The sequence below is a fragment of the Miscanthus floridulus genome, chromosome 8 (assembly GCF_019320115.1).
Source record: "Miscanthus floridulus cultivar M001 chromosome 8, ASM1932011v1, whole genome shotgun sequence".
In the NCBI taxonomy this organism is placed as follows: Eukaryota; Viridiplantae; Streptophyta; class Magnoliopsida; order Poales; family Poaceae; genus Miscanthus; species Miscanthus floridulus.
The window spans coordinates 101,050,741-101,122,829 of NC_089587.1; the positions used below are offsets into that span (position 1 = coordinate 101,050,741).

Consider the following 72,089-nt stretch of genomic DNA (forward strand, 5'->3'; position numbering starts at 1 on the left):
CAATGCTTTTAGACATATTAGTCCTATTGTTGAGCATATTGTGTTTGCAAGCATACCTCTTCCTATAGTTGATTGGAGCAACTATAAGAATTTATCAAAAGAGGAAGAGATATGCGTGCAACTCAATGCTCAAGCTATTAATATCATTTTGAGTACATTGAGTGCAGAGGTTCAAGATGAGGCAATATTCAATGGACAACCACCTCCGGAGAGTGCTCATCTCATTTGGACCAAACTCGTTGAGTTATATGGAGAATCCAAATGCGATGATGCACTTGAGGTCGAGTCAATGGAAAGTATGTCCATTGTGTCTTCATGCAGCAAAGAAGCCTCACAAGACCTCTTGAGCACCGAGCCAGAGCAAGAAGTGCAAGCAGCACATGACGTGCTGTCTGCCTGCACATACCGGACGTGTCCGGTATGCCTACCGGACGTGTCCGGTATGGCCGAAGCAGCAGACCAGCAAGCAGCTGTTTGCAGCGATGCTCAAGCCCGATGGCGAACAAGTGATGAGTCAACCTCAGTATCTCATGATACGCATCACTTGTGTCTGATGGCCAAGAAAAGCAAGAAGAAGAATAACAAGAAAGATCAAGAAAAGGAGAAAGCACAAGTAGATGATCAAGATAAGAGTGATGTTCAAGTTGAAGACAACTACAACCTTGATCATCTCAACCATAAAGACAAGTTCATCATCATGAAGATAGTTGAAAAGAATGATGAGCTTGAAGAAGAGATTGAGAAGCAAGAGCAATCGCTTCAAAATCAAGAAAAGTTTCTCATCTCCAAATTGCAAGAGCTAAAGGCAATAAATGAGAGGTATGAAAAATTGTCAATTGAGCATGCTTTAGTTACTAACTCCTCTTCTAGTGTTTCACAACTAGAGAAGGAAAACTTTGAGCTCAAGGCAAGGCTAGATGAACTATCAAGCAAGTATAATGAGCTACAAGCAAATTATGTTCATCTAAAGTGCTCTCATGAGGAAGTAGTAGAATCAAGCATCATGCTTGAGGTGGCTCATGAGGTTGTGATTACATCGGTAAAATTCTCTCAACCTCTCATACATCCGCTCACTAGTACACCATCTCAATTAAATATTTCTTGTACTAATGAATGTGCTACTCAAGCAAGCCAATCTTCGATTGAGCTAAATCTTATAGAAAACATAGAGCTCAAAGAAGAAGTGCAAAGATTAAAGAAAGATGTGATTCGGTTGAAGGGTAAGGAGAAAGGACAACCTTCTCAAGATAACCGTGATAACATGGTGAAGAAGCTTGAGAAGGGTTCAAACCTTGCTTCCTCCAAAGCCCAACAAAAGTATCACATCTCAAGCAAGGCCAACACAACCAAGAGCAAGAAACATGGAAAAAGGATGTGCTATGGTTGTGGATTGTATGGACATGAGTGGGCTATGTGTCCACACAAGAGTTGGGCCGACAAGGTTGAAGCCGCCAATCAAAAGGCTTCTACCAAGGAGGCCAAGCAAGTGAAGAGTCATGGACAAAGTGCTTGTCTCATGAGCAAGAAATTGGGGCATCCTACCAAGAAATGCCCAATGTACAAAGAAGCAAGAAAGGAAGCCCAAGTTGCAACTAGAAGATGCTATGGGTGCAATGAGATGGGCCACAAGGTTGATAGATGTCCATACAAGCAAAGCAAGCATAGAGCACACAAAGGCCGCATATGCTATGCTTGTAGAAGAAAGGGGCATCTAAGCCATGAATGCCCAAATGGTAAAACTCCTAAGCCAAACACATTTGTTTATAATGATATGCTTAGGAAGACCACAAATGGAGTGAGCACTAGTAAGGTGATGTGTTCACCACAAACTAATGCTAAAGCCATTTGGGTGCCTAAGCACTTATTGACTAACTCAAAAGGACCCAACAAGAGTTGGGTACCAAAGTGTGCTTAGGTTAATGATGTAGGTACTTGGTGATGAGATGAAGGCTTCGGGGTGGTTGAGCAAGCAAATTGACAATATTCACTCAATCTATCAACCAATTCTCATCATAATCTCTTATATGGTTGACCCGAAGATAATTCAATGAACATATCATAGATTTCATCCTCACCATTGGTAACAAGTACCTAAACCTTGTAGGATAGCCACTTTGTTTGTTTCGTGTTCTATAGTTCACAAATAGGTACATTTGTGAAATAATGAAAGTGGCTAATAAGATTCAATTAAAAGGAATTCTACTTTGCCATATGATGCTTTTAACGGCTCTCTAGTAAAGCAATTCATTTGTTGAGATGCAAGTTTACAATAAATACTAGAGCTAAAATTACATGCAGTGAATTAATTGGTTCTGTCCTGCACCTATCGGACGTGTCCGGTTTTACTTCCGGACATGTCCGGTATGGCCAGGGACAGAAAGTCAGTGTTTCTATTCTATGTATTCTAGACGTGTCCGATATACTACCAGACATGTTCGGTATTGCATGGACCAGAACACTAATTGTGTTGCAACTGAGTATTCGATCCATACATTTTTCATATATCCCTAACATACTCAGAAGCTTGTGTTTTATCAAATCTAAGTGGATTGTGAGCATCTCTTAAACTCACTTTTAAATATGGCAATCTTATTTGGTTCATGGTCAAAATGAAAATTGGCTCTCAATTTCTTATCAGAATAAAAGTGCTTGTTGAAAGTCATTCAAAATACTTGAAGCACTTATTTAGGGGGAGCTAAATTTCTATTTTGCACCATTGTGGACTAACAAATTTATCTAGCACTCTTTGTAGTCCTTTGGATGAAAAATTGAATTTGTATCAAGCATGATTACTTGGCAATCAAGGTCAACATAAAGATTATCATGCCATGTGTCTTCTTAGTGGTATTCTTGTGGGCTCAAGGCAAAGGTATGTTTTTACATACATGTTTTGTAAGTGCATCTAAGGCCCTTTACATGTTAGAATGTGCATTTGTGTGACATAGGAGAGATGTTTTTCAAAACCCATAACTAGCATGTGTAGGTGGTGTGAATTTGAAAAACTATTTGAATCTTGGTCTTTGCGACCTAGCCATGTCATGTGGTGATTATAGCTCTCCTTGATTGTTTGATCTGCTAATCACACATGACATGGTCTTCTTAAGTCCACAATCTACTTTGTCTCACTTTATCTCTCTCAAGCAAGCAAATTATTGATTATGCCATATATTTGGAAAAGAGAAAATCATTTTACGGCATTGGATAAGGAAAGTGATGATACTCGGATTGGATCAACATTATATACCTTTTTGGACTAAGAAATAACAGAAAAGGGGATTGGAAGAGAGAAAACACATTTTGGAATAAATTGGGTCAGCCCGTGTATACCGGACGTGTCCGGTATTCATACCGGACATGTCCAGTATGAGCGGGACTATAAAAACAGAAGTACCCCTTCGGCCTAGACTTGTCTGTCTCCTTCCAAACAAACCAGCCGACGCCCTTCTTCCCACCTAGGGTGACCAAGGATTTCACCAAGGAAAAGAGAGAGAGGGAGATTGCATTGGAGAAGGCTTGGATCAAGGATTGAAAGCCCGTGGACTTGGATTTCACATCGCTCTCTCTTCTCTTCTCTTAAGGTACCCTAATCACGGACCTCGTCCGATCTACTTGGTCAATACATGATTTGAAAATTCCTTCGGTCAATATGCTGCATTGGTGATGGAGAAGCAATGCCCAAAGTTTGGTATTAATCCGTGTTGGTTTGAATCAGGGAACCCTAGTTAGGGTTGCTAGTGGCCCATACCGGACATGTCTGGTATGCTACCGGACGTGTCCGGTATTACCCAGCAGAGTAGGCTCTCTGCTTCATTTGATTCAATGCTATCCTAGAATTGTAGATTAGGCACAGTTTCTTCTGTATCTATGTTTTGCAAACCTTGTGACAATGGTGTGTTGAGGTGATTGTAAAACCTTGGATAAAAGAATCTGTGTCTAATTATAATTCAAGAACAAGCTATGGGCATGTATCTAAAATTCTTTGGAAATCTTTGGATACAGGACAGCAGCCATGAGTGGACGATAGGAGCCGAGGTCCAAGCACAGGCATGATCCAGCACTTGAGAAGTACAAGAAGGCGAGACAGGATATGCATCCTAGATTTCAGCCAACCAGCAGGAGGTCCACTAGGGCTGCCTCTAGTGCAGCAGCTCAGTATGCAGAGGGGTCCGGGAGCTCTTCTTCTGACATAGACACTGATGAGTTCAGAGTGGAGTTTAGAGATGAAAGAAAGAGGAAGAGCACTGACAGAGGATCAGATGGTGACAGCTCAGATGAGGAGCAGGAGATTGAGGAGGAGGAGTCAGTTCCTCTAGTTCAGCACCAGCCTGGTTAGGGGATGCATTATGGTCTTCTTGAGACACGTCTACCCAATGTGCCCTCCTATGTTCCCAGAGTTGACTACAGGGGAAAGGGTATGACTAGGAAGGCTAGAGATGAGCGAAGGGTTGATCCGAGGAGCTTACCTAAGGTTCAGTACAATCACCGCTTCCAAACAGCCTTTCACTTGGACTTCTACTCCAGTGTGATTCTTACCAGGAACCCAGTAATTGCCAGGTCTCAGTGGATTGACTAGCAATATATTAGAGAGTTGTAGAAGGCCTCAGTTGATCATGCTATTGCCATCTGTCAGAGCACAGGAGTTTATGAGATCATGGAGTTCCAGCATGAATGGAACACAGAGGTAGTAGCTCAGTTCTATGCTACTCTGTTCGTTGAGGAGGATGAGAGGCGGATGCACTAGATGCTTGAGGGCTAGTGGTACAGTGTTGACTATGATGTATTTGTCGCCCACCTTGGCTTCTCTGAGGATGATCTCCAGAGGGACATGATCCACACCGAGCAGGTGTTACCCCCTGAGCAGCTCGCATATATGTATCCTCCTGGTGGTGAGAGAGGAGCTGTGGGGAAGGTTCTAGGTCTTCACCCTACCTATAGGTACCTGGACAGGATGTTCAGGAAGACTATTGACTGCAAGGGTGGAGACAAGGGCACCATTGCTGATTACTCCAGGAACCTACTCCATAGGATGGCACCTGATGCTCAGCCCTTCAGCATGTTTGACTTTATTTGGTCCGAGATCAGGAGTGTTGGAGAGAGGCCCCTCAAGGGCTGTGGTTTTGCTCCCTATATCATGCATATGATTGAGCAGGTGACAGGGCACACATTTGAGTATGATAAGATTCACAAGGCCCTGAAGATTATTGTAGATTTGCCTGAGACAGGGTTACCTCCAGCAGGACTAGGAGGAGCAGCAGTAGCACCAGAGGCAGATGCACCTGGGAGTGGTGCACCAGCAGGAGCTTCACCTTCACCACGTGCACCTTCACGTTCTACTTCACGCCGTGGTAGTCCTCCTTCGCCTATCCGTAGGCTTTTCAGCCCCATATTTGGGATGTGCCGTGACATCTAGACTAGGCAGCAGAAGGAGAGGGAGGCTAGGAGGAAGGACACTCGGACTTTGAAGCAAATTGCTTCTAATCTTGAGCTTGATCCTCCTAGGTCTCCTCTATCAGATGAGGCAGCTAGTGAGCCTGAGACTGAGGAGCAGCAGCAGGCTAGATATGATAGAGAGTATGTTGAGTTCATACAGCAACAGCAGCAGCAGCAGGCACCTGAGCACCCTAACACTCTACCACTTCAGGCTCGTGTGCCTACTCACTCTCAGTCACATCCCAGCACTGCCGACGACTATGCTACAGATTGGTGGAGTGACTTGACAGGTGGTGGCGGCTACTATGGCTCTGGTGGTGGCTACAACCCATCTGGTGCCGGTGGTTCTCGTCCGGCTGGTGTTACCCGCTCTGATGACGAAGATGCAGGGAGAGATGATGATGATGATGATGAGTGATGCCAGAGATTAGTGATAGCTTGTAGCCCGTTTGTCCTTAGTATGTCATTGTTGGACCTTTGTGGTGATAGATGACAAAGGGGGAGAGAGACTGATTAAAGCTTCAGGATAGTTTCATTTGCTTATCTTTGTACCTGAAGATATGTACTGTAGGCTGTAGTTTGTTTCTAAGCTTCATTGATGTATCTTGGATTTGAGATAGATTGTATCATGTGAGAGATGAGACTTACTTATGCTTTATCTATGTATCTCTTGAGACATGATCTTTATCTATATATATCAGTGGTTTCTGGACTTGAGAAAATTTGTAATGAGTGCTATGTGTGAATTACATGTGTCATATTTATTTTCATAAGGACTATGCATGCTAGAATGAAAATATTTGATGTGATGCCTTTATATTTATTCTTGTATGATATATCTTGTCATATGCATCACGGTTTCTCTTTGTCACACACACATGCACTCCACGGATGCAATGATTTAGGAGGAGTCTCCTATTTGTTTTAGTATGTGCAATTGACATTTGAGGTCATTTTGTGGATTCAAATCATAAGCACATATTAAGGGGGAGCCTCTCATAAATCATTGAACCCAAAAGTTTAAATGTTTATATCATTTTGTAAGCTTTAATCAAGTTGTCATCAATCACCAAAAAGGGGGAGATTGAAAGTGCATCTAGCCCTTTAGTGGGTTTTGGATGATTGAATGACAACGTGATTAAAGGACTAACCCGTTTGCTAAGTGTGAACAGGTAATAGGTTATCTCATAGGTACTTAATGAAAGACAAAATGATGTGTTGTTGTATAAACAATCTAGTTCAAGCACAAGACAACAATGCAAATGGAATTCATGTGAAGGCTTATTTCTTGTGGGATTTCCATGTACTATGTGAAAGCAAGCTCATGATTATTAGTTAATGAGACATAAGGGATTGCATATGGAATGGTCTCATATTTGAAGCTTGCTAAATTAAAATGAAAAAGATAACAATACATATGAATGGATGATTCAACACAAGATGTGACTTGATGGCTTGAGATGGTGAAGATAGCAAGGAAAGGCTTCGAGGTACTAAGCAAGGGTGAAGGGCAAGCGACGGCTTGGTGGCCGAAGAACCTAGCTAGGGTGAAGAAGAAAGTACTTGCATTTAGTTGAGGTACTAATCAAGCTAAGATGGTCATATTGATGTGAAGGATCAAATCTATGATCAAGTATTTGATGGAAGTGACTTGATACATTTGGGATTATTCAAACTTGATGAATGGAATCAAGTCACATGCTCAAGATGGCTATGCTCAAGTGAAAAGATCAACATCAACATGTTAGCACCCTTACTTGATGAAGATTGGAAGGGACGGCATCAATTCAAAAAGAACAACTCAAGTGGTACAAATTCATATTTCCATTTATCTTGAGTTTAATAGGTATGCCGTACTATTAAGAGGGATGCATCATGTTGATAGATAATGTTTCATAAGTGCTCAAGCCAACCCATGTGAGTTTTAAGTATTTGAGCGACAAAAGTGCTAACTGATTTTTTACTGGTCTGGCAATACCGGACGTGTCCGGTATTCATACCGGACGTGTCCGGTATTTGTCCAGCAGCTGTAAAACTGTTGTTCTTGGGTTGGTTCATCGGGAGTTCCGACATAGGTCAGGAGTTCCGATGGTCGGGAGTCCCAGCATGGGTTGGGAGTTCCGACGTGTCGCACTTCGACCGACTTGGAGGGTTCACTGTCCTGGTCATACCAGACATGTCCGGTATGGATGACCAGAAGCCAACGGCTAGTTTTCAAAAGCCGTGAGGGTCGGGAGTTCCGACGTAAGTCAGGAGTTTCGACATATGTCGGGAGTTCCAACACCTCACTAACTTTAACTCAGTTACATGTTTTTCAAAATTACTGAGGGTCGGGGGTTTCGACTTAAGTCAGGAGTTCCGACGTTCGGAAGTCCCGGCGTTCTTCGGGAGTTCCGACGCCTCATAACTTCACTGTAACTTAGTTACCGTTGGCGCAGTATGAGTCATACCGGACGTGTCCGGTATGCATACCAGACGTGTCCGGTATTGCAACGGCTATAAAACGGCTAGTTTTTCAAGGGGGCTATAAATACCCCCAAGCCTCCACCTTTGGAGGCTGCTGATTCTACTGAGATAGACACACGTTTTTGAGCCTTGCCAACTCTCCTAAACCCTCTCTTAGTGAGTGTGTGATCCAAATTGCAAAATCAATTTGTGGGTTAAGAGAGAATTTGAAAAAGAGAGCAAGCCACCACTTGAGCACTTGTGCATATTGTCAATCTCGTGATTTGCATTTGTTACTCTTGGACTCTTCGGTCCTAGACGGCTAGGCGTCGCCGGAGAGCAACCGAGAGATTGTGGTTGCTTCGGAAAGTTTGTAACGGTCGATTCCGCCACCTCAGAATCAAATTAGTGGAAGGAGGAAAAGGAGTTGGAAAAGACTCCGGCTAGAGTGACCTTCGTGGTACCCTCTAGGGCTGACCTTCGCTGGGTCGCCCGCAGCCCCCTCAACGAAGAGTAGGACTCGAACGAGTCCGAACTTCGGTAAAACAAATATCGTGTCTAAATTCGCATTTCATTTGATATTTGTGTTGCTCTAGCTATTCTGTAGGTTCTCTGTGTATTTTTTCATCTCCATTAGGTGCCTGTAGTTTGGTTTGAAGATAGAAATCGAAAGGAGCAAGTTCGGGGCTGATTTGCAGAAATCGTGTATACCGGATACGTCCGGTATTCATACCGGACACGTCCGGTATTTCCTGCCTGCACTAAAATTATTTATTCTCTGTTCTAACTTGGTGTTGCAGGGTTGTAGCTTCTAGATATATTCTTTATACCTTGTTTACTTTGTGGCTAACTTGTGAGGGGTGGTAGTACTCTTAATTTGGACTTTCCATTTTTGGAAACTCCCCTTTCTAATTGTTTCCGCTTTTAAAGGTGTTAATTTTCAGAAACGCCTATTCACCCCCTCTAGGCGGCATCCTAGGTCCTTTCAGGTCTGCCTGGGTTCCTGCGTGGGGTCACTATGACGAATCGACCAAATTTCACGCGTTCGAGGCAAGCAATGTGCGATGCCATTACTAACTAGTACGACTGTAGGGCAAGTGTCCGATAAGAGCATAGAAAGGGGTATGAGGAGACGTGGGTCATGATAGGCGTGAACCATGGTGAACGCGGAGCATGAAGCCATAGTGGAGACCTAACTCTGGAACAGGAACGAGTTAGTTGTGCACAATACGACACGTGTGTCACCTATGGATGGCGTATCTGAAAGCAATATAACACTACAATGCACAAACAGGATATGCATGAATGAACGTCATATACGTCCTTCCACTGTTGCTAGCATATAGGGCAACTGTTCTTAGATTTTTGGCACATCGTTCTCTCCTTATAACTAGTCGATACTATCGGACTATGCTCGAGTCAGTATACCCGTAGAAAACTTGATTAAGCCTACCTAAGTCAGCAGAGTGCCATCTATCCTGGATACATAACCATAGTAATAGGGCTACTTATATAACTTCGCATACAAACATCCTATTCTTTTGAAAAGAATTTGTTGCCAAATTTTAGTTTAGAAAAGGTTTTTGAAGCTTTATTTCCTCATTTGCGCTCTGATACCACCTGTGGCAGAACTGCCTAATTTAATTCCTCCTAGGAGCGCTCGTCTTCCATTAGACACTAAACACTTAAGGGAGAACACTAAATTACGTAGTTCTATCGGGCACACCCCAGGGAAGAACCCGAAAATCTATATTTTCCATTAGGATTACAAATGAGAGAAATAAAGCTTACATCATTCTTAATCATTTCTTACATCATTTTAATACAGCATCAGAGTATAATATTTATTATTATAATAACAGAATGTAATCATATTATCAGAGTTATAAATAATTTAATTGAACAACGGAATATAAACATATGATCAAAATTACAGTGAAAATAAATATCTAATCATGACATGATGAAGTATTGATATATAAATTACGACAACAGATTATGAAATTTTCATTTATAAAAGCATTTGGTGAGAGTTATAAATAACAACTACGATCGCAGCGTAAAGGAATCCTCGCTGAGCCCACCAGGAGGTATCCACACACAAGGGTCAGCTCTAGCATCCACCTGTCACCTGCAACAGGGGGAATAAAACCTTGAGTACTCAATTGTACTCAGCAAGACTTACCTGACAGGAGAAAAGAAAAGACTCCAAGGATATGCAAGGCTATCTGGCTTGTGGGTTTATTGTATTTGTAGGAAGCATTACTAAGCGTGCGTCGTTATATTCGATTTTTATTATTAGCCGCATTGGTTCATTAACTAACCATTCTATGTAAGCACCTATGCTATTTTCAAGTAGGTGGTAAGCAATCATATTTCCCTTTTCCATCTTCCATCTTTCATCTTCAGTTCTTACTATGGTGCTAGGCACGAAACAAGCCATACCGGATTGCCCGATGATTCACGAATCAATGTCCCTAGCTGGATACCCTAAAAACACATGCCCCACTTGTACCCAAGGCACAAGCAGGACCAACCCATCACCCTCCTGTCCTGAGGTTCTAGGTCCTCGTCCAAACTAGGACTTTAAGCCCCCGCCCTTGAGTCCTGGACTCAGTGCGGTGTAAGGACCTCCTCCACCAAAAAAACCCTAATAGTCGGTCCAGAAAGAGCCAAAACCCACAATAAGAGAGCAACAAGTCTTCCAAGCGCCCATACCCAAGTATGTGCTCAAGATAATAAGTCTGTGACTTGCCTCGATGGCTTATGCAATGATCGATCCTTAACTGATACAGACAGGGAAAGCAATGTAACCAAGCTATGTCCCGCGTCCGCGGCGACACAACCCCTTACACCCACCAATACCCAAACCATATCCCTACCCGGTCACCATTTATCATTTCCATCATTTATATTTTTCAAGTGATAATAATATAGTAATATATTTCCCTATACCTCGTGAGTGACAGGCAATCACTCGACTTCGACCGGAGTCCTGTAGCATAGCAATCTACATGATTCTGTCATACTAGTAAGACTCATATAATATATATATATATATATATATATATATATATATATATATATATATATATATATATATATATATATATATATATATATACCAACTCCTTAAAACTTAATGCACAATTATAATTTAAACTGCAGAAGAGTAGGAGTTATGCACTAGGGCTTGTCTGGGTAAAATATAAACAAAAGTTAGTATCTGCATCTTCAGATCATCCACCATCAACTGAATAGAAAGCCCATTGCATTATCTCCTAGAGAGAATACCATTACACCATCTTTGAATTCCCAATCATCCTTCAATTGATCCATTGACCCATCATCGTACCTATATAATATGCATTGATGCAAATGCATAGATGTAAATAATCAATGACAGCCGAAATGCTTAGAAATCTGATCATGCCTCACAAACTAACAAGATAGCTCTAACGTTGGTCTACGTATCTGTCGATACGGGACCCATGGGGTTTCCCATGGAGAAGAGAGAAGAAGACCTAGTCCAACTAGGATTCCCTACATGTAATCCTACTAGAACTAGTTACACGTAATCCTACTAGGATCTCTACTTTGTAACCGACTAGGACTCCCGCCTCTCCTAGACTATATAAAGGAGGGCAGGGGTCCCTAGATCGGGACAGACACACATAACCGACAGAACTCACAACCACAACATACCTTGCAACACAACAAATAGCGCAGGGCGCAATATACTATCCACACCAGACTGGACGTAGGGCGCCGTGACTTTTCGACGTGCCGAACCAGTATAAATCATTGTATCCCTGCGTTTACCATCGAGTTCCTACAAACGCCAATACCCCTCCGAACAAATCACCATCCCGGTTGTGAGTTCTATCGGTTATGTGTGTCTGTCCCGATCTAGGGACCCCTGCCCTCCTTTATATAGTCCAGGAGAGGCGGGAGTCCTAGTCGGTTACAAAGTAGAGATCCTAGTAGGATTACGTGTAACTAGTTCTAGTAGGATTACATGTAGGGAATCCTAGTTGGACTAGGTCTTCTTCTCTCTTCTCCGTGGGAAACCCCATGGGTCCCGTATCGACAAGCCCCCAAGCATCTCATGGATGAGCTTTGGAAGCCTTCTTGTTCTTCTTGGTCTTCATTGAGTTGTTGTAAATCCGTTCCAGGTTCTTCTTGAAGTGAAACCTTGAGATGGTCTTCTTTGTCTTTTCTTCGGCTGATGTCGGCACTTTTGGACAAAAGTGCACTCAGTCAGTGTAGCCCCCGAGCCTCTTGCTTTTGCTTGCAAAAGTTGGAGGGTCTAGATTCTTGTCTTCAAAAAATTTTTGGGGTTATGTATCCCGTAGCCCTCGAGCCTTCTTCGAGTACTTTTCTTTAGAATAGAAATCGGATGAAGGGTCTTGATGTGTTGTCTTTGTTGTAGTCTTAAGTACTTGTATTCTTGGTCTTTCATCCTTGAATTCGAGCCCCCGGGCATAGTTGAAGCGAATGCCGAGCCCCTGAGCTTAGTGTTTGACTAAGCCGTGATGCTCTTCCGAGTTGTTTTTATTCATCCAGGTCATTTCTAAACTTCTCTGGTTCTTGATGTACCTCTTCCAGGTTGTTTGTACTTCGTCCAGGTTCTTTCTGAATTTGTATGTATCTCATCCGGGTTGTTTTTTTTCAATCCGGGTTCTTTCTGAAATGTTCTTCTAGGTTGTTTTTATTCATCCGGGTTCTTTCTGATCCTGTCTTGGTTCTTGCCGCACCTCTTCCAGGTTGTTTGCACTTTGTCCAGGTTCTTTCTGAACTTGTATGTATCTCATCCAGGTTGTTTTCTGATCAATCCGGGTTCTTTCTGAATTTGTCTTGGTACTTGCAGCACCTCTTCGGGGTTGTTTGTGCTTCGTCCAGGTTCTTTCTGAACTTGTATGTACCTCATCCGGGTTGTTTTCTGATTAATCTGGGTTCTTTCTGAATTTGTCTTGATTTCTGTTCCCAACTTATCTAGGTTGTTTTTCCTGATCTCATGGTACCGATGTAGCTCTCCTGCATGTTAAACATAAAAATATGTTGTAAATAACATTCCGGATATAAAGTGGGGAGCATGTCCCATATTTGAATAATCAATCAGGGACGGGCCCCAGCATTATGAACTGCATATAAACTTTTTGCGTCTTGCTCTTGCTAGGCCATGCAAATTCCTCAGGTAGTGTCCTGTTACGTTTAAGCACTTGAATCTCTGGCGTATGGTTCAGAGGTTCATGACGTGACCATGTGAGCCTGGCACTCGGTTCGTGACCGTCCATGTGAGTAGACAAGCTTCACGGATTAAGGCGTGTTCTACCTGAGGAATTCGGCGACCGTTAAGAGAAGACCTAGAGCACTATGTTTGCTCGCATGATGATTGTAGAGCACTATGTTTGCTCGCATGATGATTTTTTTGTGTCTTCCCTTGCTAGGTCGGTTAATTTCCTGGGTAGTAGCCTGTTACATTTAAGCACTTGAATCTCGCATATGGTTCAGAGGTCCATTGACGTGACCATCCATATGGTTCAGAGGTTCTTTGACGTGACCATCCGTATGGTTCACAGGTTCATTGACGTGACCATCCATTCGAGAAAACAAGCTTCATGAATTAAGGCTTACTATTCGAGGAAATTAACAACCGTTAAGGGAAGATGATATGGCCACAGAGGCATACGAATAATATCCAGAATGTAAAAAATTAAAGCGTCACTTAGCTTGGTTCATGGTAGAGTTGTCCATCACCGCAGCCGAGTTGTTGGCGTTGCATTCAGCGCGGCGTGCAGCCAAGTAGTTGGAAGGAGATTTGATAGCTCTCTTGTCGCTGGATGTAGTCGAACACCTTGAAGTAGTCGAACAGTTCTGCCGAGTACTTTGCTGATGAGGTAAACCGGTTGAGTGATCGCGGTTTTTTTACAACAAACGATCACGGTATGTTGAGTACTCAGAACAACTCAGAACCCGTCGTCGAGTACTCTGAAGCCGTCGTTGGTAGTCCGTTGTCGAGTACTTCGGAACCCATAGTGAAGTAGTGTCGCATGCCCACCGTGTCCGAGTTAAACTTGGTCTGTACCATTCGGCCTATCCGCGTTGATCTTGTCTTGTCGCGTTCGTGCAGCCTAGGTGGACTTTTGTTCAGCCTGCAGCTTGCATCCTCTCGTGTGCCTTGATGGTACGTGCATCTTCCATGCATATATATACTAAGCTTCAACTTAATGAGTATATATACGCATCTATGCAGGACAAAGCTTCCCCAATATCTTGATGTGTAGCTAGCTTGTATGTCTCTGTACGTATCACGGACTCCTCTCCCTTCTTTCTAGCTTGTTTGTTGGCTTTGCTCGTTCAGGAGTAGGACTTGCTGCTTGCGTCCGGGTTGGACACGAAACCGCATAGGGCCGAGTTGCCTCGAAGTCGCTAGCAAGTCACGCGTAGCCCTTGCACAAGAAAGATTTGTCTTATGTTTTTTTTTAAATTGATTTGTTGTACGCTGTTGACTTCGTGCATATATATGATCCGAGTCGGTCTTGGAGATTGACTTGCATGCATGTTGTTGGCTTGCTGCATGTAACCTTGTGCTTGCGTGCTGCTGTATGAATCCAGACACCTTGAATCGGGCGTGCAGCTTATGGTTTCCATGATTAAAGTTCGGCGTTGATGCATGCTGTGGCCGCCGACATCCAGCATGGATTTCGATCTTGTTGTGAGACTTAAGATCCGATCTGAGAAAATCTTCTGCTCTTGAAATCATCGGGCTCTTCCACACCGACTTGCCTTCTGGTGTTGATCTCAGCCAAAATTCAAGGGAGTCGGAGCCCGAGAAGGTTATTGTTGCTTTGATAATCGAGTTGTCACGAAAGACATGGACGATGACCGTGAGTTCGGTGAGTTGTCGACGAGGCCGATGAGAGTCGCAGCGTGTTGTCGACGAGGGCCAATGAGTGCTGCGACGAACGTTGATCTTGAGGTCCACCGAGCTCTCGAACGCAAAGCGCCGAGAACCCCTACCTGGCGCGCCAGCTGTCGATGTTTTACCACCGATAGCCTGCCACGGGGGTACCCGAGGCAGTATGTTTGGGCTTCGGCGTATGCCGAACTCGATGGTTTACGCAAGAGACAGCCGATTTATCCTGGTTCAGGCCCTCGATCGTAGATCGAGCAATAATCTTACGTCCAGTCGGCCTTAGCCTTTGCGTCGGATTGATTATGATCTGCTCTGTTCTCTCGCTTTGACAGGAGCATTGCCCTCCTTTATATAGTCAGGAGGCCAGAGTCCTAGTCGGTTTACAATGAGATTTTCTAGTAGGATTACGTGTAACTAGTTCTAGTAGGATTACATGTAGGGAATCCTAGTTGGACTAGGTCTTCTTCTCTCTTCTCTGTGGGAAACCCCATGGGTCCCGTATCGACAGTATCCAAGTTGTCGAATAAGACGTTATTTCTCAACAATTATTTTAGTTATATAAACCCAAGCTGTTTTTTTATTTTATTCTATCAATTTAACCATTATTCGAAATAGGGCATTATTATCTATCTAGCAAACTAATTATTCTGGAGCTACAAAAAATTATAGGGAGTACCTAATATTGCTAGGAGCCTACTATAAAAATAACACTATTACTAATTTATCACAACAATTCCTATAAGTTTATATTTTTACAATATTAAGTACCTTAAATTAATTATATAGCCTCCAAGAATATTATCAAACTATGTGAACAAAATATACTAACAGGTAGAACATGATTTTAGGAGACTAACAAAATTGGTTTCATCATTTTTGGACACCTACAAAATTTTATTTTGATTTTATAATTTTATTTTCGAAACTAAATTAGCTAAATGTTTTAGAAAGCCAAAGGGGCCAACGACCACCTATTCGGCCCAGTGGTGGGCGCGGCCTCAGCGAGGCCCACAGCGGGCGAGGTGGTTCGGCCCGCAGGCGCACAACGCGGGACCGAGGGCGCGGGCGCACTCGCGCGCAGAGGAAGGAACCGGCGATGGGAGCGGCCGCAGGTGTTGCCGGAGGCCGCCCAGAGCAGCGGGCTACGGGCGCGATGGCTTGAGCGACTGCGGACGATGGCAGAGCATCGGCATGGTCGCGGCGCGCGAACCGCGGAGGAGGCGCTCGAAAGAGGCAACGCCGTGGAGTCGGAGGTCCAGCACGGCCATGGGGCACGCGTGCACGCGCGCACACACGACGACGGCGGGAGGTGCGGAAACGGTGTCCTAGCGTGGGAGACCAGCAGAGAAACAGAGAGAGGAAAGGATGAGCTGGAGCTAGGACTGCGACTCCAGCGTGGGATCAAGGGAGCTTCACGCGCTCACAAGGGGAAAGCCGGCGACATCGGTGCGCAGCGGCGCTGGCGGGGCGGCTCCAGGCGACATGAGCGTGAAGCGCGTGGCCACTATGGGGAGCTACGGCAGTGGCGCTGGGGCGCAGCGTGGCTTAGGCGCTGGGCAATGGAGATGGAGCGGAGTAGCTCGGCTCGGCATAGGGGCAGACAAAAATAAGGAGAGGCAGCTAGAGACAATCAAGGTCGGCAGATAGAGGTAGAGATCAGGAGAGTAAAAAGCAAGCAGAGGTGAGGAGGAAAAGTTCTGCTACGGCAGTGAAAGCTCGGCTGCTTGTGCTGTAAAGTGCGCTGGCCTAATCTCGACGCGACGCGACTGAGCGGCACACGTGCTGGCACTACGGACATGTCGGGTGCTCAGCACAGAGGCAGATAGCAGCGGCAGGCAAGGCAAGCAACAGAGACAAGCAAGGCAGACAAAGACAATCAGAGATAGAGGCAAGCATAAATAGAAAAGGAAGAAAGAAAGCAGCGCGATTCGGCCAACTCTCATTAATCTAGGAGCAGCACAGCAGCACAACAGCAACAAGGACGGCACATGCTCCACACGCTATAGCACGGCACAAAGGCAGCGACGAGGCTAGGCGTGCACACATGTGTCCATGAGTGTGTTGTGTATGTGCACGGCGTGCGTGTGTGTTGCTGTAATTTTTTATGTGCCTAAACCGAATCAATTTCAACAACTACGTATTTCATACACTAGTCCATACGTCATACTGACTCGTAGAAACAAAACATCTAGGAACTAATTAATCCATTATTCAGTATAATTTGCCAAAATTGACACTTTTAAACATAAGTTAAAATTTTAAAATCCGAGAAACTTGTTTCGGTAAATCCTGTTAGGTCTAAACATCGGTGCTAAACGAGCTCGTAACACCAGAGGTGTTACATCCACAATGCACTGGTGTTTCTGGAGATCTCATTTGGACATGGCCAAACCACCTCAACCGATATTGTACAAGCTTTTCTTCAATTGGTGCTACCTCTAGGCGATCACGTATATCATCATTCTGAACTCGATCCATTCTTGTGTGACCGTAAATCCATCGCAACATACGCATTTCTACAACACTCAGTTGTTGAACATGTCAAATCTTTGTAGCCAGCATTCTGCTCCATACAACATAGCCGATCTAATCGCCGTTCTATAGAACTTACCTTTTACCTTTTGTGGTACCCTCTTGTCACAGAGAATGCCAAAAGCTTATCGCCACTTGATACACCCTACTTTGATTCTATAGCTAACGTCCGCATCAATATCTCTATCCCTCTATAGCATCGATCCCAGATATCGAAAAGTATCCTTCTTAGGCACTACTTGACCTTCCAAACTCACATCTTCCTCCTCCTGTACAACTCTGCCAAAGTCGTATCTCATGTATTCGGTTTAGTCCTGCTTAATCTAAAACCTTTAGACTCAAGGGTCTACCGCCATAACTCTAGTTTCCTATTTACTCCCGCCTGACTTTCGTCCACTAACACTACATCATCAGTGAACAACATACACCAAGGGATATCCCCCTGTATGTTCCTGGTAACCTCATCCATTACCAAGGCAATGAGATACGGGCTTAAGGCTGACCCTTAATGAAGTCCAATCGTTTGTTCAAACACTAGTCACAACATTGTTGTATATGTCCTTGATGAGGGTCACATACTTTGATGAGACTTTATGTTTGTCCAAAGACTACCACATAACATTTCTTGGTATCTTGTCATAAGGCTTCTCCAAGTCAATGAAAACCAAGTGGAGGTCCTCCTTCTGCTCTCTAAACCGCTCCATAACCTGTCTTATTAAGAAGATTGCTTCTATGGTTAACCTTCCGGGCATGAAACCAAATTGGTTTGTTGATATCTGCGTCGTTCCTCGTAGGCGCTGCTCGATGACTCTCCCATAACTTAATATTGTGGCTCATCAACTTAATTCCCCGATAATTAGTACAACTTTGGATATCTCCTTGTTCTTGTAGATTGGTACCAATATGCTTTTTCTCCACTCCTTAGGCATCTTGTTTGATTGAAAGATATTGTTGAACATCTTGATTAGCCACACTATAGCTATATCCCCGAGACATCTCCACACCTTGATTGGGATACCATCAGGGCCAATCGCTTTGCCCCCTTTCATCCTTTTCAAGGCTTCTCTGATATCTGATTCTTGAATCCTCCGCACAAAGCGCCTGTTAGTGTCATCAAACGAGCCATCCAACAGAACGGTGGTGTTCTCATTCTCACCATTGAACAATTTATCAAAATACTCTTGTCATCTATGTTTGATCGCATCCTCCTTCACCAAGAGCTGCTCCCTCTCATCCTTTATGCACTTGACTTGGTTGAAGTCCGTTGTCTTCCTATTGCAAGCCATAGCCATCCTATAAATGTCCTTCTCTCCTTCCTTCATATTCAAACATCGGCAAAGGTCCTCATAGGCCCGCCCCTTTGCCTCACTCACCGCTCGTTTTGCAGTCTTCTTTGCCACCTTGTACTTCTCTATGTTGTTTGCACACCTGTCATGATACAAGCGCTTATAGCACTCCTTTTTTCCTTAATAGCCTTTTGCACATCTTTATTCCATCACCAAGTGTCTTTCGAGTCGCATCTGCTCCCTTTGGTCACTTCAGGCACCTCTGAAGCAACCTTCCGAACCCATGTTGCCATCTTCTCCCACATGTTGTTTGCATCGTCTTCATCATTCCAAGGGCCCTCTTCAATGACCTTTTCCTTAAAGACCTTTGATGCCTCTCCTTCTAATTTTCACCACTTCGTTCTAGCAACCCTAGCTTGTTTGTTCCCACGAGCTTGCACAAGAAAGCGGAAGTCAGCCACCACCAGCTTATGTTGAGTGACCACACATTCTCCAGGTACCACCTTACAGTCCACGCATGTTCGTTTATCTCTCCTTCTTGTAAGGACAAAGTCGATTTGACTAGAGTACTGGCTGCTACTAAAGATCACTAAATGAGACTATCTCTTATGGAAGAAAGTGTTAGCTATCATCAGATCAAAAGCTATGGCGAAGTCTAAGACTTGCTCTCCCTCTTGGTTCCTACTACTATATCTGAAACCCCATGAACCATCTCGAAACCTGCACTTGATGTACCTGCATGGCCATTAAGATCACCTCCTATAAAGAGCTTCTCGCTACTAGGGACAGCTTTAACCAAGCGATCTACGTCTTCCCAGAAAAGCCACTTAGCACTCTCATCATAGCCTACTTGGGGGCATACGCACTAATTACGTTTAAGACCATATCACTAATGACAAGTTTAACTAAGATAATCCTATCCCCTTGCCTTCTCACCTCCACCACACCATCCTTGAGGCTCTTATCAATCAAAACTCCTACTCTATTTTTATTTGAAGTTGTCCCTGTGTACCAGAGCTCGAAGCCGGTATTGTCCACCTCCTTCGCCTTCTGCACCTTCCATTTAGTCTCTTGGACATATAAGATATTTACACGTCTCCTAACCGTTGTGTCCACTAAAAAAGAATGTAGTTTTTTTTTCAAATAAATATCCACATATTTTTTGGAATAAATATGCATTTAAAAATTCTAAAAGGTGATTTAATTTTAGGAAAGAAATCACAGAAAATTTGTTGACTCAGGGAAAAAATATGAAATCACTTCAATATTTTTTTTTCTAAAATCACGCTATATTTTCTGAGCTAGGCGCCATAATATAGAGCATGATTTTAGGAAATGTATATGAAGCGTGGCATGTTAAGCCCATCCAGACTGCTTTCTTGCTTGATCACGTGCTCTCGGTGCATGTGCTGACTATGATGGTGACAACGAATGAGAAAGTGGTTGCTCCCATTTGAATGATGCCAGCCAAGTTGTAGACGTCGGTTTGGGAGTCTGAGAACTCGGATGTTGGCTGCCCCTACCTACAAGCTAAACAGCATGATATATGTTGTTAATGTGCAATCAACACTTGAATTATATTTTTTATTTGGAATTTTCAGTGCATATCTTGATGGTTAAGCAAGACATTGCTACTGAGGAAACAGTGTTCGCAATTTGCACGGTGGGTTGTGCGATGATTCACACTACGGTCTACAACGATTTATTCTTGGTTTGCATCCTCTATTTCATATTTGGCTCAGTATCAGATTTTAAAAGACCATATAAGATTAAAATAACTCTAAACAAGGAACAAGAATATTGAGATTTTTTTAACAAAATACGATTTCATATTTTTTCCGAGTTAAAATATTTTTTTATTAATTTCCCTATTAAATTGGATTTTAGTATACTTTTAATGCATATTCATTCCAGAAAATATTTGGATATTTTTTTGGAAAAAAAATATATAATTGTTTGTATAAAATTTAATTGACCCCCTAGAGTATCATATCATGAAAGTTCAGTTTATCTTTATCGTGATTTGAGCTAGGTAGCTAAAATTGCTTTTAAAATTATTTAATAAAGTAAATCGGACGGTTTTTTTTGACAAATAAATCGGATGGTTTTAAAAGTTGGCGAGTCCAAAAACAAGTAGAACTTGCGCAATAGTCGAGTATATAGGTTCCAAATTACGGTGGATGTGCAGCGACTGAATGGAGGTGGAGTAGCAGGACGCGCGATTCGGTCGGTGGATGTCTTGGCCTAGTGGCTGTGCAAGCATAGTCGCGCATGCATGCCCGGCCGGCCTCGACCGTCCATCCGTCCCACGACTGCGCCTTTGTCTCTCCGGCCATCTCATCTCCATTCTTCACCACCACCACCACCCAGTTTTTGCAGCATGCGTTTGGGTTTGGGATTGATAGGTAGATAGATCCATTCACTTTCCTGCGTTTGCTGCTGCGACTGGCTGGACCGATTCCAATTAAGACGGACTGACGACGACGACGACGATGGCCGCAAGCACGGCGCGGTGGCAGCTGCTGGCCGGCCAGGTGAAGCGGCAGGCGTCGGGGTTCCTGCTGGACAAGTACAAGCAGGCGAGGCTGGCGATGGGCGACGTGACGCCGGCAGAGCTGTGAGTGCATGCCTGATCACTGGATGATGAAGATGTTGATTTGATCCGATATCAATTGATGCATGCACCATGCAGGCTGGTCCAGGAGGCGACCAACAACGAGCCGTGCGTCCCAGACGCCAAGACGCTGGCGTGCATCGCGGACGCCGCCTTCGACATGGACGACTTCTGGAGGATCGCCAAGGTGCTGCACCAGAGGCTGCGCCGCGCCGCCGACTGGAAGGAGTGGCGCCCCGTGTACAAGGCGCTGGTGGTGCTCGAGTTCCTGCTCACCCACGGGCCCGAGGACCTGCCGCGCGAGTTCCTGGCGGACATACCCGCCATGCACGACCTCCGCAGCTTCAACTACGTCGACGACAAGGGCTTCAACTGGGGCGCCTGCATGCAGCGCCGGACCGACAGCGTCCTGTCGCTGCTCACCGACGCCGACCGCCTCAGGGAGGCGCGGCGCAGGGCCATCAGGGTCTCCCACGAGGTGCACGGCGGCGGCTTCGGCAGCCCAACGTCGTCGTCCTCCCCGTCCTCCGCCTCGTCCTCCGCCTCCTCCAGGACCTCGCGCACCTGGTCCTTCGGCGGGTCCTCCCACTACTCCGACAGCCCCACCATGTGCCTTACCTGCGCCTCCGACGCCGACTACCGCCACGACAAGAAATGCGACGCCTACACGGCCGACGACGACTGCTGGGCCTCGTCGAACTACAAGAGCGGCAGGTGGGCGGCCACGGTGGACGAAGGCGACGGCGAGGACCAGCACCAGGGGCTCATGGACGACGCCTGGGACGCCCACCTGGTGGAGGACAGCACCAGCACATGGTCCGCCAGGTTGCTCGGTTCCTTGTCCTTTACCACCAGCAGGGCCTCAGGCTTCCAGAGTCTGTCGCAACCGGAGCAGCGAAGGACACCCAAGAAGCTGCAGGTGCATGGGCAGCTCCAGCGCCAGCTTTCCGCCGACTATGCACGTCCTTGATTGCTCGGGCGACTAGTGTAATCTCTCTTCTTCGCTAGATTAATTATTAAATTGACCGGCCGATTATTGTAATTCCTATCTTTTTTTCTCTCTCCCTCTAGCTCAATTAAGTTGCCCCTCATCCTTTATTTTTGCTACTTATGATAAATACGGATGAAAAAACGCTGGAGATTTTCTCGCAAATGTCTAGAAATATGTGCTTTAGCATCTGCAAAACTCACCAAATTCTGGGAGCCGATGCACTTCACCGAGTAACTGTTGCGCGAACCGTGGAGATAAATAATAATTAGAAGCAATCATACAATAGGTAAAAAGGTATATGCATGTTGGAAACATCAAGTCATCCTCCTACCACATGAATCCGGAATATTCAAGTGTCCAGTTCAGCTAATAGCTTACGCGACTAAAGCACTTATGTGTACACAAGTAGTCAAAACGTCCAAGGTTCACGACAGCTAGCTATCAAACAAACAGATATAGTGACAACTATATATATATCCAACAAAAGTTGCTTCATGTTTCCCTATACTTTCTCAGGTCGAAGGTGAGAGTGCTCGAGCAACTGCATATCCAATCACTGTGTTAGGCATATGCACAGGGGAAAAAAGGCAAGTGCAGTAATATATACCCAACTTACCTTCGTTCTGAGTCCCTATAAACACCAACAAGTGCTTCCGCCTTGTCATAAAAACTATCCTTCAGTGATATGACTATGCTCTGAAAACCACATTCTCCATCACTGCCTTGTTCATCAGCAACACGGTCACATGATTTTGATCTGATAAACCCAGCAACCTTGGCCACATTTAAATTGTCTAGAGCAGCATCTACTTCATCCAATATGAAGAAGGGTGATGGCCTGAAACTGAAATTACCACAAAACTTTATGTGATTTGATTGAGGCAGAAGGCGAAGCAAGATAACCAGATGCATCACAACATACAGAAAAAAAAAATACATATATATTCCCCCGATAACAGTGCTCTACCCTTATCAAACTCCTGGGAAGGCCAGTAAATACTGATTCTGAATACTTCATGCGCTAATTTATTGGTCTTGGCATACCAAAATACCCAAGAGGTACTCAAGAAGCATCGAACATAAACATTTCAATACTAGAACAAAACTGGAACATAAAGGAAACAAGTAGCAAAACTACTAATAATGGAGAAATCTCACATCTGCAGGCTCCAAACTACAACGAAAGAAAATTACTAGAAACATTTTATACCTGTGAATGGCAAAAAGCAAGGCCAGTGCTGCAACAGTCTTCTCCCCACCAGATAACTGTTCCATATCTCTAAACCGCTTGGTAGGTGGCATAGCTGTGTACTTGATTCCATGTAGAAATGGTTCGTCTTCATTTTCTAGATTTAAATATGCTGTTCCTCCAAGTGGATGTGTATGGCTTTTTGTCAGCTGCTTATAGATTTTGTCGATGCCTTTAGATATGTGATCAAAGGCCTCCATAAACAGCTCATACCTAATCACCAATAGAAATAACAACAGGTAAGGCACAATCGTCTAAGGAAAAAAAAACTACTGCAATTAACATAGAAATTATAACCCCGGGCCCGAATATCATTCGTTCTTCTCTATTGTTTAACATGCCAGACCTCTATTGTTTAACATGCCAGACCAACACCCAAGTTGTCACATTACATTGATGCTTGTATGACAAGGGGAAAAGTGGAACGTAGCTGGTTCAGTTCTCAAGCACTACATAGGCCTAAAGGTGATTACCAGTCCTGGTGAGATGGGACGACAGTAATAGGTAACCAGGAAGATTGATTAGGTTTACTTGTTCTTTTTTTATGTTTGCAAGCTGCCCAGGCCTCGGGCATGATCTCAAAAGGTACTTGACAGTTGACACACATGTTTGAGACCAATACCGATACTGTGATACACATTAAATTATTAACATAAAATCCATGAGTAACAAAACCAATCTGCTTTCGTCAAAACTATTACAAAACCACACTTTCAAGTAATACTTTTAGAGAACTGCCTTTCAGAAAACCAGTTCTAAACACTGCCATCATGTAAGCTTCACGAGACTGACAATGATGCTAATGGTTAAACTGGGTCTCGTGATACCACACTATGATATTTGTTCTTTAAAAGTATGGTTTGTTATGAGTTTTACCAAAGTAGTACAGTTCTTTGGAATTTACTCAACCCAGATATACCTAACCTCATTCTAATTTGACCAAAGATAATCTGAAATTACAATCAGTTGAAAATCAACTATGCATCCATGTTTGAGTATTTTATTTAAAAAAGAAAGCGTGCATTGCAAGAACATTAACAAAAAACTTGCATCAGTACAGTGTAAATTATGAAAGAAAGAAGTTATCACAGTAAAAACTCCTTAGAGCTTTCTTCTAGCATCACCAATATAACCAGACTATCATCTACTCCCTTTGTCCTAAAATAGAAGGCGCAACTCCCTCTGACACTAAGATCAAGGAGCGAATTAACTTCTATGCAATAGAGGTGCTTTGGCTTGCGCCCATTTTACTGGGACGCCGCATGAGTGCATGCAAAAAGGGCTAACCAATTAGCTTCCACGTTTAATTGTTCCATGGTCCCACATGCTTAATTTTATCGATCTCGCAGAGCCATGCAACCGGCAGCATATTAAATTATGCATGCTGAGTATACGAATGCCAAGAATTGGGCACCCTGTATTACAGGACTAGAAAAAAAGCAATTATGCCTTCTATTCTAGGACAGAGGGAGTAAAAGATAAAGAACTTCAGTTCCATAAAGAAAAAGATAGCATGAGTCTCCAAAGTGCAATGGAAGAAATCTTGCAAGTCCTTACAAAAGATATAGCATCCTAGAAAATAACTTAATTCTATGTCACCAACTTCATATGGTGATAAGAAAATGATTGGGCAATACCTCCTTTGCTTGACTGAGTTATATTTATCAGATATCTCTCGTTCTTCTTTCCTAGCTGCTTCAAACCTTTCAGTAACCTCCTTTTCCTTTCTTTGGAGTGCATCATATTGATCCAGTGCTTTTAGATTAGGGGCAGTGCGCTCAATATCAGCCAGTAGCACACCTGTTCTTTTTTTGAACTCTGCCTCATGTTTGTCACGTTCAGAAGGTCGTATATCCTGCAGATGGCTTTTGCTAAGCTGACTGTAATCAAGGATTGGTTCTTGTGAGGATGTTCCGGTATCCATTGGGTCATTTACTGTAGGAAGCTTCAACTGTTCAAGTTCACACTTCTCATGAACCTCCCGCTGGCGTAATATAAGCTGTGCAAGTTGTCCCTCCTACAAGTCAATGGATGGTTTCATTATCATCAATATTTCAATACACAAACAAATGAAGCAAGCAATCTTTGAACAGACCTCAGCCATGACACTGCTATAAGTACATAAAAGAACTCTTGATTGAAGAGGACAGCTGTTAGAAAAGCCTACCTTTGATTTCACTTGGCGATCCAGCTTTGCCAATGTAGATGCAACATTACTATTCTGCTCCTTTAATTCATCAATAACCTTCTCACATTCGTCCGACTTGGATTTCCAGTCTGTATAGGGCAATAAAGAGGTCCATGAAATCACTAGAAATATCAACAGAAGAATGAATATTGCATTCACTAGAAATATCAACAGAAGAATGAATATTGCATTCACTAGAAATATCAACAGAAGAATGAATATTGCATTATGGCATTTGGAAAATTTATCATCATTTGACATAAATGTATAGGTACGTATCTAATAACAAAAGGAACTGAAGCAACAGTTGATGAATTTAAATATAAAATTCATGCATCCTTAAGAAAGCATTTTAGGTTTCTTCAAGTTGTAAGAGCTTGCTGGGCCAAGGGTTTTGAAGGCATAGCTTTGGAAGAGCTGGATTTAAAAGTTATAGCACAATGTGACATGTATTCACGGAACTATAGCTACTTCACCAAGAACTATCAACAAGAAAATAGATAAGATGCTTCAAATGTGCACCATCAGCCTCAGTCTTCAGTTCTTCCATCTGAGCCAAAATATGTTTCTCTTCAGCCTTAGCACCAGACTCTCTCTCCTGTAAGCCCTTCAGCTCTTTCTCTAGGGACTCATGTGTCTCCGTTAACTTCACAATTGGTGCTTGCATATCTCGCTTTTGTTCATATTCAAGCCTGCAGAACAAGATATTGTTCATACTCGAAAATGCATGTGCAGTCAAAGCGAAATTTTAGTCAGTGCTAAATCCCTGTCACTGTGTTACATACTGGTATTTCAATTTTGACATTTGGTTACTTAGGCTTAGCTTCCTCTCCTGTAGTGCTTGAGCATCTTTTAGCTGCCTTTCTTCATACTCGCGGATATTCTTCACACCAACTGAAATGCTAAAATCTCTGTACACCTTGTCCACAATGTCATTAATTTTTTTCTCAAGTTTTCTTACTTCTGCTTCCCTCTCAGCAATACGGGTCTCGAGCTAAAGAAACAAAATGAGCAACCAACGCAAAAGTAACAGTTCAGCCCTGATGAAACAACAGGTGAAACATCTTCAACAAAACATTACCTCCTCCTCTCCAGGCTTCAGATGTTTAACCTCTGCCTCAATATTACTCCTCTCAGATGCTAATTTAGCTAGTTTCCCTCTAAGGTTATTCTGCAAAAATGATTCAATTTAAAAGAAAGTCTCTAACAATGGATTAATACAGAGAAGCATCCCCAATTACAACAAGGAGGGAGCAAGAGAGAGAGAGAACCTTCAGCTAATACAGGGAATAGCATTGACCTAGGATCCCTATACAAAGCTAAGTAGTGGATAAAAACATTAACAGGGAGATAATTGGCAATAGAAATCAATTCGGCAAGTCATGTTTCCCAGGCAACTCAAGCTAAAACCACGTAAAAGTATTTTTCTTTTGACAGGGAACAATATCCAAGACCAAGAGCCATACTGAACAAATAGCTGTATAAACGAAAAGAAAGAAAAAAATGAGATAAAGTCAAATAGACATTGATTAGCTTGCCCTCTATGAAATTTCCTCCACCACAGGTTAAAGTACTTTCTTACTTGATGGTTATCCACTCAGATGATGGGGAAAAAATCATCAATCATTATCTGGTTTATTAGTCAAACCAACCTGTTCAACATTCGAGTAGTGCAACTTTTTCTCAAGTCCAGTTATTTTCTCAGATATGGCAAGCTCCTTTCTCTGCAGCTCCCTGGGGGAACCAAGTTCTGACATTTCAGTTTCCCACTGATTTTTCTTCTTCTTCAAAGCTGCAATACAAATTGCAAGAAGAGCTAGTAAGACATTGCCAAATAGCACACATATTTTAATATGTAATAAAGAGATTGCACAATACAGACAATCTATTGTGCTGTCATCCCATTTGTTTGATCTAGCTTCCATCCCCCCACTTGTTCCACCAGTCATCGTGCCAGATTTAGTCAGCAGAATCCCATCGACAGTAACAACTAAATGCAACACATTATATATCACAATAAGCATAAAAAGAACCAAACAAGAAAAAATGCTGCCTCAGAATAAGCACAAGATGTATGCCCTTACCTTTATACCTTTCACCACTCCAACTTAAGGCTTTAGCTTCATCAAGTTTATCACAGACAAGTGTATTTCCAACAGCATACAGAACTGCTTTCTCCAAAACTCGGTCAAAAGTACAATGTTAAGGTACAAAAATCAACATGTCAAGAAAATGGTATAGTTAAGAGCCATTAACTTTTCTCCATGAGCTATTATTGCAAAAAATGCAAAATCACACGTGGGCAGGCAATCATGCACAATAAAACTAAGGGCAAGGCTTAGTGAAAGGTTGCAATCATGTCTTCTTACAAAATTAGAAGAAAATGTTTAACTAGAAAGTGGATGAATATATGGGCAAACGATAGATATCACATTTGATTGAAATCATCAAGTGCAAAGCAAAACATGGCAACGGTGTTTCATAAATACATTGTTATGTTGAGAGATTAATTCACAACAATATGATGATTTTACATTTTAGGCAATAGTAGGAATGAAGTACATGTTTCAAGGCATGGAAACACAAATCTTTCCCTACTGACAGATGCATTCACGTCTTTTAGCAAATACAGTAGAGGAGCTTTATCAACAAGAGATTGGATAGATGGGCAAAAGATGGATAGCACATTTGATGAAAGTGACCAGGTCAGAAGCAAAAAATCAGCAGTGGATCTTTCAAATGTATCTACACTTACAATGCTGAGAGATTAATTCACAACAGCATTACTTTGAGCAATGGTAGGGAAACAGGTAAATGTTTGAAACGTTGCATGGAAACACAATTGTCTTCCTAGTGACAGATGCACCCCATATCTATACCACGAATTATACATCTGGGCGTCTGCACTCATTAGCATCAGCATGGGTACTGAACCACTTCGAAAATTCTTGAGGACATTAAAGATATATAATATACTCAACAAGAATACATCTAATATGCATGGCTTCAAGACTACTGTGCATAAATATATGTTCATCTAGAATATAGACATTTGATTTGACTGCTCAAAATAATTCTTCTGCAAAAATAAATAAAAATAATAATTTATAATTTACACAGCAAGCAGCCAACTTGATAAGGATATTGAATGACATCAAAAACTAACTGCGCAGATCCACCAAGAGTTCGCAGCTTCTCAATTATCGGCTTCACACGGACTGATTGCAAGGGAATAAATGTCTGCGGAGGATGCCGCTGCTCCTTCAGATACTGTAGCACATAAAACATAAAGTAACTCATTTAAACTTATGTCTAGCCAGAAAGTTTGAATGCAAAGGCAGGAAAGAATATAAGTTTGAATGCAGCAGGCAGAACGGAATGGATAAATAGAAAAGGAAAGCATATTTCATTAAGACATATATAAGTATAACTACCTTACTAACATAGAGTAGTAATGATAAAATTGTGTTCAGCTGCCTCTTGAAAATAATGGAGTGCTTGTGTGAACAAATATGTAGTCCAAAGACAGAGTCATTTTAAATATGTATGACTTCATAAATTTCTGCTGTATGAGATTTGCATTGACTTGATGCAAATGGACATGAGGATGCGCGATACTGCAATCTCAACAAAAATCATGGATCCATCTAAGGGTTATTTACCATCCTTCACATCCACATGACTATATGAGTTAGTGCATCACAAAAACATAGGTGTTTATCCCTTTTATCATGCCCAAACAAGCAAGTGTGAGGGGTCAGGCATTTTCATTCCATTTAAGAGGTTCAGTATTTCTGGAAAGTGCATTTTGGATTAAGCAAGAAAGAAAAAGGACTCTGATTGAGTGCTACAACAGGTAAAATATACATTCCTAGTAAACAGGAGTAGAAGAATTAGCAACAAAAATCGTGAAAGAGCACCTTAATGCATTCCTTTCCAGTGTTCTCGTCTTCCACTACAACTGCATCCATGAATTTCCCCATGGCAACAGTAACAGCAAGGTTATATTTCTTCTGTGAGGGCCTGCAAAGTTCAAGCATGCGGCCATGGACTCCAGGAAATAGCCGCTTTAGATTTCCAACAGTTTCTTTTAATCGAGCATCACGCTCACTTTCATGCTTGTCAGCTTTAAGCTCCCGTAGTTTTGTTTCTATTTCATCCACCCTTTGCTTCAGATATTGGTACCTAGATCTGCACAAAACTTGTTAATAAGTGTATTGAGAATTAAAAACATATTGATAGTGAAGGAAAACTTGTGCCAAAGGACTTGAAGCTACACCATATAAAAAAACCAAAGAATTTGGTATAGACTAACCCTGAAGATTGGCGTTCCTTTGCAATTTTGTCGTGTTCCTCATGCAAGTGTGTGAGCTCATTTTCAAGCTTGGGGATAGAATGGAGAATCTTGTTAAGTTTTGTCTGCAGTTCACGCTCTTGTGATGATATCTCGTCCTTACGGCTTTCCAGCTGCTGCAAGTTCTCAACTAAATTCTTTTTTGCTTCAACATCAGCATTTAATTTTTTGTCTATAACTTCCTTCTCATCTCTTAGCTTTGCTGTCTTCATTCCTGCGTCCTCCTTACTGTAACAAAAGTAAAGTGCAGTTAGGATGGCATTGAAGCCAGAGGAATAATAAATGGAAATGGTATGAGATAAGAAGTTTGAAGTTATCTAATTTACTCATGATTGGCAAAGCTGTTATGGAGCGAGCTACTGAGGAAAAAGCCAATTAGTATTTGCTAATTTTAACAAATGGAAATTTCATTGAGCTTAACACACCAAACCCAAAATCATGTCAATGAGATGGTTGTGTAGGTTATCAAATATTGAAAACTTAACAGTTGCCTTGATAAGCATGATATTTTTCAGTACAAGTGTTGTGTAGATATTTTTCAGTTCAAGTGTTGCATAGCCACAAAACCACTGTGGGCCCATAAATAAAGTGTTAAGAGGCCAGTTAGGTGCTGTAAAGGGTCATACAAGGAAAAGGTAGGCTCTTGCTCTTCAATTGTTTATTTTGATTATTCATAGCTGAAGCCTGAACCTCTCCCTCCCTCTGTTTTTTCGTTCCATTTTTACAAGGCTGCACAATTTAGATTAATCATAACGCCAAGGTCTCCAGTTTCAACTGGTTTTGAGCCTTAGATAAAAGGGCGTACCCAGCGCAGAGAGCTCCCGCTCTGTGCGGGGTCTGGGGAAGGGTGTCAATGGCAAGCCTTACCCTCGCCTGTGCAATGCGAGGAGACCGCGACTCGAACCCGGGACCTTCCAGTCACAGGCGGTAAGACTCTACTGCTTGCACCAGGCCCGCCCTCCTGTTATTCAATAGGTTATTCAGCAGACACAAGCTGCTCACCTCCTCCAACTGCTCCACAGGGACTGCTTGAGGTGGTATGATCGGTTCTGCAAACCATTGTGTTAGAGCATTCAGCCCGGGTATTGAGTCTTGAGGTATCTTTTTTTCATCCTGTTGCTCGTTGGGTTCCATCTCTAGCGCATAGCCTACCCCAACTTGCTTGGGACTAAGGATCTGTTGTTTATTGTTGCATGTAAAGTGTCTTGATAAAACAAACAATAGGTGGGCTTACTGTCACCCTAGTCAATGTCTTTTGGAATCTTCAACGTCCATTTGCATACTGTTTTTGTGGAGGATGCCATCAGGACTTGAGCGTGTGTTTCGTTTCAGGTCTTCAGGATGATATGGGATGGGATGGCTCAATCCCTGTTTTGGGGGATGGGACTGTCCCAGGCTCCCAGCTAGTGTTTGGTTCAGAGGGACGACTCCATCCATGAAATGGGATGGATGGAGTTTTTAACGCCATCCATTACAGTTCCAGTGGACCCTGCCTGTCATCCTCGGATGCACATTTTCTTCCCCACCATGCCTAAACGTGCAGCCATCTCCCTCAGCAGCAGTGGCAACTTCCCACGTGCTGGAGCTGTCCCCCCTCGCCAGAGCGACACGTCGCTCGCATCTGCAAACCGCATCACTCACACCACCGTAACTGCACGCATGCACCAGGGCCACATCGTGTCAGAGCACTAGCCAGTCACCTCATCCGTGCCGCTCGCGGCTCCCCACCATGCCGGAGTCACAACGCCCTCCACCACACCCCTTGCGCCAGGGATCAGAGGTCCCCCCACCCCAAATAGCTCCGACAGGTTCGGGGACGAGGCTGCCAACGCTGCCCATGGTCGCCTATAGCCCGTACTAGAGCCATGTCTTCATCCCGCGCCCAAGCTCCGCCCCTGGCCAGTCCTGATGGAAGATGACAGCATCCAAAGGGAACAAATCCATCCCTTCATTTTTCACAGGACGGGGATAGTCCAAATCTGAGGGGAATATCGCCCTTAGGGATAACCCTGTCCCTACTCACCAGTCAACAGTCACCCCGCCCCCCCCCCCCCCCCCCCCCCCCCCGTCCCCCCACCCCCACCCCCACCAAATACCTGCTGAAAGGGGATAGACCCGTTCCGTCCCTGGTCATCCCACCAACCAAACACATGCTTAGGGATGCACGAGATACTCAGTCAGCAAATACGTACAAAATCAAATGAAATATGTTTTTTTCTGGATGCATTTAATCCCACAATATTTCTATCTCTACCAGCTTGCTTGCTGTTCTGATCCTGCTCCGTTTGTGTGTGTTGGTGGTGGTGGTGGGGGGGGGGGGGTTGTAAATCGTTGGCCCTACGATCCAACCAATTGGGAGAGAATGAATAGACTCCTTTTCAGGAGCGATTCATCCTTCCCGAATTCAGCATACAACTCCATGTTGTACTGTGCCTGTGCGTATGGTTGCCCAGATGGTTGAATTCTATTAGTAATTCCTCAAACTTCCTATTTTGAAAATAAAAATAAAAATTTGAGAAAATATAACAGAAAAAAAAACGAGAGAAGTGTTTTTCCATCTCCTGGAAAATAGAGGGAGGGCAGAGTCCTTTGGTGTCCATTCCAGTTAAGAATTGGGGCTTCACAAAACACAATTACTAGCCAATATTTCTCTCATGCCTTTTCTTGTTCATGGTTCGATGCGGAGCAAAATCTAGGCCTGAATTCAATTACTGCTTCAAAATTAATGGAGGAAACAGGCTATTCCACCTTTCAGAAATAGACCACCTATGCAGGCCTAGTTCCTAGCCAAGTTAGAAGCACTGGGATTTTAAATCCACCTGTCTTCCCTCCTACCACCTCTCTTCCCCTTCCACTGCCCAGAAATGGGATTTTAAAAGAGGAGATAAGCTCCATTTCCTCTTTTCCTTTTCTTTCCTCACAGCTCCAATGTTAGGGTAATGGTGGTGATAGTATGTTGTATTGCTGAATATTTTTTCTGCTTTTAATTTATGATTATTGCTAGAGATCCTTGATAATAATAGCTGAAAGACGAGTCTTGTCCTATTGAATTTTAAGTGCTATGACAACCTTAAACCATTTGAAATATTCCTCAAAATTAAACACAGACAAACTGAACTCTACATTGAATCATTTTTCACTCAGGGGAAAAATCGTCATTTCACGCTTGGCTTGACACCGTTAAGTCCTAAAAACTAACGAAAGGGTCATATAAGAAACTAAATATAGCTTTCGGGCCAAATTGATAAGTTCAAAAATAAAAGGGTCAAGAAAGTAAGCTGGACTTTTTTCAGGGCCATGGAAATAATTCTCTCGAATAATAATACACTGAATATGCACTGATGCCTAGATGGACTAAATATAAAATCAAGACTGAACATAAGATGTCTGGTCACACTCACATTCTATGATACTCCTGGAGTTGGTCGTCAGCTAATAGCAGTTTTCCACTTTTATCTTGTCCTTGCTCATTCAATTCCTCAATAGCTTCTGTGACCTCAACCAGATCACTTTGCAGCCTTCTCAACTCTCCCAGATGTTTTTTGTGATCGTCCTTCTTTTTGTCAATCTCTTTCTTGCAACTTTTGATTTTTGATTTGAGACGAGATATTTGCTCTCTCAATTTAAGAAGCTCAGGTTGCTGAAAATAGAGATAGAATTACAATATATAGTTTTTATTAGTATATCCAGTAGCAGCACTTAAAATTTTATAGGACAAGACTCCTCTTTCAGCTATTATCATGAAGGATCTCTAGCAATAATCATAAATTAAAAGCAGAAAAAATATTCAGCAATACCACAATGAACATGATTTTATAAAAACACCCAAATCATTAAGTAACGATAGCATAAATAGACATTAGTCAAGAGCTAAGCTAAAAGAATATTAAATGGCAGCATATCATGTTATCATTGAGCCCATTATTATCATCATCAACAAAGCTTTTTGATCCCAAGCAAGTTGGATTGGCCTATCAATCTATTCACTGGACCCATCCAAAACATGGTAAAAATCCCACAAGACTTAAGCTCATAAAAAGATATGTATTTGTTGAAATACTAGAGGGATGCTAGGTGGTGAGGGGAAGGTTGAGTCTGCCGTGCACATGCATGGCATGGACAAGTGAGCAGAAGGTTGAGTGGGCAGTATAGGCATTCAGTTGAGAGACCTACTAAACCCTTGATACAGCATGAGCAGAATATTGCAACTTAGAATGATGCAATTAATCAGTTGTAAAAAAGAAGTAAGCAATTTCAGTGAAAGAAGTACGATAATGATTCTTCCTAAGTAGCCCATACATACAAGTCCACAATGCAAGTTTTGGTGAAGTGAGACTGCAAGCGAGTGAACTAAAAAGCACTTACCTTCTTGTCAAATTCAAGCTTTTTCTTGGCTATACTCTTCTCACACAATGTCATTTTCTTGAGAAATGCACTTTGCTCCTTCTTTTTTGCAGTCAGTTCATAGTCACTGGATCGATTCTCTTCCTGCACTTGCTGAAGAGACTCTCTATCCTCCACAAGCTCAGCTTCAACTTTCTCGATGTCTTTTTCGATGGTATAGAGTTGCCAAAGGTAATGCTCTGTCTTCAACAGTTTCTGGGGGGGGGGGGGGGGGGGGGGGGGGGGGGGGGGGGGGGGCGGCATCAAGGAGACAACATAATTAACATGAAGAAATTAATTAAGCTGCATGCGAAGCTCACACAAATAATATCAGACCAGGTCCTGCTGAAGGCGTAGATGCTTCTCTGCCTCCTCTTTTTGCGCCTTCTTCTGCTTCCGCTCCATGACAATGGTCCTTTTCTCTTGATAGACAAGCGCAGACTTCTCTTCGGCCCTGGCTTTCTGCTCCTCCAGCTCGTCATACTCCCTCCTAAGCTCATCAGAGCCTGAGATCTGCTCCAGGAGAGCGGTGAGCTCCTTGGGGTTCTTGGAGGCGATGGATTCCACATCACCCTGCAGTGCAAATGGACAGTTTCCCTGCCCTAATTAAACCCGAGACTGGAAACCTTAAATTGAATCAGGAATATACAATGACGAAGGGAACAAATGGAGAGACCTGAAAGACGAGGAAGTTGCGGGCCTTGACGAGGATGCCGAGGGATCTGAGCTTGGCGTTGTACTGGTCCCAGGTGACTGGGCTGCCGTTGATGCGGTACTCACTGCCGCCGCCGCCGCCGGTGATGCTGCGCGTGAAGCAGAGCTCCTCCTGGTTGGGTTGGCGGTAGAAGAGGCGGACGGAAGCCCTGCGGCCCCTGGCCTCCTTGTCGCGGTCGTCGAGGGCGTAGATGAGGTCCTTGAGCTGCGCGCCGCGAAGGTGCGCTGAGCGCACGCCCAGCACGAAGCTGATGGCATCCATCAGGTTCGACTTGCCGGCGCCGTTAGGGCCGATGATGGCTGTGAAGTCGACGAAGGGCCCAATCGTCTGCTCACCCTTGTATGACTTGAAGTTCTCCACCACCAGCCGGTCAATCCGACCGCCAACGCCGCCGCCCCTGGCCCGGTAGTCGCCGCCGCTCCCATCCGCTGCCGCCATCTCCTCCCCTCCACCTTCACGAAGTAGCTAGGGTTTTGGTCGGAGTGGGCAATTCGCAAAACGGACGGGAGGACGAGCAAGGGGACGAAGACGACAAAGGGAGGGCAAGAGGCAAGACTCAAGAGGGCCAGAAGAGCGGACGGCCCATCACAAGCGGTCATCGGCCCTCGGTGCCCACAAATTGGTTCTCTGACGGACGAAATTCGAAAATGTCAGGACAAGCCCACTCTATCCCTCCGGCGGTCTGTTCGCTCGGTCGTATTTAGCTTATAAGCTATGATTTATTAGATAATAAACATTTTTTCTCTCTTACACCAAATCAGCAAACAGTATTTTTAGTCATGACTTATAAATCAAACAAACCTAAACAAACAGGACGTATATCTACTATATCTATATATCTATCTAAACTCCACTAAAAAAAATCTATATCTATCTAATAAACTATATAGTAGGTTCATATGGCCGTTCATTGCTTTAAATACTTTCTATAGTATTAAAAAAATCCATACCACATTCGTCTTAAATTATAAGTTACTTTAACTTTTTTTTTACATTTATTTTTGTTATGTACCTAAATATAATATATATCTAGATATATAGCAAATTATATGTACCAAAAAAGTCAAATTGACTTATAATTTGGAATGGAGGGGTACTTTCTGGTTAACACGTACTGTATAAAAAGTAATGTCTTGTATATGCATCATAGTTCCCATTGTGTACAGATGATGTAGTTTGTGAAACGCCTGTAATGATTCATGGCACAAAACATTTTTTATAATGATTTGTACATTCATTTATCATTTAGGAACAACGTAGAGAGAGCGTTTAAACTTTCTCTAGTAAGTGCTTTGGAGTACTTGAACCATAGTACAGATACTGGAATAACTAATTTTATCCTAAGTTCTTATTTTCAGTCCATGGATTAGTCTGGACTGTGGAGTGCCGTTTTTATCTTTTTTCCATATATAATAACAATAATCTGTTGTGTTATTTCCCGCTTCATTTGCTAGTTTGTCATGACTCATGACACACTATATTGTTTATGATGACGCATGCTCTTCATTAGCCTTTTTTTTTTATCTTTTAGTCCTTGGTTCAGCGATCTCTTCATTTCAGTGTGCGGGACTTAGCCACATCGTGGTCGTTGTCATCCTGTCGCCACTTTCGTTCTTATCCCCAGTTGGGTTAGTAAATAGTAATCAGAAAGCACCAGTTTATGTAGTCCTCCTCCCAACAAGCATCAATTTGACTTGCATGTAGATTAAACTGAAGAAACATGGGCTACAACACAGCATCACAAATCTTCAAATGCCTTCTTATTTGATTCAGAACTCAGGAAAACAAAAAAAGAAAAGAAAATATATGAAGCATGGGCAACTACGTACTATATCACATTAATCAGATGCCTGTTAGGTTGTTCCATTAGCTGACATACCAAAATGATTTGTAACTTGACGAGAACGGAGCATGCTAAGGCTAAGGCATAAGGCGGCTCAAGAAGAGTGGGCCTGGGTCGTTTCCAGTTATGCAACAGAGGCATGCGACCCCGGCTGACTGTGAGGCCGTCATTGCCCCATCGCCAAGCTCGCCGCAGTGGAGCACTGAGTCTATTTCCAAAATAACATTGCACATGAACCCATGGCCACGGCCCGGTCAGGTACGGTGGCTATAGTCCTTGCTCTTGCTCTGTTACGATAGAACATTCTGTAAATCCAATTGGGACGGCAAAGCAACTTTAGATAAGCTAACACACCTTTTGTTTACATTTTATATGTAGCTCAAACATGAAACAAAAGTTTACATATACCTCAAGGCTGAGACCGAGGTGGTCGTCCCTGGGACAAGGATGCAATAGATTTCGCATGTAGGGGACCGACCTTCAGCCTGTTCGGCTGCGGCTGAAACGATCATATACGATCGTGGATTATTACTACTGGCTGGTTTGGTGTGAGAAAAAAATATTGTTCTGGCTGAGAATTTACGATTGTTCACGACCAAGCGAACAGGCTGCTTTGCGTTGGGTCACTACTGAGGCGCCAAAGCGAGCCCGAGAGCAACACGGCACTGCGGTGATCGGTGACATCGAAGGCCATAGTTGACGGGGGCAGCCGCACGGCCACGGGTGGAGACTTTTAGGTTGCCTCGCCTAAGGCGGTATGGTGGCGATCTAGACGCAAAAGGAGGGAGATGGTGCGGGAGTCATCGCTTGCCGGGCAAAGCTCAAGCACGAGGTAGGAGGAGGGGCCACGCCATCGAAAGGGAAGGCGCACACGTAGAAGAGCCTGCTGCGCTCCTGCCATGTGTCGCATGAACATCCCTGTTTACCATGCTAGAGGGGGCGGCCCACACCAAAGGGGCCACCGCACGTGCTGCCGTCTCATGCCAGAGAGGCCATCAAGGCGTGATCACGTTTAAAATCGATAGTCGTACTATAAATAGGGGAAGTCTTTGACTAAACGATTATCGAGTGCCACTAGGTGATATGATTCTTGCATATGCATTTAGGAACCTAGTATGCTCACTTTGACCCTTATAAAATGCTTTAAAAATACTAACACATGTGCACACAAGTTCTACACTTTATGGTTAGCAAGTTGAAAGCAAGGGCGAAGCGATTGATGACTTAGAAAAAAAAAAGAGGTGATGAAAATCCTTGACCGGACGCTGGCCGCGGGGTGACCGGACTCACCCCGGCACGTCCGGTCATTTATAGGCGGCGGCGCTGCACTGGCCGAGAGCGAGGAGGATCGATCGGACGCTGGTCCTGGCTTCACCAGCGCGTCCGGTCACTTTTTGAGAGGAGACGTTTTAGCGCGATCGGACGCGTAGGGGCAGTGTCAGGTGGACGCTGATGTACGCTGGCGTCAGCATCGTGAGCGCATGGAGAGGAACGAAGTGTTGATCGGACGCTGGGGCGCATCAGGTCACTTGTGACCGGACCCGTCCGGTCCATAAAATCCTCTCTAGATGCTTACTAGAGTTGACCGGACTCTGGTGGGGCGGCATCTGGTTGTTTCCATCAGCGAGTTCGGTCACAACTTAACATGCGAGCGATTGAGTTTTGACTATTGAAATCGAGCGGCTCTGGTTCAAACGGGGGACACGTGGCAGCCATGGGGTGACTGGACTCACCCGACCGAACGCAGGGCAGCGTCTGGTCACAGCGTCCGGTCAACCCATGGCAGAGTCAACAACTTTTTTCGTGAGGCCGTCTATAAATAGTGCTTGGCCAGCTTGGGGCCCACTCTCTTGGCACTTTGACATACTTGACATCCTTGTGAGCCTAGGAAAACACCTCCCACTCATCACCATCATTGATTCATCATCATAGTGATATTGGGAGTGATTTCAAGTGCATTTGCTTGAGTGATTGCATATAGTGGCACTTGGGGATCGTTGTGGCTATGGATTTCTTGTATCTCTTGGTGGTTGCCGCCACCTAGATGACTTGGAGCAGTGGAGGAGCTTCGACACGTGTTGGTGATTGTTCATGGCTGGCTCCGGTGATTGTGAGGGGTCTTGCACCTTCCTCGGCGAAGAGCCGAGTGGATTGCTTATGTCATTGAGTTACCTCACTTGTGGGTAGGTTCTTGCAGTGTCCAATTGTGTGGACGAGGTTTGTGCAACACCTCTTAGCCACCGAACCACCAAGTGTTGGTCGATACAATGGGGACTAGTGTGCCATCAAGCACGTGAACCTCGGGAGAAAAATTGCTTGTCTCTTGTCCATTGGTATTCTCCCGGTTATTGTATTGGCATTCATATTGTGATCAGTTCATCCCTCTACTCGGCGGTATAAGCTTTCCACTCACTCCTTTACTTACTTACAAACTAGTTATAACAAGCTCTTTAGTGTAATTAGTTTTGAGAGCTTGTTAAGTCCACCTAGTGGAGCTCTTTCGTGTTGCAAGTTTGAGAGCTCTTAGTGAGTAGCAACTTAGCTTCTTGTGTGTCTAGTGATCATAGCAACTAGAATTGTTGGGTAGGTGGCTTGCAACTCTTGTAGAGCTAGAGCAAGTTTGTATTTCGCCATTTGTCATACTAATCAAATTGCTCTAGTGATCTTGTAGATTTTTAAATAGGCTATTCACCCCCTCTCTAATCATATTAGGACCTTTCAAGTGGTATTGGAGCCGTGGTCATCGTTTGATTAAAGGCTTAACAACCTCGGTGTCAAAAGATGGCTCAAGTTGTGTTCAACCATATGGGGGGGCAAACCACTGTTCTTTGATGGCACATGCAATGATTATTGAAAGAGAAAGATGAAGATGTATCTTGGTTCAATCAATGATCAAGTGTGGGATGTGATCGAAAGTGATTATGTGATTCTTGATCCCACCAATCTCACCAACCAAGACAAGGTCAACAAGCAATACAACATAATGGCTCTCAACACCATCTACAATGCCATTGATTTCAAGGTGTTTGAGCAAATCAAGGATTCTGAGAAAGCTAGTGAGGTGTGAAAGAGATTGGAGGAGACCTATGAGGGCACACTATCGGTGAAGAGTGCTAAGTTGTACATTCTCAAGGACAAATTGACAAGCTTCAAGATGAAGGATGATGAGAGCATTCTGGAAATGTTCCATCGATTGCAAGTGATTGTCAATGACTTGAAGGCATTGGGAGAGAAGATCAATGATGATGATGTCTCTCACCGGTTCTTGATATGCTTACCTTTAAGATTTGAGATATTGAGAATGCTCATCATAAGAGGTGAATTGAAGGAGCTTACCCCTAACTAAGTACTAGGTGATGTCATGACACAAGAGACATATCATATGAAAAGGGAGGGGGTTGACAAGGATGAGAAGAAGGAAGATGAAGACAAGAAGAAGAAGAGTGTAGCATTCAAGGCTAGCTCATCATCCAAGAATAAGGGCAAGTCCAAGAAATAAGAGTCAAGTGATGATGAAGATGCTAGTGACATTGATGATAAGGCCATGGCTCTCTTTGTACGCAAGATGAGCAAATTTATGAAGAAGAAGGGCTATATGGCACAAGAAAGAGAAGAGATCACAACAAGGAGTATGTGAGGAGATGCTACAAGTGCAAGAGCTTGGATCACGTTGTAGCGGATTGTCCCTACAATAGTGACAATGATGAGGATGAGAAGAAGAAGCATAAGAAGGAGAAGAAAGAAAGGAAGAAGAAGAAGATGACCTTCAAAAAGAAGAAGGATGGATGCTATGTGGTCACTTGGGATAGTGATGTCTCTTTAGATAGTGATGACTCTAGTGATGATGGCAAGAAATCTCTAAAGAAAGCAGTAGCAAGCATCACCATCAACAACAAGCCTTCCATCTTCGACACTTCATCGACATGACTCATGGCAAAACCTACCAAGGTAAAATATGATATGAGTAATGATGATGAATGTGAAAGTAATGATTGTAGGAGTGATGATGATAAGGAGGAGTACATCAAGGATGAGCTCTTGGACATGTGTGAGCAAGTACATACTTGCTTTGAGATGAAGAGAAAGGTGTGCAAAGAATTGCACAAGAGGGTTAAATCTCTTGAGCAATTCTTTGATGAGCTCAATGCCACTCATGAGAGGCTAATGGAAGCCCATGAGAAGCTTGGCAAAGCTCACTCTAAGCTTGAAAAGGCTCACTCCTCTCTCCTCGAGCAAGTCAAGAAGGAGGAAGCCAAGAAGGAGCAAGTGATTATGACATGTGATGTGGGACTAAGATGTGATATTCTTGATGAATATTTTTATAAGCCTATTGCTGTTGCTCCCACTAACCCCTCTTATAGCACTTTCACTTCTACTTCACCTTTGAGTGATGGTTTTACTTGTGATGCCTCACTAATGGTGGAAAATAAGACCCTCAAGAAGGAGGTGAATGAGCTCACTCATGCCTTAGGCAATGCCTATGGTGGAGATGTCCACTTGCTAAAGTGCTTGGGTAGCCAAAGATTTTCTCTCAACAAAGAGGGATTAGGCTATACCCCCAAGAAAGGCAAAGCGGTCTTTGTCACTCCCAAAGTTAGCTTTGTGAAGGGTAATGGTTGGTTTTGCAATAGATGCAAGCAAGTTAGGCATATAGAGCAATATTACAAGGCTAACAACAACAAGCAACCTAATATATCCTCAATTAGATTTGATTCTTGTTACATGCTTGTTAAGGGTGCCAATGATGTGAAGGCTAAGTTCATTGGTACATCAATCGTGGGCTCAAAAAAGAAAGTCATTTGGATTTCAAAGACCTTAGTAACTAACCTTCAAGAACCCAAGCAAGTTTGGGTACCTAAAAAAATTGATCTTGTTTTGTAGGTCAATTATAAAGCCGGAGAAAGGTATTGGGTGCTTGATAGTGGGTGTACACAACACATGACCGATGATTCAAGAATGTTCAAATCAATCAATACAAATGAGAGCAATGGGATTGATAGTATCATATTTGGTGACAATGGCAAAGGCAAGGTCAAAGGTCTTGGTAAGATTGAACAATGTGCTACTAGTAGAGAGTTTGAACTTCAACCTATTATCGGTAGCTCAATTGTGTGATGTTGGTTTCAAGTGTATATTTGGTGTGAATGATGCAAAGATCATAAGTGTAGATGGCTCTAACTTGATATTTAAAAGATTTAGATATGAGAATCTATACTTGGTTGATTTTAATGCTAGAAAAGCTCAATTGTCAACGTGTTTACTTATTAAGTCTAGCATGGGTTGGTTATGGCATAGAAGGCTTAGTCATGTTGGAATAAAACAATTAAACAAGTTGATTAAATATGACCTAGTTAGAGGCTTGAAAGATGTCACATTTGAGAAGGATAAGCTTTATAGTGCATGTCAAGCTAGAAAGCAAGTTGGTAGCACACATCCTAAGAAGAGCATGATGAGCACATCTAAGGTATTTGAGTTGTTGCACATGGACTTGTTTGGACCAACCACTTACACTAGCATTGGTGAAAACAAATATGAATTTGTGATTGTGGATGATTTCACTAGATATACATGGGTGTTCTTTCTTATTGACAAGAGTGATGTGTTTACAACCTTCAAGACATTCATCAAGAGAATTCACAATGTGTTTAAAACAACCATCAAGAAAGTGAGAAGTGACAATAGAAGTAAATTCAGGAACACAAGAGTTGATGATTTGTGTGATGAGTTTGGAATTAGGCATCAATTCACGGCCAAGTACACTCCTCAATCAAATGACCTAGTTAAGAGGAAGAATAGAACTTTGATTGACATGGCAAGATCAATGTTGAGTGAGTACAATGTTAGCCATTCATTTTGGACTGAAGCAATCAACACGGCTTGCTACTATAGCAACCGACTTTGTTGTCACCCATTGAAGGAGAGGACACCTTATGAGCTCTTAAATGATAGAAAGCCCAATATTGCATACTTTTGGGTTTTTGGTTACAAATGCTATATATTGAAGAAATGCACAAAATCGAGCAAGTTTGAGAAGAAATGTGATGAAGGTTTTTTGCTTGGTTACTCCACTACTAGCAAGGCTTATAGAGTTTGGAATTTAGCTAGTGGTACTCTTGAGAAGGTTCATGATGTGGAATTTAATGAAACAAATGGTTCTCAAGAGGAAGATGAGAATTTAGATGATGTGAGAGGCAGACAATTAGTCAATGCAATTAAAAATATGGACATTGATGATATAAGACCTAGAGAGGTGATTAATATTGAAGATGACAAGAATCAAGTGCTCTCTAACTCAAATGTGCAAGGTAGTGGTTCTCATGATCAAGATCAAGCTAGTGCGAGTGATGATAAAGTGTAAGATCAACAACAAGTGGCTAGTTCATCATCTCAACTAAATGAGCAATCAAGTGCAAGCAATCAAGTGCAAGTGCTCCAACCTACCAATGTTGCAAGAGATCATTCATTGGATTCTATAATTGGTGATATCTCAAGAGGTGTGCAAACAAGATTAAGATTGACATCATTTTGTGAACACTTCTCATTTGTGTCATCCATTGAACTTAATAAGATAGATGAAGCTTTGTTGGATGTTGATTGGGTGAATGCTATGCATGAAGAGCTAAACAACTTCACAAGAAACCAAGTATGGGAGTTAGTTGAGAGGCCTAAGGATCATAATGTGCTTGGAACCAAATGGGTCTTTTAGATCAAGCAAGATCAAGATGGGATAGTAGTAAGGAACAAAGCAAGATTAGTGGCTCAAGGTTATACTCAAGTTGAAGGTCTTGACTTTGAAGAAACATATGCCCCGGTTGTAAGATTGGAAGCAATTAGGATCTTGTTAGCCTATACTTGTGCTCACAATATCAAGTTGTACCAAATGGATGTGAAGAGTGCATTTCTCAATTGGTACATCAATGAGCTTGTGTATGTTGAGTAACCTCTTGGTTTTAAAGATGAGAAGAAGCCCAACCATGTCCACAAGTTGAGAAAGGCTTTATATGGATTGAAACAAGTGCCAAGAGCATAATATGAGAGATTGAGGGATTTCATACTCTCTAAGGGGTTTAAGATGGGCAAGATTGACACCACACTCTTCACCAAGAAGCTAGGTAAGGACTTGTTTATGTTGTAAATCTATGTTGATGACATTATCTTTGGATCAACCAATCAATATTTTTGTGAGGAGTTTGGAAAGATGATGGCAAGTGAGTTTGAGATGTCCATGATTGGAGAGCTTAGTTACTTCCTTGGTCTTCAAATCAAGCAAATGAAGAATGACACATTTATGAGTCAAGGCAAGTACATCAAAGACATGCTAAAGAAGTTTGGAATGGATGATGCTAAAGCTATTAGTACACCAATGGGGACAAATAGAAATTTGGATAGTGATGCTAGTGGCAACATTGTGGATCAAAAGATGTATCGGTCTATGATTGGAAGCCTACTCTATGTGACCGCATCAAGGCTAGATGTGATGTTTAGTGTATGCATGTGTGCTAGATTTTAAGCCTCACCAAGAGAGAGTCATTTGAAGGCAATAAAGAGAATATTGAGGTACTTGAAGCATACACAAAATATTGGATTATGGTATCCCAAAGGAGCAAGATTTGAGTTGATTAGATATTTAGACTCCAATTATGCGAGATGCAAAGCTGAGAGAAAGAGCACATCGTACACATGTCAACTATTGGGAAGATCACTTGTATCTTGGTCATCAAAGAAGCAAAATAGTGTAGCACTTTCAACCGCTGAAGCAGAGTACATTTCGGCTGGTAGTTGTTGTGCTCAATTACTTTGGATGAAGGCTACTTTGAGTGACTTTGGAATCAAATTCAAACAAGTGCCATTGCTATGTGACAATGAAAGTGACATGAAGCTCACTGACAACCCGATTCAATATTCAAGAACAAAGCACATAGATGTTCACCATTATTTCATAAGAGATCACCAACAAAAAGAGGACATTTGCATTGAGAGTATGGGCACCGATGATCAACTTGCCAATATATTCACCAAGCCACTTGATGAGAAGAGATTTTGCAAGCTAAGGAATAAATTGAACATACTTGACTTCTCCAATATGTGTTGATACACCCCCATTATATGACATGCCTCTTCTTCGAGAAATGCAAGGTAAAGTTGATTGACATGTCATTCATTCATTGCTAAGGACTTCTTAGTGCATCTAGTCATTCCTCTCATGTCTTAGGCTCATTCATGAAAATCAAATGAATTTGATGCTTGTATGGTACCACTATTGCTTCTATGCTTGAAATGATCTAGTAGTAGCATATGACATGTTTGTAGGCTTGTGAACCTAGTGTTTGATCTAGAAAATGAGTTATAAGTGTTTAACTCAACATGGTACAAGATAACCCTTATTTGGAGGTGTGAAGAAGCTTGTTCTTGGATCAAACCGAGTTAAATATCTTTTGCAAGTAATCTAGATTGAACCAAATTAGGAAAATGATCCCCACTTCACATGGTCTCACCCCAACCTATCTAAAATTTGAGCTCACCTTTTGTGCTAATTGTTGACAAAAGAGAGAGAAATTCACAAAGATAGTAACATAGGGAGCAAACAAATGAATGACATTGTGAGGGGATCAGTTAAAATATGAAGCACACAAGTAGGGGGAGCAAGCTTATAAACTTGTATGTTGCATTTGAATGTGCATTACATATGTTTGCTTGCATGGCACAAGTTTTTATATTCCCTATCCATGCTTGTGTGGTGTATGCTAGACTCTAGAAAATGATTGATGCAATGAAAACTAGCATGCATAGGATAGCTAGATATACCTTGAACTTATACAAGTGGTACTAGAACCGTGCTTCTAATGTTGATCTCATAAGGTATCTAGTTTGTCTTTGCCTTTCAAGTGGTATCTAGTAAATCATGGTGCTAAGGGTGGTGTTCAAATGGCAACTCCGATTGGTATCACGCTTCAAAGGTCCATTATTTACTCCTTAGCATTATTTGGTAGCTATTACTCTCCCAAACTTCCAATCCATGCATATGTGCAAGCTTTCAAATCCAAACTCTTAGCACATATGTAGGGGGAGCTAATACTACCAATTTAGGTTGATGAAACTTGTCCATAATCTTTACACATGAGCAACATGAATCCAAAAAGATCTAATTGAATATCTTTGTAAATAGGTTGTCATCAATTACTAAAAAGAGGGAGATTGAAAGCCCTAGTTTGGTTTTTGATAATTGATGAAACCTAGGACTAACCTTTGGTCCAAGTATGTGAATTAGATAAGGTGATCCAATCTAAGTGGTGGAGCAAGTTAGAGGTCCATGGTGATGAAGGTGGACATGAAATGAAGATGATCAAGCTCTATCATGGAAAAGAACAAAGAGAAAAACAAAACCAAAATGGTGAAGGCAAAGGTATAAGATAGGTTTTGTTTTTGGTGATCAAGACAATATAGAGAGTGATCATGTTTAGGATCGATAGCCATACTATAAAGAGGGGAAATCTTTGACTAAACGATTATCGAGTGCCACTAGGTGATATGATTCTTGCATATGCATTTAGGAACCTAGTATGCTAACTTTGACCCTTGTAAAATATTTTGAAAAATGCTAACACATGTGCACACAAGTTATACACTTTGTGGTTAGCAAGTTGGAAGCAAGGGCGAAGCGGTTGAGGACTTAGAAAAAAAGAGGTGATGAAAGTCCTTGACCGGATGCTGGCCGCGGGGTGACCGAACTCACCCCAACATGTCCAGTCATTTATAGGCGGTGGCACTACACTGGCTGAGAGTGAGGAGGATCGACCGGACGCTAGCCCTGGCTTCACCGGCGTGTTTGGTCACTTTTTGAGAGGAGGCATTTTAGCGTGATCGGACACGCAGGGGCAGCTTGGATCAGCAAAGGAGCTTTGGTATGTGTTGGTGATTGTTTGTGGCTAGCTCCGGTGATTGTAACAGGTCTTACACCTTCCCCTATGAAGGGCCGCAAGGTAGCTCTGGTGGATTGCTCGTGTCATTGAGTTACCTCACTTGTGGGTAGGTTCTTGCGGTGTCCAATTGTGTGGACAAGCTTTGTGCAATACCTCTTAGCTGTCGAACCACCAAGTGTTGGTCGACATAATGGGGACTAGCGTGCCAGCAAGCACGTGAACCTTGGAGGAAAAATTGCTTGTCTCTTGCCTATTGGTATTCTCCTGGTGATTGTATTGGCTTTCACATTGTGATTGGTTCATCCCTCTACGCGGTGGTATAAGCTTTCCACTCACTCCTTTACTTACTTGTAAACTAGTTGTAACAAGCTCTTTAGTGTAATTAGTTTTGAGGGCTTTTTAAGTCCACCTAGTGGAGCTCTTTAGTGTAGCAAGTTTGAGAGATCTTAGTGAGTAGTAACTTAGCTTCTTGTGTGCCTAGTGATCATAGTAACTAGAATTGTTGGGTATGTGGCTTGCAACCCTTGTAGAGCTAGAACAAGTTTACATTTCGCCATTTATCATACTAATCAAGTTGCTCTAGTGATCTTGTAGATTTTTAAATAGGCTATTGTAGGGCCGAGATGGCGGAATAGAGGGGGGGTGAATAGTCCTTTCTAAAAATAATCGCGTCGGCTAACCGAAATAAGTGTGGAATTAAAACTATCGGTCTAGCCAAGACTACACCCCTCTATTTATGTTCTCTAGCACCTTCTAAAGATACTAATTATGCAACAAAGGTGCCGGGCTAGCTAGAGCTCGCCTAACCAATTCTAAAAGCAAGGTCACACAAACCTATGCCACTAGTATTTTAAGCAACAAGGGAGTTCCTATACAAACTAGTAAGCAAAAGCACAAAGCTATCTAAGCTTACTAGCAATGCTCAAAAACAAGGCAACCAATGCCAAATTAGGGAGCACAATTACTTAGCTATATTAACTAAGCAATGTGACTAATAAGGTTACACAAACCAAATTAGCCACGCAAGGGAGCTACTTCTATGCTACACAAGCAAGAAGGTAACTAGTAAGCTACACAAGCTAACTAATTACAAGAGCAACTACACAAGCACAATATATATAAAAGTAATTACAAGCTTGTGTAACGAGGATGCAAACCAACGGGAAGAACAAGGTTGACACGGTGATTTTTCTCCTGAGGTTCACGTGTTTGCCAATATGCTAGTCCCCGTTGTGTTGACCGCTCACTTGGTGGTTCAATGGCTAATTGGCATCACCCTCCAAGCCCGCACATCGGGCACTACAAGAACCTACCCCGAAAGTGAGGGTAGCTCAATGACACGCTCAACTAGAGTTGCTCTTCGTGGCTCCCATGGGGCGAGCACAATGCCCTCACAAAGCTCTTCTCTGGAGCACCGCACAAGCTTCTTGTGGGCTTCGACAGAGACCACCACCAAGCCATCTAGGAGGTGGCAACCTTCAAGAGTAACAAGCACCACCGGCTTGCAATTCGATCACCTAGTGCCACTCAATGCAACCTCACGATGCAATCGCACTAGAATCGCTCTCTCACACAATCGGATGATCACTATCAAGCATATGTGAGATGGAGGGCTCCCAAGCACTCTCAAGCATGGACACAAAGTCCCCCGAGGTGCTCCACCCCAGCCATGGCCGAGGCCACCTTCTATTTATAGCCCCATAGGCTAAACTAGCCATCACCCCTTCACTGGGCAAAACTCGGGACGACCGGACGCTCCGGTCGTATCGATCGGATGTAGGACTTTAGTGTCCGGTCAACGGATGCTTGCCACGTGTCGCCTCCATTCAACCTCATCCGCTTGATCTCAATAGTCAAGTGATGACCGGATGTAGCTACACAAACTGACCGGATGCAGCAACCCTAGCGTCCAGTCATTTCCAGTAAGGTACCAGTCGTGACCGGACGCGTCCAGTCGGTCATGATCGGACACAGCGTCAGCGTCCGATCCTTCTCCAACTTTTCTATGTCGCCTACGTCACTGTACGTTAGCCTAACTAGATGCACCCTGCTAGCGTCTGGTCACTTGCAGCGCCAGCATCCGGTCGAAGACCGATGCTGCACGCTCTCGGTAGCCACTGACCAGACACAGGACCCCAGCATCCGGTCACATCCGGTCCACTCTGTGAGATCCTATCTTTTCTATATAGGGCGTTGGTGGAGTTTCAAACCCTTTTCGTTCCATCGCCGGGTTGATCCACATCAACTCCAACTTCATCTCCTTTGTAAATGTGTCAACACCACCAAGTGTACACCACCATGTGTATGTGTGTTAGCATTTTCACAATCATTTCCCAAAGGATTAGCCACTCAACTTGCCATGCCACTCAATCCTAGCGACGATGCAAAGTTAGATCACTCGAGTGGCACTTAGATGACCGATATGCAAATAAGTTTGCCCCTCTTGATAGTACGGCCATCTATCCTAAACCCGGCCATCAACTTCTCTACACACCTATGACCGGTGAAATGAAATGCCCTAGGTTATACCTTTGCCTTACGCATTCCATTTCATCTCCTCCAATGTTGATGCAACACATGCACCAACATGATCAATAATGATATGATCCACTTCATATCATCACGTGATCATATTGGTTCATCAATCTTGACTTCACTTGCTTTTCACCGTTGCCTTCATCCATCGGCGCCAAGTCTTGGTTAAGCTTCACCGCCATGCGGTCCATCGCTCCAAAGCCTCTGACTTGCCCTTCACGCTTGCAACTGTTCCATCAATCCAAGTCATGTCTTGATCTTCTCCACCTTGATCACATGACTCAATGTCATGTCTCATTTGCAATGAGCTCCTTCATCATCACATGTGTGAGCTTTGCAACATCTCCAAGCCATTTTCACCTTCATGGCATATGTTGCTCACATACATGTACATGTGGACTAATCACCTATGTATCTCACATAAACACAATTAGTCCACCTAGGTTGTCACTCAATTACCAAAACCACACAAGGGCCTTTCAATCTCCCTTTTTTGGTAATTGATGACAACTCTACAAAGATATGGATATTAAGCTCTTTTGGATTCATGTTGCTTGCCCAAGCAATTTTACCATGTGAAAATGATTTTAGACAAGTAACACAAACCCGAAATGGTAGTATTAGCTCCCCCTACATATGTGTTAGAGTGTTTGGTTTGAAGCTCGCACATATGCATAGATTGGAATTGTGGAAGAGTAATTACTACCAAATGATGCTAAGGTGTATAGAGTAAACCTTTGAAGTGTGTACCAATTGGAGTTGCACCTTTAAGTTCATCCTTAGCACCATGGTTAGCTAGATATCACTTGGAAATAAAATCACTAGATACCTTGTGAGATCAACATTAAAAGCAAGGTACTAGCATTACTTGAAGAACATACCAAGTGTCTAGCTATCATCCTATGCATGCTATTTTTCATTTCATCAAACAAATTCTACAACTAGCATACACCACACAAGCATGCATATTGAATTTAAGAACTTATGCAATGCAAGCAAGCACATGAATATACACATATCAAATGCAATCAATCAAAGTTCATGAGCTTGCTCCCCCTACTTGTGTGCTTTTCTTGTCCAAGAATTTTGATCCATCTCTTTTCTTCAATGTTGCTCCCTCTTTGTCCATGTTCATGTCCAGCCTCTCAATTTCTCCCAAAGCTTTCATATCTTGTCTCTCCTCCTTGTGCAACCATAATCTCAAAGCTTTCATATCTTTGTATAATCTCTCCCCCTTTGTCATCAATTTCCATAAAAGGTGTGCTTCTCATTGATGCAAAGGTATGCATTTGGGGTAGATGGTTGAGGCTTAAATCTTGCATTTTTTATGGACATCACTTGATTGTTGGAATGACACCATTTATAAATACCACTTGTAACTTATACCACTTGTATCTTGTGTAGGGCTTCTTGAGATACCACACATAAGATTTTTGATCTTGAGATCAATTTGTGGGACACCTCCCCCCTATGTGATAGCATGGGTCATCCATTTGATACACTTGAGCTCTTGTAGGTGAGGGATGCATTCTTCATTTGATGATCACTTAAAGTTGAGGATCACTTGTGGAACCATCGTCTTGCATGATTGATATTATGTGTAGATGTGATATCACTTGAAAGAATCTTCTAGTATGGAACCACTTGTTGGATTTATCAATAAAAACCATTTCTTGACATTTGCTATCTTCATGAGTACCACTTATAGGATATCACTTGTGAGTTGATCTAGACATCATTTGTGAATTCTTGATGAAATACTTGTGAATTCTTGATGAAATACTTGAGTCTAGATACCATTTGAAACAAATGAACTAGATATCCATTTGCATTATTGTCTTGTGCTTGTACTCTTATCACTATCATGAGCTTCTATGGCTAACTTGAACTAAATTGATTTGCCTAAGCTTTCAAGTCCGGTTTGAACCAATGACAAGCTTCTTCACACCTCTTGCAAGGGTTATCTTGCCAATGTTGTACTTGTCACTTGTTAGCAATCTAAATTAAATCAAGTACTTGGGTTTACTTAGCTCATGAACAAATTCATATACTAACCACTAGATCAAGTAATAATTCAAGCAATAGTGGTAGGTTATGAATTTAAACATTTCATTTGTTATGCATGATCCTATGAAGCATGTACTATATGCACTAACCGCATACTAGTAAGGGATGAAATAATCATGCACATTACAATGATACCTTTGCTATGTTGGAGTAGAGGATAGTCACATAGATTCCAATTTATTACTCCAATAGTGATGTGAAGTCCAATTATAAGCTTAGTGAAAACCAATAGATACCATGTTGAATTCCATTCTTCACCCATATGAAATGAATACCACTTATGATCAAGTGCACTTTCTTGTTGTAGTTGGCTTGCTTCATCTTTTGATCAATGCTTGCATGAGAGCTTCAACATGAGAATACCACTTGAAATATTATGACTAGCTCTCTTTTGGGTGTTGCTTCCTTTTCTTGATCAACCCTTTTGATTGCTTCAACTAAGCATCTCAAATGTTCCTCGGATCACCACTTCCATGTTAGCCTTCTAAGTACCATACTTGGTTCACCTACACATAGGCGGCAAGCCCCTACACTAGGGAGAAATGACCTCTCTCCAAAAATCATCCTTGACACTCACTTGAAATAACTTGATTGATTGATCCAAGTGATGGACTTAACTTGATGAGTAACGTTGATTCCTTCTTTAAGTCCTTTTCTTTCTACCAAATGATCTCCAATCATATCTAGAACTTAAATTTCATCTTCAACTTGAGTTTGATCTTGATCTTCATCTTGAGTACCAAAAGTGTGCAAAGTACACTCCATAATCAAATGGCCTTGTACTCTTTGCTTGTCATGCTTCTAGATCATCCTAAAACCAAACTTGGGTACCTCAAACACTTGTAACCATGTTTCTAACTTGAGGACCTTTCAATCAAAGTGACTCTAGATCAATCCAACATTTGTCTCTTTTCTAGCAGATTCTGTACCCTTCAAAGAAATAAGCATATTTCTCAAAGTACAAATCCAAATATCACAAAATTTGGTGGAGGTGTGCTTCACTAAGTTATCTAGCGGATGTAAAAAAAATGAGCTTTATTTGACTTCTAGATTGCTACCAGATTTCAATTCTTCCACCACTGCTACCTGCTAAAAACTGCTGCACTATAGCTGACAAGAACCACTCTAAAACTGAAGCATTTCTTATCCAATTTTCATGAAATTTCTACAGAATCTCATACCATAAGTCTAGAGCATGTACTCCAATTTTCATGCCAATCCAATAAGTTTTGATTTCTTAAACATGGTTAAGATCACAGCTCACTCAGATTTCCAATATATGACAGATTTCAATCACTTGAGCTATACTTCATCAAATATGAATCAAACTTAAAACTAACTCGTTTGAATACTTTCACAAGACATAAATCCATTCAATCCACTTACTAAATGTCATCTTATGAACTTATCCAACACAAATTAATCCAAACTTGACTACTAATCAATTATCCATTCAATCATCTCATAGCAAGCAATATTGCATATTTATCCAATTCAATCAACTCATATGCACCCAAATGAAATGATCAACAAAAGATATACCTTGGTTAGCTCATGATCATCCAACTAGCAAGCTTCAACTCAATTATTTGCAAGTCATCAAATATATCCAATGAATCACCAACAACTTGAATTATAGCACTTGTATGTTGATAGCACTTGGACTTCACTCAATTTTCACTTGGCATTGGGTTTGGATGTGCACTAAGCTTCATAACTTGATTTAACATATGATAAACAATGTGAGATCAATTGAATCAAGTCTCCAATGCTGATGGTACCTACAAACAATCATCCACTTTTTGATGGTACCCAAATAATTTTGGGTCCTCTCAAGTTAGATGCAACATACTTAGGCAACGCCTTAGTATGAGTAGCGGGATGTTTTGCAATAGCAACCATAGATGTACCATTACCATCCTTTCTAAGCACATTATTATCAACAATTGAAATAGGCTTAGAAATATCACCTCGGGGACATGAATGTGCCATGTGTCCCCTTTCCCGACATGAGTAGCACTTTCTCTTTGCTTGAGCCTTCTCTTCTTTGCTCATGTGGTGCTTCTCATTGCCTTGCCTCTTATGGATTGCTTGAGCCTTCTTCTTAAGCTTGGTAGGACACTTAGAGGCAAAGTGTCCCATACTTCCACACTTGAAGCACTTGATGTGCGCATAATCTTTCTTCTCATCTTCATTCTTGCTCATCATCTAGCACTGATACCACTTGTAGGGTCGAGATGACGGACTAGAGGGGGGTGAATAGTCCTTTCTAAAAATAATCACGTCGGCTAATCGAAACAAGTGCAGAATTAAAACTATCGATCTAGCCAAGACTACACCACTCTATTTATGTTCTCTAGCACCTTCCAAAGATACTAATTAAGCAACAAAGGTGTTGAGCTAGCTAGAGCTCACCTAACCAATTCTAGAAGCAAGGTCACACAAACCTATGCCACTAGTACTTTAAGCAACAAGGGAGTTCCTATACAAACTAGTAAGCAAAAGCACAAAGCTATCTAAGCTTACTAGCAATGCCCAATAACAAGGCAACCAATGCCAAATTAGGGAGCACAATTACTTAGCTACACAAACTAAGCAATGTGACTAACAAGGTTATACAAACCAAATTAGCCACGCAAGGGAGCTACTTCTATGCTACACAAGCAAGAAGGTAACTAGTAAGCTACACAAGCTAACTAATTACAAGAGCAACTACACAAGCACAATGTATATAAAAGTAATTACAAGCTTGTGTAACGAGGATGCAAACCAATAGGAAGAACAAGGTTGACACAGTGATTTTTCTCCCGAGGTTCACGTGTTTGCCAACACGCTAGTCCCCATTGTGTCGACCGCTCACTTGGTGGTTCGGCGGCTAATTGGCATCACTCGCCAAGCCCGCACATCGGGCACCGCAAGAACCTACCCCGAAAGTGAGGGTAGCTCAATGACACGCTCAATTAGAGTTGCTCTTCGTAGCTCCCGCAGGGCGAGCACAATGCCCCTCACAAAGCACTTCTCTGGAGCACCGCACAAGCTTCTTGTGGGCTTCGACAGAGACCACCACCAAGCCATCTAGGAGGTGGCAACCTCCAAGAGTAACAAGCACCACCGGCTTGCAACTCAATCACCTAGTGCCACTCAATGCAACCTCACGATGCAATCACACTAGAATCGCTCTCTCACACAATCGGATGATCACTATCAAGCATATGTGAGATGGAGGGCTCCCAAGCACTATCAAGCATGGACACAAAGTCCCCCGAGGTGCTCCACTCCAGCCATAGCCAAGGCCACCTTCTATTTATAGCCCCATGGGCTAAACTAGCCATTACCCATTCACTGGGCAAAACTCGGGACGATCGGACGCACCGGTCGTATCGACCGGACGCAGGACTTAAGCGTCCGATCAACAAATGCTCGCCACGTGTCGCCTCCATTCAACCTTAGTCGCTTGATCTCAATGATCAAGTGATGACTGGATGCAGCTACACAAACTGACCGGACGTAGCAACCCTAGTGTCCGGTCGTTTCCAGTAAGGTACCAGCCGCGACCGGACGCGTTTGGTTAGTCATGAGCGGACGCAGCGTCAGTGTCCAGTCCTTCTCCAACTTTTCTGTGTCGCCTACATCACCATATGTCAGCCTGACTAGACACACCCTGCCAAAGTCCGGTCACTTCCAGCGCCAGCATCCGGTCGAAGACTGACGCTGCATGCTCTCGGCCGCCACTGACCGGACGCAGGACCCCAGCGTCCGGTCACCACGTGATCGATGTCCGGTCCACTCTATGAGACCCTATCTTTTCTATATAGGGCACCGGTGGTGTTTCAAACCCTTTTCATTCCATCGCCGAGTTGATCCACATCAACTCCAACTTTATCTCCTTTGTAAATGTGCCAACACCACCAAGTGTACACCACCATATGTATGTGTGTTAGTATTTTCACAATCATTTTTCAAAGGATTAGCCACTCAACTTGCCATGCCACTCAATCCTAGCAATGATGCAAAGTTAGATCACTCAAGTGGCACTTAGATGACCGATATGCAAATAAGTTTGCCCCTCTTGATAGTACAACCATCTATCCTAAACCCGGTCATCAACTTCTCTACACACCTATGACCGGTGAAATGAAATGCCCTAGGTTATACCTTTGCCTTGCGCATTCCATTTCATCTTCTCCAATGTTGATGCAACACATGCACCAACATGATCAATAATGATATGATCCACTTCATATCATCACATGATCATATTGGTTCATCGATCTTGACTTCACTTGCTTTTCACCGTTGCCTTCGTCCATCAGCGCCAAGTCTTGCTTAAGCTTCACCGCCACACGGTCCATCGCTCCAAAGCCTCTGACTTGCCCTTCATGCTTGCAACTGGTCCATCAAGCCAAGTCATGTCTTGATTTTCTCCACCTTGATCACATGACTCAATGTCATATCTCATTTGCAATGAGCTCCTTCATCATCACATGTGTGAGCTTTGCAATATCTCCAAGCCATTTTCACCTTCATGGCATATGTTGCTCACATACATGTACATGTGGACTAATCACCTGTGTATCTCACATAAATACAATTAGTCCACCTAGGTTGTCACTCAATTACCAAAACCACACAAGGACCTTTTAGCTATTCACCTCCCCTCTAGCCATGTTAGGACCTTTCATGACCTTCCAGCTCCTTCAGGCCCAAGTTCTACTTTGCAAACTCCCACTTAGCATGGATAGCAAACATAGTGGAGACACCTAGTGGCTCCTATGCTAGAGGTAAAGCTCGTAGGTAGAATGACCCATACCCCTCGGATGGCAACGGTGGTGGGGAAAACTACTCTGAGGTTGATCCAATTTATACTCAAGAAGAGTTGAGGCTTCATAGTTTAAAGATGCTCCACGCTTTACACAGATGCAGGGACGCACATGACAAGTATGTTCATACAATTTCATACCCATGTTCGGACTACAATCACTAATCTTAATGGATTTTGTAGAGCTCAAGTCAGGGGGATGCAAAGGACAAAACTATCTTGTTCGAGGACAAGGGGCGTGATCGCTCCAGTGTCACCAACCCAAATCTTCTACCCACCAATCCATGACACAATCATCAGTGGTGTCAAGCTTACATGCCAAACCCTTGAATATGGGTGCTTCAAAATGAACAATATGGTGAGGGAACCTTATGTTGTACTACTTTATGCGCTTTCAACATAGTTGATCATCTTTTCTAGTTTCTACATTAGTGAGAATTAGAAACTCAATTCTTTAGAGTTCTAGGAAACCATAGGATATCTTCTTGCTATCATAGTAAGAACCTGATTTTTAATTCGCACACTTCTTATTCCATGTAAAAATCAATACCTTGGAATACTCTTGGGTGAAAGCTACATCAACATCTATGCACTAGCGGATTCATCTATTAGCAGTATCTAGTGTAGTTTAGGCTAGTTCATAGGATTAGATATGGGTTTTGCAAAGAAAGCTTGCAATAGTGAACACTTCCTTCAAATTTGGAGTAGCTAGGGCTTTAAAATTCAGAGATCCTTTAGGCACATGAGTAAAAACTATCTAAGATAGCTTGGAAATCCTTTCCAAGCAAGGTAGCTACCTGAGTGACTTTGTAAAACATGCAATTGCAGTGGCCAATTACACAGGAACAACATAACCACTTAAATACGGTTGAAACTAGAGGAATTTAGAGCTTTTATGTTTCTTTGCAGCTTGGTTTATATTTTGCTCCTTTGTTGCTCCATCATCCTCCACACCCACAAGGTCATGTTGAATTGGAGTAGACAGCATTGGCTCAAACTCAGGGTCCTCAATTAAGATAGTAATATCATAACCCACTTTGTGAAAAAACACATCACAATGGTTCATGGGAGTGCATTGGCGGTAGTGGCAAAACCAACAACTTTGGTTAAGGGGGGCCGAACAAATATGATGACACTTCTAAATGTGATAAATATATATGTGTTAATCTCAACAACTTTTTTATGTTTTTGTGTGTGTAGTTAGTATTTATAACAAAAAAAATGCAATACTCTGATACAAAATGGTTGATTTTGTCAATGGTGGAAAGTGGCAGGTAGCCACCGGCACACGAAGCAAGCCGGGAGAAACCACACGGAGCAGATCCCGAGCTCTCTCTGGACTTAGGAAGGGCGCTGGACCGGGTGGTTGTGACCGAGGGCATGCTAGTCAATTTGACCCTGCAATTGACAGGGAGAGAAAATGATCAGTAATTTAAGGTGAAACATGCTGGTGTTTGTCCAGATAGTTCTAAATATACGGCCAAGTGGCCAGCATGATAAGGCTATCGACTAGAGAGTCGATATCCATCATGTTCATGATGTAATGTAAGCAAAACAAGCATATCAGCAATTATTATTTACACAGCTGCATGAATCTAACTTAGCCGATGATCATGAAAACAAATGAAAGATGTAAGGGTAGACGTGAAAGCATACATGTGAGAGACATACTAGCTTTTAACCAAGACAAAAATAAGTAAAAGCATATAAATTGCCAGTACATCCTCAACAAAGCAGGCGTACGATCACTCATCCGTTGGATACAAATAAATCTACAAACAACTAGACTCAATCTATTGTCCTGCCAACAGGTCAAGTCATTTAATACAACATTGACAGTAGGACCCTAGATCAGAGACCAGCGGTCGATAGATCTACTTATATCGCAAAGGAATCGTGAGAGCATGTTATGCGCATGGAGGCTCAAGCCATTGGCTAAATAGCCGATGGAGATATAGTGGGTGGCCGACGCCATGCTCTTCTTAATAGATAGATCTATTAACCACCAATGTCCAATCTAACACACTATCAACACATCGAGTTGGCTGATGCGGCATTGATAGCGCAGTCATACCAAATACTAGTGATAAATGAATCTATCTCTTAATAGAACACGACTTCAAACACCCGCCATGTACGATTAGGACTGAGATAGATTGGTCATTGAAACAGGATCTAACATCAAGAATTGAATTCAACTATGATAGTAATCAGCAGACAATAGATCAGAATAAATAAGACCAACGGATCTCAATCTAGATCGGGCAATTAGTGATATTGTATTAAATAGTAAACTATCTAACATAATATCGATAACTTTGATCAATACCAACATTTACAAGAGATTAGTCATCTGTTGCAGCCTTGTAAAAGTTGATATGAATTGATAACTAATCTATACCGTGACTCGCAAGAGATCAGTCGTTAGTTGTAGCTTTGCAAGTAACAATATAAGTAGTGACAAATACTCACAAATAAGCCAGAGGTTAGGTCATCCGATGCAGCCCTACTTGCTCAAAGAACTTGTCAAAATCTACTCTACTCCTACTCCTAAGGGGTGGCTTGAGCCAAAAAGTAAAGGTACTTGATTTGGTTGATCGATGTGAGATGTCTATTATAATAGTCGGGGTTCAATATTTATACTCGAGGCTTGACTACGAGTCCTGGTCGAACAAGACTGGTTACGAACTTAGAAAAGAAAACGAAAATGTCCTAATTTAAGATAATTTGGACCCCAATCTTTCCCTTTTGTGGAGTCCAACGTGTCTCTTCTACTTTTGATCAATGTCACCTTAGCCGTCAGAGCTTCTCTTCGAGGTGATGAGATCATAACCTTTAGTCGATTCTGACGAACCAAATTCTGGTGTCAACACTGCCCTCTAATTTTAGGATAAAAGTGATTTTATTTTGAAATTATCCTTTGTGCCAGCTCGAGGCCATCGATGTGTCTTCAACAGGGACCGAGAACTTTACTCTAGGGCTCACTGGCTTTGTTCCCCTTCATGCTCTTGGTTGTTTGCATGCTTCATGGGTATGCTACTTCTTTATTGGTATCCTACACCCCAAAGTTTCATGGGTGCACTATTGCTTCATGAGTGCCCAGACTCAGCTTCCTTGGTCGAGCATAAATATTCATCTAATCTTGACGAGAACGACTCAACACTTCAGCGATGTTCCTCTCATTTCTGCTCTTCCAAGTGCTTTAAGCTTTATTAGATTTTCCATGGGCTAACACCCTGTCATGAAAACCCTTGGTGGCTAGAAGAATTCTTGTGTTCAGGGTGATTGTGTTGCCCATTTTAGCACCTTGTCAAACAAGGAAATCAGTCACCGTGGCTAGAAGAATTCTTGTGATATCACTTGAGTCTTCTCACCATCGGTATGAGGTTGTTCCCGTGTTTGCAAGGGCTCAAATGTGTGGACACCTTCCCCTTGTATGCTCTGCCTATGCCAAGAAGCCTGTGAAATTAACTAGTGCATTTTTTATGAATAGGCCTATTTCCTTCCCCCCTGATGCTACTTCCATCTTTTAGCCGATGTGATCTTCGTCCATGTTTTTCGATTTTGTGAGGTCTTATCTCCCTTCAATCCAATGAAGTTTTCTTGGGCTAGCTAGTCGTTTTCAGGTGTAATCCCTTTTGTAACAAACCTCTGGGATCTAAGGTGCCCATGTTATGGGAAGTAATAAATTTTGAATCCGTTGCATCTCCTGACTCCTCATGAACTGTCCCCTCGATCTCTGATGCGACAATCTATTTCCATAACTGACCTGATTGTATAACCTTAGGGAGGTCTACTATCACATCTTCTTGGCTATAAATACAGGCCACAGTCGTAGACGAGAAACCAATCTACCTTCTTGTGCTTCCTGTGCGAACCACCTCTTTCACCTTTCAGATCTAAAATTACCACCTCTTCATAGAGATGGAGAATGGCAAGCGACCCACCAATGAGGTTTCCAATGAGCTCGTACCATCACACCAGTGTCTCCACCTCCAAGGGTAAAGGTGATCGTGGCTTCATGGTTTCTGCATGGATCGGCTCAACGTTTCATATGCACAAGGCAAAATCGAATGGTGGCATCCTTCCTCGTATGATCATCAGGCCTAACGGCGTGCAAATAATGGCCCTGGTAAGCTCATCTTCTGAGCCTTCTGACGCTTGCCATCTTCTTCAAGAGAGAGATAAGGCCTGGGCCTTGTACTCCAATGTAGTTTGCGATCTTGGATGGATGGACTTCCATCTAAATGCGATGCAGGATGACCTCACCATCTCGGAGAATAGGGCCAACACTGTCCAAGTGAGGTTGGCCAAGGCTGAAGCCAGAATCACAGGTGAGATCTTTCATAGCGATCCTTGTCTTCTCAACCCTGATTTTATAGTCTTCTGACCGCTCTTTTTCCGAATTTGCTAGCCCTATTGGTGTAGCTGAAAAGTCTCCAATTGGCTATAGATTATGCCGCATAGTTAGTCAACACCAGGGGTGCCGTACTAGTAGTTTGCCTAGACGATATTCCCAATCATGCTAGGGAGATCGCCCTTCATGGTGTTCATCATGGTACTACTGTTGCCCTAGCTCTAGATGCGAGCTTCGACTTCTTGCCCATGGTTTTCTAGCGACCGACTATCCTAAAGATCATGAGAGCTTGATTGAGGACTTCTCTAATGCCACCAACACCATAGCTTTCTCTTATCTAGCCAGAGACATTATGAACAAAGTGTTTCTCGGCCCTTAGATTGTAATAGGAAACTGATGAATAAACCTTTTACGTTTGAAGCGACTTTTCCTCATTTATTTTTCCTCGTGTAAAACGAATCTTGCTTTTTATATTTTTTGCTCTCAAGGTGATGCATACCGCATCGGATTTTGCCTCCTTAGGCTGAATTTTAGTCATTCATTTTTTGTTCTAAAGGTGATATCTTCTCATATCAGCTGTAAAAGCTCGATTGAAAATTCAATCGGTTGATTCAAGCATCAACCCAAATACTAGGATAATACTTCTTGAAGTGCTTTTCCATTGAGTGCTCTATTGAACTCTTCACCTTCTAGCATCTCATAGAAGTAAGCATTGCTAGGCACGCATCGAGTAATACGATAAGGCCCTTCCTAGTTAGGTGACCATTTGCCATATGCACTGTCTTTGGTCCCAATTGGCAAGATCAGCTTCCAAACCAGTTTGCCTTCATGGAGCTGCTTGGCTTTGACCTTCTTTTCATAATACTTGGCGATCCTTAGTTTGTTAGCTTCAATGTTTTCCAAAGCGCGAAGCCGATGACAATTTAGATCTTCTAGATCGTCCATCATCAAAACTTTGTAATCATCGGATGTTTGATTTTCTTGAGATTCAATACGTCGTGATCTAGTCCTGATCTCCCAAGGAAGAATGGTTGCATGTCCATAAACTAATTCATAAGGATAGCATTTAGTTGATCCATGGCATGCCATCCGATAGGCCCACAATGACTCATTCAATGTTAAGCACCACTTTCTTGGTCGATTGATTATCTTCTTCTTGATCAACTTAATCAATGTCTAATTGGACACCTCTACTTGTCCATTGGCCTGGGCATAGTAGGGAGAAGAGTTTAATAACTTGAATCCTATACCAACAGCAAAGTTCTTGAATTCCTCAGAAATGAACATTGGTCCTTGATCGGCAGTGATAGTCTGAGGGATCCCAAACCGATAAATGATATGCTCCTAGACAAAGTCAATCATGTTTTGGGATGTCAACATCTTCAGTGGAATTGCTTCAACCCACTTGGTGAAATAATCCGTCGCCACCACTACAAACTTATGGCCTTTGCTGGATGGTGGATACATTTGGCCAATTTTGTCAATTTCCCAACCTCTAAATGGCCATGGCTTGATTATAGGATTCATGACTGATGTTGGTGACCTTTGAACATTACCAAATCTTTGGCAATCCTAAATCCTTTATAATACTCAAAACATTATTCCAACATCATCGGCCAGAAATACCCTGATCTTCGGATAATCCATTTCATTTTATAAACCGACTAATGAGCCCTACAAACTCTTTAGTGGACTGTTTACACCTATGGAGGCACATAAAGACAAATTCCATAAGCACATGGGTATCGAAGTAGTTTTCACCCAGAGTATTATCGAGTATCGTATCCATGGGGAAACATGTGTGTGTTGTCTAACAACAAGTTTGTCTAGGGATAGCAATCAAGGTTTAAGGTATGAGTAGAGAGGATTCCTATGGTTATGACCCTATGCAAAGCAAGGTTTATGATTCTAGCGTTCACTTCTGTCACACCCCAAAATTTTTGATTTTGGGTCGTGCATAGAAAACACTAAATAAAATGAATTATTTTAATATTTGGATAAAATTTACCAAATTTAGTTTGAGCTAGCGCAAATTTAGTTATAGGAAAAATGTGAATTTTCAAAGTTTTCTAATTTTGACAGGCTTTTGGATGATATGATGTTTGCTTGTTGCTTCTTTGTGTGTTGAGAGTGAGCAAAGTTTTTAAAATGCGTTAGTAGGTCGATTTTTCTTCTCTGGCACGCCTTTATCTTTTTTCTACAATCAAATTATTTGTTTCTTGGCTCATGTTTCCATTGGGAGCTTTCTAAAATCTTTTCTTTGTAACGCAAATCACTTCTTTTAGTTCCTCGTTCGTCAATCAATCTCTACAAACTTCTCAGGAATTTTTCCAGTTTTTTTCTAGAACTTGTTCCTACTTGTCTATGAGCATAATTTAATTTTTTTGATACTCCAAATTATCTTATCATGGGCTCCAAATACTTTATTTGGGTTCTTCATGTTCCATAATGTCTTTGGGAATTTTCCGCAAAATTTTAGAGCTTTCAGAGTTTTTTTCGCGACTTAAATAATAATTCTAGACTTTTCTGGAATTATTTTATCCATGAAATTAATTAATTCTAAAAATAATAAATCTCTCATTTTTTCCAATGCTCAAAGCCCATGTGCAATAATCCTAATAAATCCTAAAGACACATGCATTTATTTACTAATAGGCTTTAATGATTATTTAGGCCCATTAGTAAATGTGGAGGGTGCAACATCAATTAGTACTATATTGTTAGTTGATGTAGAAGTAGGGAGTTTTTCTTCCTATAAATCTATACCAACCCCTTGGGCAAAGCACACAAAATTATCATAAGGGGAGCCCCTAGTTTGGAAAATCCTCCGTGTACTAAATAAGATTTTTCTCATCCTTCTCTCGCCGTTGCCGTCATCGCCACGCTGCCTAGCCCGGCGCTGCGCCGCTACCGGCCAGCCAGCTGAGCCTCTCTTTGTGATGTTCTGTACGTGGATGGATGGAGGTAGAAGATGCTACTAATTACAAAATTGCCACTGGTTAGTAACCTTCGTCGTTTATCCATTTTAGGTGGTTCAAGTTGCATTAGATTCGTGTCGTCGAGATCTACATAGTAGGGTTATTAGTTTATATGTCACATGTTTATGAATTTATTTTATTAAAATATTAATTGTGTTTATAATTAATTAATTGTTGTTTGATTAAAGTCGATTTAGGTTTTTGATTTCGATTCGATTGCATGAGTTTCATCGCAACATGTGATACGTGTTCATGATGATGTATTCCATGTTACCTTATTACTCTTTCATAATTAAATATTAATTTGATTAACATTTATTTAATTGTCTTTTTAATTAAAATAAATCTAGTTTTTAATTATGTTTCCGATCTACGCTCGCTTTGTAACGTTATATGCTAGGCGATGACGATGTTATATACATGTCCTGTGTTTATAGTTTTCAACATAAATATTAGTTGGATTAATATTATTGCTCACACTGTTTTCTGAATTAAAAGCTAATTAGTGTTGTAACTTCGTTCTTGTTGAGTTGCGACCGTGCCAACCATAAGATACATGTTAGCAGCGATGTTTAACCTATCTCACATCTTTGAAAATTTATAAGTTAAATATTAATTTGATTACTGCTTTATGTAATCTAGATTTTAATTAAAAATAACATAGGGTTTAACATTCACATTTTCATATGATAATGTTAATTTGATTAATATTTACATAAATGTATTTTAAATTATAATTTGCTTAGCTTAAACACGTCACACATGTTAAAATTGAATAGATACTCTCACATGTTTATTTCCTATGCAAAGTAAAGTTTAAATGGCTTAAATAATATGAAATATGTTGGTAAATAAAATATGAGTAGTTTAATCTAGTTTCTAAAATAAAATGTAAATTTATGTAATCTGAATTAACATGCTTCATATGGTTTTGCTAAATTAAAACAAATCAAACATGTAGGCTTTTCTTTACTTTTATAATATAAATCTCCCGGTAGTCGTTTCTTTCAATGGTAGTTCCGTTCTCGGTGTTTCTTGTGATCTTGTGACCATAGTGACAAGCTCTCTTTTAGTATGTTGTTTTTTCTCGTATAGTGAATTGTTCTTAGTTGCTTTTATTTGTTGCTTGTATGATTGCCTATGTGTGGTGCTTGCTATGAGTAGACGAGAATCGTTTCTGGACGCTAAATATCAGAAGGTGATGACCAAAAGCTGATTGTATGAGAGTTGAGCAAGTGTTTAAGGCAAGTATAACATGTGATCTTTCTTGTTACCTATTCATCTTTAATCATTTAATTCATACTGCATGTGTCTACCTTCACTGCCACTAAGGATTTCCTAGTGCTTTGTTACCTTGTGCCTTGTTACCTATGGGGTATTGCATTAGGTAGTATGATACTAGTGCTCAACTACAACCATGATCTTGTAACTTGACTAATGGTATATGCAATAAACACTAAAAGATGTTTTTTAGCAACATGGAACAAGGGGGCTAGAGCATTAGGCTATTTTATGGTGCTCTAGATTCCTCTCCCTAAGGACTTATCTGTAAGTGATCATCCGAGACTTACAGTACAGCTATGAGGGCTACATGGCTCTAGCTTGAGCTCAATATGAGGACCTTTTCTAGCTTGTTAGTGGTTACCTTTATTGACGTAAGAATAGCTTGACGAATCAGGTATAGTGCGGCCTCTGTCCCCTTATATATAGGCTGCACGTCATTGTGCCATCGGAAAGGAGGGCTCTACATCTGTTTGCCAAGTAAATCTAATGGGACTAACTTGTTAGATGAACCTTTAAAAGGCTTCATAGTGAACTCTACCAACCTTCTTTGGTAGTGGGTCAAGAGGCTGATCACCTTGGGCAAAAGGATAAATCATGACTCACAGTGAAAGTGTACAACCTCTGCAGAGTGTAAAAATGGTATATTAGCTGCGCTCACGGTCACGAGCGGCCTTGAAATCCTTATGGAATAGATAATCACTAATGGTTAACGATGATAAACACTGATGATACTAATGATAAAGATGCGCATTAATAATTACTATTTATGCTATTCATTATTCTTGTTTACCTGATCATATGTTTATGGGCTTGTGATAAACTTGTTGCTACTCACCTGCTAAAATTGTGACCATTAAAAGTTATTCGAAGTTAAACCAGTATCAGCCTTTTGAGCCTCATGAACCCCATGTTATTTTTGTTGAGTACGACATGTACTTACGCTTGCTTTATTTTTCAATTATTTGGATAAAAATCCTGGATGGGTACCAGATTGCTAGAGTTTGGAGAAATTAGGCTTGTGATCAACCAGTTAGTTGTCCCTATGGATTTGGAGTCTTCGCCTGAAGGTCGGAGTTGTCTTTCTACTGTCTATACTCTGAGGTTATAATCTTTATACTAATATGCTATGAATTTATGCATTGGCTTTTGATATTACCCTTATTTGTAGCTATATATGAGATTTGACTTTTTGGGCTCATATATGGTGTGTATCTGGTTTTATTCTTAAAATCAGGTGCTACAAAGTGGTATCAGAGCAATGCTAACTGTAGGACATAAGCCTAGTAGAAACTGGTTGTTCTAAGGTTGAGAATTTGCTACAAAACTACTTTTTCATCTTCTTGACTAGTTGAATTGATTATTTCTTATTCTTGTCCTATTTTCTTCTCTCCTTGATAGCTTCCTTTGAGCTATTTGCTTCTTATCTCCTTGATTTTTATTTCTTTGGTTTACTAAAGTTTTAAAATCTCACCTTATTCAAATTTATGATGGCCTTTCATCATAATCCACTCCTTAGGATGTCCACCATTGCTACAGAAGCACGTGTAGTTTCGATGTTGTGATGCATGCTTGTATTGTTTGGTGTGTTACTTGTTTGTCATCTCTGTCTTTGTGATCCAAAGGAAGGCCCTAAAGACTACACCAACACGAGGATCTTCATATGGAATATTTAGAGTTTAGCAAAACCCTTGTTAAGTGGGGTAGCATCCTCTACAAAGCATCGATGACCTTTATCCTCCTTGCTATCATATGCAACTCCCAAATCCACTTTATCATGCAAGTTCATTCCTTCATCTCATGAATCCCGAATGAAGGAAGTGTGGAGGCATGAAGATCTTCTTTATCTTTCTCCCTAGCCTCTCTGAATCTTGGGATGAGATTCCTATTAAGTGTGGTAGTTTGTCACACCCCAATATTTCCGATTTTGGGTTGTGCATAGAAAACACTAAATAAAATGAATTATTTTAATATTTAGATAAAATTTACCAAGTTTAATTTGATCTAGCACAAATTTAGTTATAGGAAAAATGTGAATTTTGAAAGTTTTCTAATTTTGATGGGCTTTTGGATGATGTGATGTTTGCTTGTTGCTTCTTTGTGTGTTGAGAGTGAGCAAAGTTTTTAAAATATGTTAGTAGGTCGATTTTCCTTCTCTAGCACGCCTTTATCTTTTTCTACAATCAAATTATTTGTTTCTCAGCTCATGTTTTCGTTGGGAGCTTTCTAAAATCTTTTCTTTGTAACACAAATAACTCCTTTTAGTTCCTCGTCCGTCAATCAATCTCTACAAACTTCTTGGGAATTTTTTAGTTTTTTTCTAGAACTTGTTCCTACTTGTCTATGAGCATAATTTAATTTTTTGATACTCCAAATTATCTTACCATGGGCTCCAAATACTTGATTTGGGTTCCTCATGTTCCATAATGTCTCTGGAAATTTTTCACAAATTTTCAAAGCTTTTGGAGTATTTTTCGCTATATGTAAGATTTGACTTCCTGGGCTCACATATGGTGTGTATCTAGTTTTGTTCTTAAAATCAGGTGCTACAACTTCAGGATGCCGCTTAGATGATAAAGCACCACTAATAGATAACTCTACCGACATGACTATGGTCCTACTAATTTAAGAACCTGCTCAATTCGGTGTGGACTACAAAGGATAGATGGGGCTATCACCTCCCGCTGCTACCACAAAACCAAGAAGCAGGGAGCAAACACAGGTAGCCAATAGCCTAAGCACCATGCTTATGCTAACAATTACTACTCTAATCTAGAGATCTAGCAAGGACTAGAGCACTCAAAAGAACTATGAACCCGTAAACAAAAGAGCACAAAACTTACTTTAAATAGAAGTCAATTACTAGAAGTATCTTAGATGTAGAATTGGAGAAGCCTAGATCCACCAAAGTAGAAGCCATAGAGGTAGCACTGACAAGCCAGTACTTCCCCCAAACTCTTCCCTTACTCTCTCTCAATTTGTATACAAAAGATAGATCCTAACTAGAGGACTAATCTCTCTTGAATGTGATGCCCAGATCCTAAGATGAGGATATGAATTAGGGTTTCAGGATGATCTCTAGGAGGGGGTACAGGGCCATATATATAGGGGGTAGCGTTAATTCTGGACCCTTGGATCAAACTGACTTGAATAAATAGTGTAGATATGATCTTTAAGGCGGTGGGAAACCGACCTACGAAGGAGATCCTGACCTATGTGGCCCACAGGCTGGCCATCCTAGGGGTGGGTCAGGCAGCCCCCCTATCAACGTCTCAGCTTGATCTTCGGTGGGTTGCCTTCTAGATGGTTCTAGAGTTTCCAATGTTGGTTTCGTCGTGGATAAACGTGATTTGCTCTAACGAATAGGTCCACCTTGCTGGTTTTCTGAATAAACCCTGTTGAAAACATAGATTCACCAAAACTCATAGAATTTATTAGTTTAAACCCCTAGTCCTATGTTTGGTGATGGAATTAAGTATATATGTAGGTTATATTAACGGTTTATGATTGATGTTAACGACCGTCAATAAACTCACCCACACTTAACCTTTGCTAGTCCCTGAGCAAAGCTAAACTCAGCAATGGAGCAGGAGTTGCTACAATGTTTTCACTCCACAAAAGTACACATGCGTTCAATCAAAAATTCTCCTCTAGATTAGAATAAACTGATCTGACTTTCAAACTCACCCATATTCAACCATGGGGCTTTTTAGCCTTCACTTGGATCTTGAGCAATTGAAAGACAGAATGATCAAGTCAAGCACTATGTCTCAAGTTCTTTATTCCACCATTGTTTTGGAGTTTTCATAAGTTTTCAAAATAAAAGTTAGAGATTCCATTGTATGACACTCTTAAGTCTCTCAATATATGTGGTATTTGTGGATCCTCGCCAAGGCATAACTTGTTATGCCTTTTTCTCTTCCTACCACTAAGGCTTATGTGGAGTTCATAGGTAGGGAGAAAGCTAGAGCATACTTGCAATGCATATATTGTAAAGTCAAACACTAGATCCAATAAGAAATGTGTCATACAATCAAATCAAGATGTGCATGTGTGTGGATATATGAGGTGGATATATGTGGTGGCTAACCAAATTCTACTTTGCTCCTTGAAAACATATCTCTCTTTTAAAACTTGGAAATATTTTTGTAAGAGAACAGGGGCTATCTTATTCCTCTTCTCTTTTTTCAGGCGGGCATCTAAGTACCCATTGTTTTAAATATCTTGGACACTTGTCCATTTTTTCTTGACTTTTTTTCTTTTTTTATGAATAACTTTTGCATAGCCTCATGTCACTTTTCTGCAACAGAACTTTGAGAGAGATATCAATAAGAACTTAGAGCATTTATTTAGTGGATGGAAAACCTAACAAGCATGTTTTTGTGTTCATTCCCAGTGTTGGAGTAAAACATTTTTGAGTGGATCTAGATGGAAGGCATATTTTTGTGCTTACTCCTAGTGTAGGAGTAGTGCATATGTGGGTGGTGTGTACGTGATATTGATTTTAAGAGCATGACAAACCTCTCATAAGGGTCAACAAAGCTTGATAAAACTCAATGCAAAAGCAAGCAACATATGTGTGGAAGTTTTCCTAGCCTAAATAATATGTATGGCTCTAGTGGAAATTTAAGCTTTGTCATATAGGAACTCATCATGACATTTTTGTGTTTTTCAAAAGAAATCTCTAGAAGTTTAGTGCCACTTGGAACAAGATAAACAATAGCTCAGACTTTTTATATCATATCTGTCAATTACCTAGACTTAGATCAAGCATATGCTACCCACGAGTTTCAAGTTCGGAGTAAATCCTCATATCAAAACAATTTTATCCAAAACTCGGCAGAATTCAATGCTAAAAACTAGGTACTTGAAAAGAATTACAACAGAGCACTATTCATCATTTCCATTTTAAGGGATTGTCTTCAGAGTCCATTTTATTTATTTAGCTCTTAAAAGGAATTAAAGTAAACTAGACACACTCCTTTTTTTATTTTTTATAAAGCAAACTAAATATAATAAAACAAAGGAAGAGAAATACTTAGCTGGATACGTGGGGCGCCTCTCCCCCAAGCTAGTTGATGGTAAACCTGGCCAAGGACGAAGTGCAAGGCTGGCAATCCTAAGACAGGTTGGCCTAGCTTTCTCGTGGTTCTTCCATCATTTGTTGATGTCGTGCTTTGCTTGGGAGGTTTGCCTCCCCCACACTAGAATTCTATTACCTTGCATAAACAACATGTGGAAACAAGCACCAACAAAAGACTAGGGAGATCCTGACAATACTTTAGCAGGTAAACATGGTTTTTAAGGGTTTTTCTCAGAGTAAAGAAGAAGAGCTGAATTGAAAATGTTATTTAAATTCTATGAAGTTAATTATATCTAATTCTTCTTCTAGCAAGTGTGTCATGGAAAACTTTTAAACATTGACCATTTATCTTAAAAAGTGTACCTTCATCATTTTGAAGTGTGACTGCTCCATGAGACGATGTGATAATTACCTTATAAGGTCCTTCCTATTTGCTTCGTAGTTTCCCATGTCCAAACAACTTCTAGAGTTAAAAAGCAACACCTTGTCATCTAGTTTGAATTCCTTCATTTTCAATCTTTTGTCATGCCACCTTTTTGTCCTCTCTTTGTAGAGTTTTGCATTATGATATGCCTTTTCTTGCCATTCCTCTAGCTCAGAGAGTGGCATTTTTCTTCTTTCCAGCTGCTTCAAAGTCCATGTTCCACCTTTTTATGACCCAATGAGCTTTGAATTCCAACTCGACAGGTAGGTGACATGTCTTCCCATAGACGAGTTGGTATGGTGATATTCCAAGAGGTGTTTTGTAAGCTATCCTATAAGCCAATAGTGCTCCGGATGACTTATCTTTCCGTGCTGTCCCCATCTCATTAACAGTCTTCTACATAATGTTCTTGATTTGCTTGTTTGACATTTTTGCTTGTTCGCTAGTTTGAGGATGATATGGTGTCGCAATGTTATGGTGGACCCCATGATCGGACAAGAAGCGTCTGAACTTCCTATCAATGAAGTGAGGACCTCCATCACTAATTACCATGCATGGAACTCCGAAGCACGGAAAGATGGTCTCTGAAAACATCTTGTTGGCATTATTGGAGTCTACAGCTCGACATGGTAAAGCGTTAACCCACTTTGAAACATAGTCGACTGCCACCAGGATGTATTCACACTACCAAGATTTTGGAAATGGTCCCATGTTGTCGATTCCCCAGACATCAAAGAGTTCTAACTAGAGGTTGGTGGTTAGTGGCATATCATCTCTTGCATTGATATTCCCATGTTTCTGGCATGGGATGCACCTCCATATAAATTCTTTGGTGTCATTGTACATGGTTGGCTAGAAGAATCCACTTTGCCAGATCTTAGCATTAGTGAGGAATGCCCCATAATGTCCTCCATATGGCACCGAGTGGCATCTCTCGATGATCTTGGTTGCTTCCTCAGCCAGAACACACCTCCTGAGTAGTCCATCGGAGCAAACTCGGTAGAGGTATGGTTCATCCCATAGGTGGAGGTGACTTTCATTGATGAGCTTGCACCTATTCTCCCCTAATGGTACATAATCTGCAACCATAAAATTAACAATATTTGCATACCAGGGGTTAGATTATGTGACCTTCAGGAGCATGTCATCCCACATAAAATCGTTGATGGGCAACTCCTATGGATTCTCGAACTGCATTCTTGACAAGTGATTGGCTACAGAATTTTCTATTTGTTTCTTATCTTTAATTTCTAAATCAAATTCTTGAAGCAAAAGGATCCATCTTATAAGCCAAGGCTTAGCATCTTTCTTAGTAAGGAAATATTTAAGAGTAGCATGATCAATGTAAACAATAACCTTTGCTCCTACTAAGTAGGATCTAAACTTGTTAATAGCAAAAACAGCAGCCATAAGCTCTTTTTTAGTTGTTGCATAATTAAGCTGAGGTCCCGATAGAGTTTTACTAGCATAAGAAATTGTATGATGCTTTCTATCTTTTGTTTGACCTAAAACTGCCTCCACAGCATAATCACTAGCATCATACATGATTTCAAAAGGTAGTGACCAATCAGGGGGTTGAATGATTGTTGCAGAGATGAGTGCTTTCTTAAGGATTAGAAAAGCATTTAAACACTCATTATCAAACTCAAAGGGAGCACCCTTGGCTAACAAATTTG

The 72,089-nt window shown here is 41.8% G+C and overlaps 2 protein-coding genes across 2 annotated transcripts; one reads left to right on the forward strand and one right to left on the reverse strand.

Annotated features, from left to right (window-relative positions):
• Positions 1-20,818: 20,818 nt before the first annotated feature.
• On the forward strand, positions 20,819-22,359 carry LOC136477094 (uncharacterized). Its single transcript, XM_066475116.1, has 2 exons — positions 20,819-21,229; positions 21,305-22,359. The coding sequence occupies exons 1-2, from the start codon at positions 21,105-21,107 to the stop codon at positions 22,194-22,196; spliced, it is 1,017 nt and encodes a 338-aa protein (XP_066331213.1). The 5' UTR covers positions 20,819-21,104; the 3' UTR covers positions 22,197-22,359.
• Positions 22,360-22,454: 95 nt separating this feature from the next.
• LOC136477093 (structural maintenance of chromosomes protein 1-like) lies at positions 22,455-35,662 on the reverse strand. Its single transcript, XM_066475115.1, has 18 exons — positions 35,068-35,662; positions 34,728-34,964; positions 34,374-34,607; positions 33,410-33,648; positions 29,970-30,236; positions 29,575-29,845; positions 28,800-28,924; positions 27,739-27,848; positions 27,537-27,644; positions 27,307-27,446; positions 26,736-26,825; positions 26,440-26,648; positions 26,177-26,346; positions 25,634-25,743; positions 25,104-25,483; positions 23,428-23,679; positions 22,834-23,061; positions 22,455-22,758 (listed from the first exon to the last, which is right to left on the reverse strand). Exons 1-18 carry the CDS (start codon positions 35,542-35,544, stop codon positions 22,710-22,712), a joined length of 3,696 nt encoding a protein of 1,231 aa, XP_066331212.1. The 5' UTR covers positions 35,545-35,662; the 3' UTR covers positions 22,455-22,709.
• Between the last annotated feature and the right edge of the window lie 36,427 nt (positions 35,663-72,089).

What these genes read in the sequence shown, in the direction of transcription:
- LOC136477094 (XM_066475116.1), top strand. Translation starts at nt 21,105, where the DNA reads ATGGCCGCAAGCACGGCGCGGTGGCAGCTGCTGGCCGGCCAGGTGAAG. An exon ending in GACGTGACGCCGGCAGAGCT is followed by an intron (nt 21,230 to 21,304) that starts GTGAGTGCATGC and finishes TGCACCATGCAG; the next exon opens with GCTGGTCCAGGAGGCGACCA.
- LOC136477093 (XM_066475115.1), bottom strand. Translation starts at nt 35,544, where the DNA reads ATGGCGGCAGCGGATGGGAGCGGCGGCGACTACCGGGCCAGGGGCGGC. An exon ending in TTAGTTTTTGATGTCATTCA is followed by an intron (nt 27,849 to 28,799) that starts ATATCCTTATCA and finishes TTAACATTGTAC; the next exon opens with TTTTGACCGAGTTTTGGAGA. An exon ending in GAGTGGTGAAAGGTATAAAG is followed by an intron (nt 27,645 to 27,738) that starts GTAAGGGCATAC and finishes TGTTGCATTTAG; the next exon opens with TTGTTACTGTCGATGGGATT.